Here is a 68000-nt window from a genome sequence, read left to right as displayed (position 1 = left end):
TCTTCTTTATGTCCATCAGAATTGGGAGATAGAAAGAAAAATAACAAGGGTGTGGGAGGTACAAGCAGATTCGAAGAGAGAAAAGAAAACAAAGAGGTGGGAGACAACAAGTTCCTTATGGTAGAGTGGATAGTCTTCCATCTTTGCTTATCGAGAGTAGAATCTCCCTGCTTTCTTCATCTTCTTTGGTTCTTGTAATCATCATTAGCGTAAGATGGAGATCAGAGTAAAGCCTTCTATTCTTCAACTTGCTTCTAGCGAGACGGTGGTGGTGATGTTAACTCCTGCTTGTTGACGTTGGTGTTGACTTTAGTTCCCTCTTTTCTGATATCCTTCATTGGCTCGGGTAGAAAGGAATGGATGACAAGGATATGGGAGATTCAAAAGAAAAACCCAGCTAGGCAACTGATGTCATTGTAGATAGAAGACCCACAATACACCAACAATCATTACAAAGAAACAAATCAGACAATTTCATAAAGACAAGCATCATCATGCAAACACAGAATTCCACCAGTCAACACACAGTCAAGAAACGATGCTAAACGTTGTTAATAAGGCTGCAAGGGGTACTCCTAAGCAGGGGTTGTTTGGTAAGGCTTCAACGTGCTTGATGTAGGCATCCTTCAACTTGTCCAGCATTGACTCCAGCTGTTTGGTGCACGTTTCAGTTGCTCAGGCTTGACTTCTAGTGGTGAACCGGTAACTCCATTCTTCGGATGTCTTGAACAGGCTTTAAGACAGGTGGCATGGATCATCTAGATATTTTTGAATAAAATGAGACATTTTGGAATCAAAAGTCAAGGAAAAGATTCCAAGGTAGCATTTATTCAAAAAGCAACGAGAGGTACAATGGGGAAGATGGATATACTGAAAATAAAGTTAAGGAAGAGATAGGTTTACAAAGGATAAGTAAGTAAGGAAAGCATCATGGAGATAAATGAACAGGGAATGAGAGAGTAGCAATATCACTAAGAAATCGAGGAGGTGTATTGCATCAAACAAGTAAGATCATTCATCAAGAAGGAGATGCATGATAAAGATCAAGCAGTGATCAAGGAGAGAGGAAATAAAATAGACAAGGATTGAGGGTCTAACATTTGCAAGACAAGAAGTGCAAATGAAAAGAGCTCAAGTTATCAAGGAGGATTGAGAAATGAATAGTGTTATGGTTTACGGTCTCACGTGTTTACCGTTTCTAAAATACCGTTATAATATGTTTCGGTCCATATCGAGGAAGTGATCATTGCTATCTAGGCTTACGTCCTACAGTCGATACGGCTCTGATACCACTTCTGTCACACCCGGTTTTAAAGGTAAAACCGAATGCTACCTATATGTATGCTAGGATCAAGTTTCATACATATAGTGACATCATAAGTGAATAACAGCAACAGTATCACGTAAAAAGATACAAATAAAGACTTACAAACCATCAGAGATATACAGCTTAATTATGGAAACGGAGGCTCCAAACTTCACAGGCAATCGACTGGGGGCTGCGTACGCCTAGGACTCAGCACCATCTTCACAACAACTTCATAGCAACTTCTTCTTCTGAGCAACGTTGTTTATAGCAAGGGTGAGCACTTGTCGTACTCAGCAAGTGTGAGGAGAATATGAATGCAAGGGTTAAACAAGGAAAGGCTGACTGGTTGACTGCATTAAGCATTTTTAGTTGGTCAAATTTTATTAGCACCTGATTACTAAGGTATAAGTATATACCAACCCACAATTAATAGAAACAAAAACATAAGCCATAAGCATATGGCACAACCATAACCATAGCATAAACCACAATTTAAATCCATCTTCAAGTATATTACTCATGTGAGGGTCCAGGCCGCTCTTAACCGTGAGCACGGCTGATCGATCAGTTTTACACTCTGCAGAGGTTGCACATCTTTACCCACAAGTCGCGTAAAAGTTCAAAAGAACTTTAGACCCAACCACGCTTGTGCTGATCAGGCACAATACCACACTTCCGAGGTGTGATTGCATAGGGACGCTACGAGGCCTTTACAAAGATTCGCTAGCAATGTGGTAACCCGCTAAGGTTTCAGGTCGAAGCGAAACATAGCAGTCCCCTAGAGGGTATAGTGTCTTAGCCAAGCCCACTTCCCAAGAGAGCGAGTGCTATACCCCATCAACGCCTCCCCTCTTGCCCTTTCGGTAAGGTTACCCCAAACTAGAGTTTCTAATTATTCAGCCAAGACCAGAGCCATTTAGTCTTGTGGTAGCACTGTTTTCCTGGGTGGTCGCTCCATGTTCCAATTAAATATTGTAATCTTGTATAACAAAAGTTATATCATAAATAGAATAAGTTCACCATGTTGTTCATTAGAACCACCATAACCCAAGTATAGCAGCTAAGCATAGCTACCCAACAGAAAGGTAAACCCAGGTTGGCAAGGAATAATCATAAAAACTAGGCAAACCTTAATAGGACCCATCAAATTTAATGCAAGCATATGCAATAGTGATTAAATGAAGTTATTGGGACAAAAGCACAAGGACACACTTGCCTTTCTCCAACGAAAAGTTACTCTTACTTCTCTTCGGCTCTTGCTCACTTGAAACTCGTACTCTTCAGAGCTTCCGAACGGCGATCCTTCTACTCGAAGCAATCACCGGCACAATCATACAAGCAAACAAACAAATACAACTAAGAGTAGTACACCAAAACAAAAGACAGGCTTTAAAAGAGCGTACTAACGACAAGGCTCGATCTAAGGTCACGCGAACGTAAGGAACGCTTAAAACGGAACTATGGTTGAAAAGATAAAGCTATCGAGAGTTTTGAATTATAAAAGAAAGATAAGAGCTACAAGCTTTATTTATTTTAGTTGAGAAAAGCAATGTAAAGATATTTCAGAGAAATATCCTTAGTTAGAATTAATCAAGTCATATTTATATTTTCATGAGAAAAGACGGTGTAAAGCTTACTCCAATTTTATTTATAAATATTTGAGTACAATTAATGCAAATTAAATAGTTAATTTAAAAATAAGATACATGTAGACATCTAAGCGTATAGCTTTACATCTCGAGTTCAACTAAGTAGATTAAATTAAAAACACATTTATATTTATATTAGCCAAATTAATATTTAATTATGAAAACTCGAGATATAACCTATACAGATTTTATTTAGAAAACAAATTGAATAAACATTAATCAAATTGAATTTAATTTATGAAACGCCGAGGTATAACTCTAAGTGGCTTTTAATTGGAAGAATTATTTAGATAGGCATTAATCCAATTAACTTTAGTTTATGAAAAACCGATATATAACCTAATTGGATTTTATTTAGAAGAGGGTATGAAGTAGGCATTAAACAAATTAACAATTATTATGAAAAACGATGTTTAACACTAAATAGATTTTATTTAGAGAAGAACTCGTTTGTCAGGCATTAATCAATTTTAATATAAATTTTATTTTCAAAAACATGTGTGAAGGAAAACATTACCACTAACGTGTAATTTACATCATTATGAATCTAACGCAACTTGAACGGACAAAAACGGAATTAAAACGTAGAATCTATGGGTTAAACAACGTTGCAGGGGTCGAAACGTAATTAACCGTAGACTTGGAGGGTTAGCTGAGAAGATTACCAAGACTCAGAGAATAGTCACTGCGAATAGATGGATCTTCGGGGTTAGATCTGCAAAAGAGGATGGCTTGGATCAGATTGCAAGGAACTGAAAGTTACAGGGGGGTTTCTACAAGGTTTGAAGGACACAAGAAATATGAACAAAAATTAACAGATTCTCCAGGGGCTAGATTGAAAAGTGGCGCCTCATCTTCTTCCTCACGCCAGGAGCATGGCGCAGCTCCTGACCGTCGGCCTGCCGGGGCTCTGGTGCGGCGGGGCTTCGGGTGGGTGGTGCAGGCGGCGGTGGCCGGCTAGGAGCCAGGCGCACGGCCGGTGATGGCGCACAGCGGCGTGCGCACGAACGGAAACAGGAGAAACAGGAGCAGTCACGTTTCCTATTGCAAGGAACAGGAGAAAGAGAGAAGAAGATGGGAAAGCCGGAAACGAAGCCCGATCTCGCGCATGAACGGCAAAATGGAACGATATCGACGAGACGAACAAGATGGTGTGCTCACTTTCGGTCAGAGATGAACAATGGCGGCCGAAAAGCTCGCCGGAGTTGGGGAAGACGACGGAGCCGACATCGGATTCATGCAATCCACCACACCACGGCGTAGAGCTCGAAGAGAGGAACTCCATGGTGGTGTCGGTTTTCGCCGGAAGTCCACGGTTTCGCCGGAAAAGCTCGCCGGAGTTTGACGAAGACCGAACTTTGACTTCAGATCTACGGAGTTAGGAGATGCAACTCGTGAAAAGGTTTGCAGATCTGAAATCCTCGTGTCGAGACGAACGCGATGATATATATATAGGCCACACTCGGAAAAAGATATTTTCGAGTTGACTTTTTATTTTCGGAATTTCTGATTTTATTTATCTGCGCGAAAACAATTCCAGAAATAGCCGGACTCATTTTCTAAAGCGAGAAAAATACCTAGAAAATTCCGAAAAATCTGAGATAAATCTCAGAGATGGATTGGGATGCAAGGAATCCAAATAAAATACTTGGAGCTCATGAAAAGGATTCTAGAACCTTCTAAAAATTAGATTTAGCTCTAGGAAAAGGAGAATAATTTCCGAAAAAAGATGGAAAATTCTCACAAGGGTTTGGGCAATGTCTAAACGTATTTTCAAACTTTTGCACTCAAGAAACGTCAAGATGCAGCGACATGAATGCACAAACGTAGAACAACATTATTTAATTTATAAAATCAAACAATTATTTTTCCTATACTAAATTTCCTGTAAAAGAAAATTAAATGTTGGGAAAATTTTAAAATTATGAGAAAATTATTGTTTATTTATTCTTTTTATTCACATCCTGAAATTCGGAAATTTCAGGGTGTGACATGGTATCGTTTTCGTTTCTAAGAAAAAAGAATATGAAAGTGAAAGTTTTGGAGCCTTTCTCGAATCATTTTCATCCTAGCCTAATACCAATCTCCGTGTCCAGTTAACCGAGCCTAATAGGTATTACAGGGATGAAATTTATCCGAGGCAAAATTTGCCACCGGACACCATTAAAAGATGTCTTTTGCTCTAGACCATTGAAAAGGAGTATTTTGCCGGAACACACAGTATAATTATGTACATTTGCTAGAAGACACTATACCTACTAGTTTATTCAGTTTAATCAGAGAGCGAAGGGAGATGACAAGTCTGCCCCTACTCACCTCCCATCGTGCAGGATTTCGCATGCCGAGTCCTCCCTACCGCTAATCCGTTCGCATGCCTTATCCTCTCGCAAACTTCGCTTCCTGGTGTTGTGGCCTCTCTGTGGTGGTGATCACGCCCGCGGCGGCTCTCCACGGAGCACAGGGGAGTACCATTCGAGTGTTGTGCGATCCATTCGAGTGAAAATTATTACATTATGAGCTACAATGTCTCCTGGCAAATATACATGGTTTTATAGTGTCCTTAAGAAAAGACGCTCTTTTTAATGATTTGAAGCAAAAGACGCCTTTTAACAGTGTCCTGTAGCAAATTTTGCTTTTATCTGATGAAACTCTCCACTCATCTTTTATTATAATAATCTTGTAAACTCAGCAAAAATGGTTGATATGATATAAATTAAATGTTCATGAAAATTGAGACGGACTAAACGAGTCCACGCGCAGGGAAAGGGGTCTCACTCACGCAGTCCCGCTGAGGGAGACGCGTGTTTGACCAGTGCAGCCTCAGCACTGTGCCGCTTGTGTCCACTGTCCAGATCGCACAATGAGAGAATAAAATATCGCTCCGGAGCACAGGCCCGCCAAGGCGCTAAACAGCCACCCGCCTAGTAGCGACTCCCCGGCGAGCATGGCGTTGACTCTCTGGTGACCACGGCAGCAACCGGCAACCCCGGAATCGCCGGATCCTCTCCCCTGCACGTAGGGGACGATCTCGTACAGTGCAGGTATGACGCCGCCATCCGTAACCGCAAACCCCTCTTAGTTTGGTCAAATCTGAGCGCGAATCTGCCCATTCGCGCTAGCATCCCTCTATTCTGGTACAATCTCGTTGGTCAGAGGTTTCCGCCTGAAACCGTGCTGATTCATACAATTTGTACTCCTAGAAGAAGGTCTCAAACCTCAAAGCAAGCTGCTCTGTTTTTCTGCCTTATTTCACTTTCAGCTGTTTTACTTCCTCCGTTGCATCAATGCAAGTCTCCCTGCTGAAAATTGGAGCTCGGTAATTCCATGGGCCTCAAAATTGTCACCCTGCTGAAACCAATCTCAGAGTGATTTAGCACAACCAATGCAGTTGTGCTCTGTTCTGTGTGAGTATTAATCTTTCCTTGCTGCAATGTTTTAAAATGCATAATCTGTGTACTTAGAATGGATGATATATCCGCGGGGCTTAATGAACTGGACCTTATACTCAACGGAAGCAAGAGGCCGGATAAGATAAAGCTGTCGGTACTGCGTCACATAACAGAAAATTTCTCTCATAAGCGAAAAATCGGTCAAGGTGGATGTGGAGTTGTTTACAAGGTATTTCGAATGACATCGGTCCTTGATATTTTCTCAAAGTAGTAGACAGAATATTGATACAAGTGTGTTCATGGCTGTTTTTTTTTTGAGGAAAATTGTTCATGGCTGTTAAACAGGGCATCCTCCCAAGCGGCGGGATCATTGCTGTGAAGAAGCTGTTCAGCAACAAGACGTTGGATGACAGGATGTTTGAGAGGGAGGTTACAGCCATGATGATGGTTGAGCACCAAAATACAGTGCGGTTCCTAGGTTACTGCTCTCACACAGAACAGCAAGCGCTGGAAATGTGGGGAAAATATATTCTTGCCGAGGAACGGGAAAGATTGCTCTGTTTTGATTATATAAGCAAGGGAAGCCTTGAAGACTATGTGACTGGTATGAAAATGCCCCATTTTAAGGCACACCCCTCTTCACAGACAAGCACACTTTTTGTTTCTCCTCATATTATAGAAGTTTTTGGGACCCTATTTTTATTAATTGGTATTTTATGATAACCACTTATTAAGTTATTATTGATGTATAACTGAACTTACAAGGACAATTGAGACAGGGAAAAGACTATAACTCAATACAGTGATGGAAACTAAAGCAACGAGGCTCTGTTTTCTGAAACTGTAGCAAAGAGCCAAGGACACCTATACTGATTGTATTTAGAGCGAAAAAAAGGAAAACAAAACAAAGGCCAGTCATTGGCGGCTGGATACATTGGTTAAATTCCCATACAGGTGATTAGCTTTGAGACTTTAAGTTAGAGATTACAGTCAAATTATGTAATGTTGCCAAAAACGTAAGCTTTGAGACTAAAGTTGGAAATCACATCATGAAAAGAATGCCACATTTTTTAAAAACTAATACGAATATTAGTAAATAATCAGACATCCCCAATTGGATTCAGAAGTTTCAATTAGAACCACTTTGCTTCAATGATTGTTGGTTTTCTTCTACCACGGGAAAACCAGAACCAGACTCATAGTCTCTTGGACTCACACTTACGGACTTCCACTTACTATGATGGGTTCAAACTGTAATGCTACACATTAGTTGAATTTAGATATGAGTATATGACAATTATTGCATTCAAAGATAATAGACTTGAATCATAAATCGTCTATAATAAATGCATTTTCAGTAACGGTGGGTAGTTATGAACCCTACTACACTGACGATTGTTATGTCCAACTTATGTAAAACTGTAATTTTTCTGTTTGCGTGTGGATGGACTTTCCAATCATGGGTGATGGTCGCGAGCTAAAAATTCATCCTGCACAACCAGAAAAGTGGCAGTCATAGAGTTTGTACTCGATGGTTATACGCATAGCATCTTTCATTAATTATAAAGGTAGCGCAGTCTACACAAATAAAAATGATCCATAATAGAGTAAATATGCACAGAGCAAAAGGTACTAAAATGTCATGTTTCACAACTACTCTTGTTTCTTCTCTTGCCTCTACAGATGAGTTGAGGGGACTTGAATGGCATACACGTTTTCAAATTATTAAGGGAATTTGTGAGGGTTTGCATCATCTTCACAAGGAAAAGGGCATTATTCATATGGATCTCAAACCTCCCAACATATTATTGGACAATGATTTGGTGCCAAAGATCACGGATTTTGGTATATCAAGGCCTGGGGAAATATCAGCTACTATGAGTAAAGAACGTCTTTTTTCAATGTAAAAAATACATCAAGAGAAATTGTGTTTTCATTCTTTGAGCACTTATTCATTTACATTTCCTTTATGCAACATTTCATCATATTGGCATGTTTTTCATGTAGAGGATATTGTGCTCCCGAATACCAGTTCAATGGAAAGATGTCATTCAAGTCAGATGTTTATAGTTTGGGTGTTATAATCAGAGAGATGGTAACGGGAACTAGGAACGAGCCCAATATCACTATTGTAAGGGGAGTAATTATCTTACCATTGTATATTCCAAAAAAAATCCATAATTGTACTCCTTTAGTCCTCTTAAGAGACTACTCTCTTACCTTTTCACAGGGACATCGCAAAAAAATCTAACATAGAAAACGTCACATCAACAACCATGGAACTAAGTTTTTTTTTTTTGAGAAGATGAAACTAAGTTTCTATGTTCCAAGCATGAATATTTGTTTGATACTTTGCACCATATCAAATATTTGGGTACCGTTTGCAAATCATATTTTGTGGAAAAAAATTGGCAGGTTCAAAGAAGGTGGATGCACAGGTGGAAGAAATCTGCACAGAACAGGACATTATACCAACATCAAGTGACTGAATGTCTGAAATTGGCTCAAAGGTGCATGCGCAGATATCCCATTGAAAGACCCGGTATACAAGATGTAATCCATAGGCTCAATGAGATGGATCGTACAATGGCTATCCACATTGTTGCCACTAAATCTACAGCTGATCAGGTAAGCTCACGTCCTCAGTTGTAGAAAGAAACTATATTTGTTATTCCCTTTGTTTCAATTTATAGGCCGTTTTGACTTTTTTTAGATTCATATGTTTTGCTATACATCTAGACATGTACTTAAAAAAGCTAGAACGATCTATAATTTGGGATGGAGGGAGTAGCTCCGAAGAACTTAAGTTTCTTCTCAATCCATATTCCATGCGTCTGCCTCTCTACTCGCAGAAGATTAGTTCTTTCTCGGAGGACATGCTTGGGATTGAGCCACTCCAGCTGCACTTCCCCATTGTGATTGGCAAGCAGACTTCACGCTCCATCCAGCTGACCAATGACACAGATGACTACATAGCCTTCAGGGTATTAACAGAAAGCCGACTCTCGTACCATATTCACCCAAACTATGGTATTGTCCGACCACGGTCCATCTGTAGCGTCACCATAACATTGGAAGCACAAAAGAAGCCTCTGCCTGAGGACTGTGTAGAGGAATTTTGTGTGCAGAGCACCAGAGTGGATGAGAGTCTAACAACCAAGGATATACTAGAAACAGGGGACATGTTCGAGGAAGAGCCAGATAAAGCGGTCGATATGGTGACTCTAACGGTATGCAGCTCTGGGCAACTACAAACTAATTTTCAGAAAAAAAATGTCGCCTCTACTTAACTAAAAACCATGATTACCTTGCTTGTAGGCAAGCGTGTGTGCCCCAAAGCAGCACCCATTGGTTGTCCAGCCCCCTGAGCTCCACTTTCCTCAGACTCTTGAGCTGAATAAACCGATGTTGCCTTCTTCAATGCAGCTGGCCAACATGACAGATGACTATGTTGCCTTCATGTTGGTAATGCCCGATGACAAGGTAACTCGCTACTCCTTCCATATAGCCAAAGCAATGGGAATCATGCCACCATGGTCGACGCGGGGAGTTGTCATAGACGTGCAAGTGCAGGAGGAAGTAGTACTGCCACTGGGAACCAGACCCATGCAATGCAAGGACACAGCGCTTATGCGGTGGGTCATTGTGGGTAAGGATCGTCTTAGCGGTGCCGCCCATGTCAGTGCGGATCTGTTCTACGAACAAACGGATGTGCACGAGTTGGAGTTGGACATTGTGTTTGGAGCACAATCGGAATCTCAGCCCCCGTCACCTTCATCGGTGCATCCTCATCCTACTAATGACTGGGAAGATGATGACCAAGAGGTGCAGTTAAGTAGCGCAGAAAAGGTGAGTTCGCACTGAAGACATATACATCCGAGATAAAGTATGACTTTCATCTCTTGAACAAACATACCATCGTGAACACAATTGTTCCTTTATAGCTAGCTAGCTATCTTAACTATTGGAGTGGTGGGCTGTATGTATTGCAGATAACTCCCTTCTCCATTCAGACGGAGTTGCTCCAAATCTACCCTTCAGAGCTTCGTTTCACATCTGAGGAAGGAGCGGAGTACATGAGCCTAATCAACAAGACAGATGATGATGTTATCTATTATATTGATTATGACAATCAGGAATACAAAATCCGAGGAACGACGAGCAGAGGTGTTGTGCCGCCGCACTCCACTTGCCCTGTCCGTGTGTTTGCTTATAAGAAACCGCACGGAGTGTACACTCATGAGTTCCATATCTTGATGATCAGTGGGAGCAATTACCGTAACACTACGGATCTCTTTGATGACTCTGACCATCTTAATGTATATGACAATAAGCGTGATGAAATAATCAACCAAGTAAGAGCGGAGGGAGGAAAGGCACACGAGGCGCTGCTCATGTCTGTTGTACGTGTCCCTCACCCAGACCGAGACAGCGTGGCAACAAAGCAGAACAAGGTATGGTGTTTGTGTGAGCGCATATATTTACACTCATAACTTTGTGTCAAACATTGACAGTACAATTCATTTGCATTTAAAATTGTTAGAAAATTTGTGACATCAAACACTAAGACTTACAATGCTTTGTCAAAAGAATTACTATATATCGTCTGATTGTAAATCTAATCAGTAAGGCATAATATCGTAAATGCGCATCCTAGACATCGTGAAACACTTTGGTCTTCCCTTTCCTCAAATAAGTGTTTGTTGGTCAGGAGATACGTATGGATGAGAATGGGCTGGGAAGAGTGACATGCATGGATGTGCATCCCACTCAGCCATGGTGAGTTGATTGTCGTTTATCCTATGCTAATTGGTGCACACTAGCTACCTCGACACTTAGTCATGTTTTTCTTTTGTTATCAAACATGTAGGGTTGTAACATGTCATAATGGTAGCTGTTGTGCTTGCATTTGGAAGATGGTCCCACAGGTAAGAATTGATCTCTACTCTCTATCATAGCACCGTACATTCATACTCCATGAGTTTCTCCTCTTTCTTTTTAAAGAAAAATGGATCATGTCAGCCATATTTGGGTATCTACACCGATGGCTCACCTAGGATTTACTCACTTGGGTAGATGGGTTTCACCTAGCAAGTCCAGGTTTGAGTCCTCACGCCCAAGAACATAATGAAAATCAAGAAAAGTGTCTTTCCCTCTATGGTCCTATTTTCATCACTAGCTATACTAGTACGTCAGCAAAAACAAGTTTGGACCGCAAAATAGCCTAAAGTATCATTTACTTCCTTAGTACAAGATATAGTGTCAGATGCTACATAAGACAATGTCACTAAAGACTGAGACACTTAAGGACTTCCCACGACATGGCCAAGTCATACTCCATTAGGTCAAAAAAAGCAAAGAATTCGACATGTCATATGTTTTTCATATATGGCATAGTTTGAGTCTTATTTTGTATTTTAATATATTGATAAAACATAGCAATATCATATAATATACTTCCTCCGTCGCAAAAAAACAAGTCATTCTAGGTTTGTCTTAAGTCAAACTTTCTCAACTTTAATCAAATTTATAGAGAAAAGTATCAATATTTATGGCATCAAATAGGTATATTATAAAAATATATCTCATGATAAATCTAATGTCATTTATTTTATACCATAAATATATCTAGTTTTTTCTATAATTTTGGTCAAACTCCTAAATGACTTATTTTTTGGGGACGGAGGGAGTACGTACTGTGGGAGGTTAATGTATTCTCAGCATTTGAGATGTCATATAATACATGGTAGCCTAGTGCCTAGAGCCATTCCATCAGCTGATTGGCTTGGCTCCACTGGGCCTCGGCTACAGTGTTCTACAGTGCGGAGAAAAAGGCCCAACGCCTAGGACCCTGGTCCTAGTGGCCCTAGGTCTTCCTCCGCCCTATCGTATATATGGTCTTCATATATGACACATTTTCACCTTTAATATATTCATAAATACATAGCATATATTGTATCAATATACTCTTGGAGATTAGTGCATTCTCAGCATTTTTGAAATGAAAGCTAAATATCATTGAAAATATATCGATGTCCAAGATTTCAATTGTATGCGACCCAAATTGGCAACTTTGTTTGCTCAAGGGGCTGAGCAATAATTTTACACATTGTTCTTCATGTATACTATGCTTGTTGACATGAACTGATTACAATTTGTATTATATGGGCAGACAAGTGCATATGAGAAGATAATGTCTACACACTGTAATAGTGCGCTCATTTTCTCAGTTAAGTTTATTGCACGAATGCAATGGGTCGCTTGCGGAGATTTTCATGGATACATCTCTGTGCGCACATATCTTGATGATAAAATGTCAGAAATAAAGAGGTTTAGAGCTGAAAATGATATGGTAACAGCATTGGCAGTCCATCCAACTCATTCGTATCTACTTTCTTGCTCCAAAGACAATTTGATCAAGCTATGGGACTGGGAGCAGGGCTGGATGTGTGCTCGAAAATTTTCATGCTACGGTGAAGGCACTCGTTGTGAGGGAGTATTGATGTTTAATCCGAACGAAGCCAACACTTTTGCTTTTGTTTCCACAAATGGTCATGTGAACAAGAGTGACATAAAGGTTTTGTTTCTCTTTTCTCCCTCACTGTTCGTGCTACTGGCCACATTGCCATAATTAATAGGGCCTAATCTTTTTGAGGGGTACTGTGTGATTATATTTTGTAGATCTGGAGCATGGACTCTGACAATCCACACACCATCTTGCCTGTGAAAGGAGGGGCCACTAGTTTTGCTTACTGCATTACGGGGAGTGACCAGCAGTATATGGCTACAGCCGATAATCATGGGAAAATAGAGGTTCACGCTTATTGCCTAGCTTCTATAAGAACAAAATCTGCATTTTATTACTACTGCGTGCATATATATGCGTGTGCTGAGCGAACAGCTAATAATCTCATTTTGGTTTATTTTGAATCAGATTTTTGATTTGTGGTCAAGGACACATGTACACACACTTGAAGCGAGCTGGATAACATATGCAAAGTGTTCTGTTACTGCCTGTCACCCATCACTTCCTTTATTAGCGTCGGTCTACAGAGATAGTATCGTTTTGTGGAACTACACTACCTATGGGTAATGGTTTCTTTGATGCTCCCTTTAATTGCTTGTTTTCGTTTCAGCATGCACAACTACTATATGCCCCTATAGATAGCATTTAGCTTCCTTATGGATCCAGGTGTTCATGCATTTGTTTCTGCTGCCAAAATAGTTAGTAGCTAGTACTCCCTCCATCCCAAATTGTAGGTCATTTTAGCTTTTCTAAGTTCATAGCTTTTGCTATGCATATATATAGGTCTAGATACATAGCAAAAGCCATGATTTTTTTTAAAAAAAAGGCAAGATGATTTATAATTTTGGATGGAGGGAGTAGCTGTTAGCTACAAGCTAGCAATTGACAAAAAAAAAGTACCTAGAGCCATGCAAAGTTTCAAATATTTTAAAACCTTTCGAGTGGGGATTTTTGAGATTTTTCTGTTTTCAATTTTATGTCATTTTTCAGTTTTCACATGGATCGATTTTATTTGTACTATGCTTTCCCGCGTCAAAAATATCTGCCCGTTATATATAATGGTTAGGTTGACAATTAGAGAGTCCGTATACTTAAGTAATCTACTTGATTAACCATCTAGCCTTGTATATTATTGACGTAGAATTGCTTGAGTGATTTAAGTACTCCAGTTGTCCATGGGGCTATGTGTAAACACTGCCACACATATGAACATTGGCCACTTGAAAAGAAACCATAGAGAAGTTATTAGTCTTGTATTGTGCTGTTTAAGCCTAGAGCAAGTACGGCATCATGTCCGTTCTTGTTTCCTGCTACCCGCACATATTGCAAAATATAACCTGCATACAACTTGGTGTCTTCTTAGACTCTAGGCCTCAAGGTTAAGAGTAATAAAAGCATTAAAGTACTTTTGGAGCAAACCCTGGGTTTCGCGGTCCTTAGACCTACTCCAACAATCGAGTCAGCTGTTTGCCGGTCTTGTGGGTGGATGGGAAGCACAGTTCACTAGGTTAGTGCAATGAAGGTAGTGGATAAAGATCCAGCATGATTAGGATGGCCATGAGGGAGAAACATTGGTGGGAGAAAAAAAGAAAGCAAAGAGGTGCTGGAGTGCTAAAAGGTAGAAGATTGTTGTGAGCTATTGATTGCATAGCCTAATTGAGAATAGCAACAGTTTAAATTGAGTTGTATGTACCAATCTATTCAACCCAAAAGCTTAAGCTGGTAGAAAAAGTGGACAATTTACTTATAATTTTTTTGACCAAAGTCAATAGGGGAATCCCCTACCTATTTTTTGTATATTTTTTTTATTCAGACCCATTTAATTCGCTTCCATAGGGAGTCGAACCCAGGCCTGTTGGGTGCTACTCAGGTGCTCTAACCACTAGGTTAGAAGATCTTTCGCAATTTATATATAATTCAACACTCCATCTCATGTGCATGCTCCCTCAGGCCCTAATTTCAACATTATATATGCATGGTAGGTCAGACAACCTAATAATCTAATTAATGGTGGATTTCCTTTGACAGGCTTGAGAAAGCTCATGTATATGATAGTACGCCTTATTATTCCACTAGTGACGACATTAAAGGTATTGGATTCATTGACATTGAGGGCTCCCAAAGGTAATTTGTTTCCCATTTAACATTTATTACTAGATAAGTCATGTAGTAATTTATTTATGTGGTATAAAATAATATAATAGAATGCTAACTAGAAAAGTTTCATAAGATCCTTGTCTAGTAAACATTTCTTTTTTAATTAAACTAGCATGTGGCGAAATACTAGCTGTATAATTTTTTTCAAAACTCACAGAGTTCTTTTATTTCTTTCATTATATTTTTTATTGCGCTCAATGTATCTCTACATGTTTGCTAGAAAGCCCATATAAAATTTTGACTTCATCTATTTTCTTCTACTCAAGTACTCATTACACCTCTTCTTTTTTTATTTTAGCATAGGAGAGTTTCTAGATACAAAAAATATTTACAACCACATCTACCATATATAGAATGTGACCTCATGCTACAAACAAGCACAAACATGATACAAAATGAGCCCAAATTAGCTTGATGCCAGGAGGAATTAATAGATAGGTTACGATTTCATAAGAATTTAGAAAAAAAAACAAGTCAAACCAAGTTCACATGGGTGAGATGTGAATTTTGGAGTGTCATGTATGTTGGTTTCATTTTAAAATAGAAAGGAAATTTTTGAGTTGGGTTTCATATTGATGGGGTCGTTCTAAGCCTTTTTCTGTTTTTGTTTGGTTGGTGGTGGGAGGAGTAAGCTGGTAAGGTGTGTTGCAGCCTGTTTGCTGGTGTCTTGGCATGGGCTAGAGAGTAAAGAACATAAGGGGGAGAAGGAGGCCAGGGGCAACAAGATGTCACCCATTGTTCTTCAGAATCTGGCCACCGTTCTAGAGCATGGGTATATAGAGAGGAGGACTAGGGGAACTCATTTTGCTTGGTTTGGTAGTGAGAGAGGGAGTGTGAACGACGAGTAATTGTTCACCATTAATGCTGCTTCTAGAGCTCGAGGGCACTTGGTATGGGCAAGGAGAGAAGAGCATGTGACCTAGGGGAGACAAAGGGGGGTGTGGAGGCGCTTGTTCCACTACTCACCTTGGGCGACGGTTACTTGGTGGAGGAGATCGGGACGGGCCTGGTCCTCGCACACAGAACGGCGATAGAAATACTATTATTTTTATAATATAATACTGTATCTTTTTATAATAGTATGTGTCACACACACATAACGTTTCCTTTATGGTCTATCAAAATACTCACAAGAATATTGTTGGACTAGGTTACCGACTTTATTGGTAGGTTTCATAAATTGTTGAATAAGGTTAGAAATTGTCTTCAAGTATAAAAAAATATCAAAATAAAACATTTTTTATGGATATTAGAATGATTGTTTGAAAGTGAGTGCTAAAGCATATGTAGTGGTGTTAGCCTACCTAAAATTCATGTGTGACTAAGGGTGTGTTTGGTTGGGCTGTGGCTTTTGGAAAAGCTATTGTGAGCTGTGGGTTGTGGAAAAGCAGCTGTGAGAAAGCAGCTGTGAGAAAAGCAGAATTCCGTTTGGTTAGAACAGTTATGAAACTGTAGGTTGTGTAAGAAATATCTGTAATACCCCTAAAGGCATGAGGGTTTGTTTATATGCAAATTGCTAGTAACAAAATAATATGTTCGTTAATTCGCATGTAAATAATTATTTTAGAAAGGAAATTCGCATAAAATCAAAAATGTTTTATTGAGAATTTGAGTATAATGTGTACAGAAAACTTTGAACTAGATACACAGGATATGATGTTTGCTTATTTTATTTGAAGCTCAAAGTTTGAACTTTAAGTTATTTTGAGACTAAGCCAGAATCACAGTTCGTCTGAAACTGAAACTCAAAGTGTCAGTTCATGAACGATCTTTCAGAGCTCTTAATATTTCAAACCATGGATCAATTGAACAAAGTTCCCATCTATCATTTGTAGACCTATGTTACATGTACACTTTTGTTTATTGGTGTTTGAAGAGATTGTGTTTGGTTTGGACGAATTTTGCTCAAGAAAGAAGGAATGTTTCTGTGTACCGAAGCCAATACATACAGCAGTAAAACCACGGCAGCGCCGCTGCTCGCCGCCGGGCCGCCACGGTAATTCTCTGCAAGCCGCCATGCGCCATGGAGCGGCGAAGCCAGAGCAACAAGCAGGCAGAGCAGTCGTGAAGGATAGAGACGAAGCTTCATATATATATATATATATATATACATATATATATATATATATACATATATATATATATATACACACACATATATATATATCGCAGCACCATCGTCATCCGCTCTCTGTTCTTCTCTCCGCTCAGTGCCGCCCACTTGAGCTCGCCGTCGATTCCGTCGCCATCGAGCCGTCTCCGGCCGATTTCTTCCGCACATGTGCCGTGACACCCACCCAAACAACCCTAGGCACTCCTCGCCCAACGCCATCAACCATAACGCCGCCTCCGACCTTGCCCTGTTTTCGCCGGCCGCCATTAATACACCAAGGTGAGCACCCCTTCCCGGCCCTCTCCGCTCAAGCTGATTACAAAAACGAGCTCGCCGGAGCTCGTGGGTGGTGACAGGAACGCCCTCCTCGGCATACCGGTTCCCGTCGCGGCGGGCGCCGCTGTCGCCCTGGCCATGCTCGTCGTCCTCGCCGCGGTGGCCGCCGCTGTGTACTTCGCGCGCCGGCGAGGCGCCAGGCCACCCTCGCTGTCACGCGTCGAGCACGCGCCGTCCTTCGCCTCAGGCTTGAGCTCCTCCCGCCCGGCGTCGTTCGTGCGCAAGGACAAGGTCGGCAGCGCGGATCGTGCCGCGGGTACGGGCGCGGGCGCCAGCTCGTCCGTGGCCGTGAGCTCGCTTGAGTCGCCCTGTGAAGAGGAAGCCGGAGGCGGTCAGGAGAGCAGAGCAATTGACGATGGCGACGGCAAGGAGGACCTGCTCGACGTGCTCCTAAGGATCCAGACGGAAGACGTGCCCGCGCCCGGCGGCGGTGGAGCCCGGCGGCGAGGAGGAGGAGGAGCAACTCCCGGTGCGCGGTCATGGCGAGCGGTGGGCGGCGGGCCGGCGGCTGGGGACGTCCAGGGGTGGCGGGCAGGAGGCCAGTGGCCCGGGGCGGCGGGAGGAGGCGAAGGGATTGCGCGTGTGTGCGCGGGAGAAAAATAAAACGAACGGTACGTTCGTACCAGTGGCAGGTGGGTAACTTTTTTTCCCAAAAGCACTTGAAAGTAGAGGGAAGGGGAATGTGCTTTTGATTTTCTACTAGAACAAAAGCAACTTTTGGGCAAAAGCATGGCTTTTAGTCCCTTTGATTGGCTTTTGGCTTTTGCAAAAGCAAAAGAAGGTTGAAAAGCCCAACCAAAAGCATCCTAAGCTCACCAGTCACCATGCCAACAGCTCAATGCATGAACCTCAGCTAGCTACAAGGGCCAAAACTACTAATGCTGGAGTGTTACATCGTTGTCCTTGTATATAGGATGAAAACATGTCTCATCATGTATGCTGGCTGGCAAAAGTAAAAATGGATCTCAAGGAAATAGCACATGGGTCCGTGCCTTCAATTGTTCCTATTTAGGTATAGTGTCCATATAAACATAGGAACTGTTTCACAAAAGGTTTGTGCAAATCAAAAAAATTTAATTGTCCAAACTGGCATCAATGCAAGGGGATATGTGTATTTGTTCTAAAGTTGTAGTATTAAACTTTTTTTTTGAAAATCCTCTTACATTAAATGAACTTTTTTAGTTGAAGAATAATTTTATGTTTTTTGATATACTATGTGGAACGCTTACTCGTCATATGTTTCTTTGTGCTCCACTTTGGAGTTTGCCAGTTCCAAACTTCTGACCCTCATTGTGCTTATGCAGGCTCGTGATTGCACATACCAAAAAGATAGAAATGGTGGACATGTCTTATGGGACATTAACGAGTCAACCATGGGACCTTGGTCCTTGCCACTTGCCAGATAGCACAGCGCCATGGCACTGACGGTGGCACCCACCTCCTGGCTACAGATGGAGAAGACGCCGCGCGCACAAGCAGAGAGGAGAGACGTTCACGCGGCTAGGGTTTATTTCCTACTTTTATATTATTGGTATACTAGTAAATATTGATACAGGACGTTCACTGTACGGCCAATGGTATTTATGCTACTTTTATATTCGTACTCCAAGCTGACGCCCTGCCCCTCTCGTTGGTTCGAATTTTCCGTTCGCCAAATCACTATTGGCTGTTTTTTAATTTCTTATTCTTACTTTTTCTCAACTGAATTTTTAATATTTGGTCTCACACATATTTGGTATGTGTTGGTAGCTCTAGATATTTCATATCTTTCCACTAGGATTTAGGGTTGCCCCTCTCGTTGGTTCGAATTTTCCGTTCGCCAAATCACCATTGGCCGTTTCTTAATTTCTTATTCTTACTTTTCTCAACTGAATTTTTAATATTTGGTCTCACATATTTGGTATGTTTTGGTACTTTTCTCTATGTAACTCTAGATATTTCATATCTTTCCACTATATGATTTATGTGGATGGACGGTTTTTCGAACCATTGTAACCCGCGCTGGTGGACCAAGTGATGGAAATTCCCCCCACAACAGAGCGCATGCATGGGCATGGTCGATCAGAGGTGTTTGCAGAGCAGCCAGGCCGTGTATCAGTTTTGCTGCACTCAAGAACTCCCTAGGCAGCCAACGGTGTTGCCAATTTGGTGACATGTTATTGTTACGTCTGCAGGGAAAATTACTAATTGAAGCACCTAACAAGGGAATGCAATGGCACAACACTGCCATTAATTAATTAACGACAAGGACCAATTGGTTAAAAAGAACCAGTAACTGCATAGAAAAAATGACAAAAACAGATTTGACACTAGACCACACAGTACATTACTTAGGTATATACTAATTACATAAGCATTGCATGCAGAGCCGATCGACAGTATGTTACCGAGATAGTTACATGCAGTGCTTTATCTCCTCGCAGCTTCTGCTGCCTTACGAGCGACGTATGCAAAAGCGTAGAGCCCAAGGCCAACGCCTGCGACGCCAGACCCAATGAAACACCGCCACGCGAGCTTCTCCATCCTTTTTGCATGCTCGATGGCGCCTCTGTCGTCGAAAAGGCATGATGAAGAAATAGGCTAGATTAATTCTTAGGATCATCGTCGATCATTTCAATAGATAGAGTATATATAAAAGCAGGGTAGATTTGGGCCCCGGGCTGCATGGGCTGCAGCCCGGGGCGAGGTCAAGAAGACTAGGAACAAGTTTCATAAAAATGGTATAAAAAGTCAGGCAGCCCGTTAGCGCATACCTTGTTGTCAGATAGCGCAGCGCCATGGCAGGCACGCGCGGACCTCCTTGCTGGATCTTGAGAAGACACCTCTCGCAGCGGCGGCGTAGGGAGGAGGAGAGAGGCGTTCGCGGGGTAGTCGATCGAGTTCCTCCTCCTCTTCTTACAGAACTACTGTGAGCTGGGTCTGTCCAGCTTCGTGGGCCATTTCGAGTTTTCAACCTGAACACTAACAGAAAAGAAAGTCGGGGCACGTCACTCGTGACACATGTTGTCTGAATTTATTTTTAATTTTCTACTAATTTTACTCAAATAAAAGTCAGCCATTCAGTGGGCGAGAAATTCAAATATGAAATATGCGTTTGTCCATCCCGCAAAAAGTATCAATTTATACTCTAAAATTTGAGTTTACAGTAAAACTCATTTAATTAAAACAACATCCACACCAATGAAAAAGTTTGCATAAGAAAACGTGTAGAGAGCATTAATCCATATTATTCTTCCTGTTTCAATGCATGCAATCCAGACAACTAAAAAGATAGATAACAACTAATATGAGTAATTAGGGACAATACGATCATTTCTCGTGATTACTATTGTGTCTCTGAAAATTTTTTAAAAGAACAATTTTATACGGGCCTGATACGCATCATGATGAGCAATTAAAGTTAATAAGGACGAAATATGACAAGAGATCACGCTCGCTGTGTTCCTCTTCCTCCGTATACACGGTTCACGTTGGCCCACGGAAAAGGTACAAATATTCCAAGATTCTCGTGTACTCCATGTGAGACTGGAAACTCGATGCTGGCACCCCTGCCGGTGCCCCTTTCGGTGGTTCGAACTTTTCTTCCTAATCGCCGTTCGCAGTTTCTTTCTCACTACTTTTCTCGACGTGATTCGTGTAACACAACAGAGTGATGTCGACCAATTCGTGACATGGTCGTGCATTGCAGAAATATGTATATCAGACTGATGAAATCTGTGCGCCGCGTGATGGCCGCAACCACCCGGCATCGCGACCCCTACGCCCGTTGGGCGTATAATCCAGTGATAAGCATGTGCCTAAGCTGCTGCCGGTGACGAGAATGATGAGCAGCATGGCCATCAGTCACAGCCGCAGCTAGCTGTGGGACGGGGAGGAGAAAATGGTCGTATCTCTCCGCTCGATCCACTTCGTTCTCTGCTCCGTTCAGAGTTGCTCCCACCTTCTTGGTTGTATACTTGATTTCTTTCATCAGTAACTATGTGCATGGGGCATAACTTTCATGTTTGTATTTGAAACTCATTCTGTTTCCTGAACAATTTGTTGCACATTTATAATAATTTGTGGCCCGTAGCAACTGTGGAACTCAGCTGCAAGCCAGCATACTCTGTTCCTGCAATGTGTATGCAAGAACTGAAATGTGTATCGTCGTTTGTCAAAGCTGCTACAATTTCTTCAACTGGGAGTTTGTGTGTACAAGTAACCTATTGGTTTGATTTCTGATGTTTATTTAGTTCCATCTACAGAACTGCTACTGAATATCGAGGATGGTACTGCCCCAAGCCCCCGATGCTGAGACTGAATTACTGAAACAGTTTGTACTTTTTCAGTGTGCTGCATCTATACGAATCTGATACTCAGATGCTCCCGGGATTTTGATTCTTGGATGTACATGATCCCTTAATAACTAATACTGTATCGTTTTATATTGATCAAATTTAATGGAGGAGTCGAGGGAAGTGACATTGATAATCCATTTTACATAACTTAATATCCAGTTTTTAGCGATTACTGTGATCTTATTATGATTTAATTCCTAGTTAAGTTCTAATCTGAAAAGGTGAATGGACAATCATCAGAAAAGGTGAATCCTTCTTCTAGCCTGCTAATGCAAGTGACCCGAATTGTTGATTGTTTGCCTGCTGTAGGGACGGAGAGGTCCATCTCAACATGGAAGGAGACGGCTGGACGGGACGACGTACAGATCGCGGCGGCGCTCTGGCGAGAGCCACGCCGTGAAGCGGCGGAGGCGTTTGTCCTGGACGGTTCAGGTTGCAGCCTTGCAGGATTCGGACGGCGGTGGCCGTGGTGGTCCGCCGCCTCAGCAGAAGCAGAGGAGGCCCGAAGAGAGCAGCGCCGGCGGCGGCGAGGATAGCGGAGGTCGCCGGAGCGGCGCGACCTCACCGGCGGCCGGGAGCGGCCCGGAACATTCGCGGATGGCCCTCCGGATTGGATCGTGACATTTTCAATAACCGCGATCCGAATATTTGCATATAGCCCCCGACATATTTTTAAATAGCACCCTAATTTGGATCGCGATTAATGATCGCGATCCGAATATTTATAATTAGAACCCTGGATCTTGCATATAGCACCCTGGTCGGGGTCCGCTCCTCCTCCCGCCGCCGCCCTCCTCCCCGCCCGGCCGCCATGAGCACAGCGCAGGGCCCATCCACGCACCATTCCGCTGCTCAAGACGTAGCATCTGCAAGCTCCCCATGAGGGATCCGCCATGTTTGCCATCAGAGAAGCCATGCCAGCTACAAGGTGGTGTGAAGCCTGATGTTCTCGCCCATCTCAGACAGCCGCAAGGTGTTCGTGGAAATGCTTATCAGGTTGCTTGCGAAGCAAATTTGACGGGGACGGCTGAAATTTGAGGCCGCTGCCTCTCTTGCATCGTTCCTTCTAATTGGAATTTCGAACTGACAAGGATCATGCATTGCCAATTTGCCATGCCGTCGCTGAACACTATGGGAGACTGGGACAGGCTTGCATCGCCAAGCTACTCCAGTCTCCAGTGCACAGTCAAGAGCAGAGCATGTCCTGGTGATCAGAGGAGATGGTGATTCACACTTCCATATTTCTCTGGGCCCTTTTCGGATTTTTCTGCTGCTGCACCAGGTTGCAATGTTCTGTTTGAGGTAAATATTATGCTCTTTCTCTGCTTTTGTTTGTCTCTAGTCTTTGCTTTGCAGCTATATATATAGCCCCATCTGATTGAGGAGCTAGCATCTGTAGGTGTAAATTTCTGAACAATTTCGTTGTCGCAAGTTTTGCTCGCTTTATCAACAAGAATATAAGGTTCCAGACATCATTCTTTACTTGATTCCAGTTTTTCCCAATTTCTACATCAAGGCAAAAATTTCATTCTGCATGCATCTGTGGTAGACTGTAAGCTAGCCGAACGCGAGGAAACGATCATTTCTAGTGATAGTCATAAGATCCTTTTATCAAGTAGTGGGAAGACTACAAGTATACCTTTAGTTGCCCATCAGCGTTCTAACAAAAATACTTGTATGCACCAAAAAACTCGGGTTCCGCAGGGTAAATCTAATAAAAACGGTATTATGTTGCACAGACTGTTAAACAGACATAATGGCATAAACCTTTTCAGACTTTACTTCTAGCACATTTGAACAAGTTTCCAGTAAATAGTGCCACATTCTCCTTTGTAGACGAAATGCAGTTAATGGGCAGGGGCGTTCAATCATGTTGTACCAGCATCATTCCCTGATGGTCCTGTCCGGGCGCTGGGATTGAAATCCCTGCAACAATTGATATTTTTCAGTGTACTGCATCTGGTACGGGCAACAGACCTGCCAGTACTGGCACCAGATCTGATACTCGGTTTTACTCACTGGGATTTTGATTCTTAATGTAGTGGGGTTTCTAATTACTGGAACAGTGTCGTTAATATGAACTGAATCCACTCGTAAGGACGCCACCTTGATTCCGAATGTACTTGATGTCGTTTTTTGTTCCCCCATGTATTCATGAGAAAGGTGTTATTTCTGACTATGTTAAAAAGGTTTGTTATGTTACTTTAAGCATTGATAATGCAGTAAGTCTGTAGTAATTCGTAAACTGAACCCAGGAAACAACAGGCTCTGCTCTCATTCCACTCTCCCGTCTACAATTCTCCTGCAGACCTGTAGGAATTTGGTGTTCCAAGCTCTTTCTACAAATATCTCCTGGTTCTCTGTTGCTGAAGAAATAACAGCATCATTTTTTAATTATCGCAATCTCAATCATTTGTTCCACGCTTTATGTGATGGTTAGGTTCTATACCATACTTGAAAACTGGTGATTTTGCCTGCTAAATAGATGATCGACCTGATTGGTTAAGTAAAAGAGCAAAGATTAGCACAGCATCTCTGAATGTGATGCTCCAATGCGTACTGATACTGCACTGACAGCTTAAACAAACCGCAAATCGGCAAAGTTTCCAATGCATCAGTTGCTTTCAGGAAAAGGACATGGCATTTTTTTTGAGCCAGTTTTGGATGGCAGCAGCAGCAACTACTTGTCGCTCACATTTGGTGGAGTCCTTTTAAAAATGGGAACAGGGAAATCAGGCTTGTGTTTTGGCTAAGGCCGAGTTACACGCAGTGAGAGAGATCATAGATTCTCAACCTCCTTTTGTGTCTTTTAGTTGCTGCTGTTGCATCGATCATGCATGCCCATGGCCCCATCAGTGGACAGTGGTCCTGTGATTGTTAGTATTAGTTTACAGAAAATTGACTACCCAACAACCTAGTTCTTCTTGAAAGCAATGCATCTCAACTTACACCTTTTATATTATTGGTTTCGATAAATGAAACCAAAATAATTACTGCTCAGTGGTTACAGTTTAGTCCGACTGGTACACTTAGTTATTACCAACCCATGCTTCTACACAAACTCGTAAATTTATAAGAGTCATAATTGTTAGAAATACATGGATAAATCTACGCATGCTCTCAAATTTTTTCATATTAACTATAGCACAATTCTCAAGTATATATTTTGTTATCTTAATCCGGTTGTCATATACTTTATTTACTAACTACTTTTTATGTTTTTCCATTCCTATTCATAGTTTTTTCTTCTTTTTATCTCACCTCCATATATGTTTAGCATGTGTATTGTTAGAAATAGATATGCTCTTTACTTCCTACATACATGTACACCTCGTCTGCAAGGTCAAGTACATTATGCATAAATACCTAGAGTAATTAGAAGTATATATATTATATATAGGAATATTTTAAGTTATTTTTTATACTGACATTGTAGGTAATTCAAACACATATTTAAGGGTTACTTAGGTTATTTATAATAATAGATATAGGTAATTCAGATGCAAATTAAGATTGTTTTAGACTCTTTTTTATAATGGTTATGGTGAGTAATTTAGATTAAGATTATGCGGTTTTTATATTATTTTTCATAATGGAATATGTAGGCAATTTAGATATAGATTCATGAAGTTAAATTTTTTTATAAAAAATAATAAACACGATGGCTATTTATTATCAATGATGATTAGAGTCTACCATATTTATAGTTTTATGTGTGAAATTCTATTATTTATGTTTTTTTCTAATGTGCCTCATGAGGATTAATGTGGAAGCTCTAAAAGGTGTCTTCAATTAACAATAGTAAAATTAGATATTGAAATGTAGTCACTGGATAGAAGTTTTCATAGTAATTGGTTTGGCAAACTAGAAACACAAAAAAGATATCCCATGTTCGAGCATTTCATGGATAAACATAATATAGAATTCATGTTAGGCATGGCATCGGGACTATTACTACTCTCTCTTTCATGTCATTTTCAGAACAGCCAAGACTCTGTTAGGTTTCTTACATTGATGTGGGCTTGTGTGATTGGCTACACAAAAGGAGATTAAAAAAAGAGTAAAAGGATAAACTTGGTTATAGGGGACAAGCATCGCAACACCTGAAAATATAATCAAAAGTGTGAGTACACAATGAAAAAAATACTTCAACAGCGATATAGTTTGGAAAAGAACTAGTAGGTTTTATTAAACAAAAAATAATATATTATATGTATGAATATGCCTGATTTATAAAAAGATACATGGACCAAGATGCCCGCGTGGACTCCAATAGACTACTATCCGGAATTTTGGAATATGAAATGTAACTGTACGAAAAATAATTTAGCCACAGACAAAGGCCAGCTCAAATTGTTTTGCATTATCAGGCTTAACTATAGTTAATGCCAATTAGAACCATTCATTCGAACTATTTTACATTATCATCCTTAACCTTTATATTTGGTTATATCTTCACAAGGAATGGAACAATATAAAACTGCAAAGGTCATTCATGCACCCTAGGGAGTAGCTAAGGACAAGCATCCTTGGGGTATACTTTTAAGGAAAAAGAAAAGCAGGGTCCTTTTACTAGATTTGTGGATGAAAATGGATACTTCCAATGCACAAAAAGCACATAAGTTAATGCCTCTAATGGTACAAGATAAGCCTGATTAAGATGCCTATCATTTCGCTAATCAGTGGTCCTGACAAACAAGAAACACTTTGCCCCCAATGTGGGGTGGTCCTACCTATCACAATTATTTTTTTGTGCCAAACCCAACAACTCCAATACCTACTACAGGGTATAACATAATTGCTGGTGGTGTATCAGATTTCAGTACAGTGTAATGGAGTCAATCAGCTGACGGAGTATCAGATCTGATCTGCTGGAACCTAACCCTCAAAAGGTTTCAGTGGTGGCATTAATTATTAGCGCATATACAAACATATGTTATCCACAATTATTATAAGACTGGTCCATCTTTGTTATGAGTAAGTTTTAAGAATTCTAAAATAAAGTTCTTTTCACTCATCAGAGTACTTCACATAAATGAGTTACATTCGAATCGCCTTATTTAGTCTGTTTTTGATTTAGATACATATACCTCTGAGGGATTTCATTTGTCCGGACAAAGTTCACAGCATCTGTGAATTAAGGAGAAGCTGGAACTTTTTAATAGAAGAAGTGAAATTGTTTTCTTTAGTTTTTATACAGAAATGGCTTAAATTAATTAATTCATGGCTTTGTAAATAGGAAAGACAAACCGAAGGTACAATCATCACATTGCAAATTATGTGCAAGTTGCTCACCTGGGTCCCTGACAATCATTAGAGACACTTGGGGCATGGCCAACTGCCAAGCAAACTCTTAAAACTGATAAGGAATATGTCTGGAAGATTGAACCTATGTTGGATCCTATCAAAGATTGGGTCCTAAGCTGTCACTTAAAGATTATTTTTAGCTGCTTTTAAACCAATTATGCAGTATTATTGTAAACTTCAAAGTACAGGTGTTGATGTAAAAGGAAACATGTAGGCTGACTACAGACTCATTTTATAGTAATTCATGAAAATCATTGTGCAAACAACCGTTTAACTTGTTAATCAAACCAATGAGGACACTGATGCACTGAATCTGACCACACTGTATCTGTCAAGACCACATGTTCTGCCTTCAAATTAGGGGACTGTGACTATTATCAAATTAAAGAATACAATTGCTACTTCACTGATCGAGCTTTTTTTTTTTGCGAGGCACTGACCGCAATTCAGTATCATGTTTTCCTGGAATCATCATTACTATTATTATTAGAGTCAGTACAAAAGGACTTCTCAAATAATCTGAACATATTTTGACTTTTTAAAAAAAACATATTTTGACTGTAAGAAGCTAGAAGCTGCACCCTGGCCCATGTGGTACCAAGGTTGTGCATTTTTTTCTTAAGAGTTAAGCAAGAAAGAAACAATTTTTTTAACCAATCAAGTCTAGCTATCCACGTGGAATTTTTGCGGGACCCAAAAATTTGGCCAGTTCCCAGAGCTGTGATCCAAAAACTGCTGCGTTTTGTGATACTTGGTGTAGCTCAGCTGTGGGCCCTACCTAGTGCAGTGTCTGAGCACCGAGTAGTGACCATGTCATTTTCCTTCATTCATATCTAGCTGTTTCATGCAGAAAGAATACAAAAGATCCTCTTAAGTTCTAGAGAGACACTGGGAGGGGATAAGCACTTGGAGAGAGGCTGTCATCAGATAACAAGAACAGCCTCTCCTGTCATGTGGGCCTCCACCAGCTTGTCCTGCCTGCTAGGGGAACACTGCTAAGATGGTTCTGGTAACATTCTCTAGTGCTTTTGCTAGTACTACATCTTTGCTATTATATTATATAGAAGTAGTCCTTGAGATGTGTCCAGATAAATTTAATGGAAACAGTGATGGTCAGTACTTAATTAGAAACATTAGGATCAAAGCAACATGTGGAATGATCAAAGTAGAAAATTATTGGAAGGGGAAAAAATAGTCATAACACTAGCATTGCCTTTTCGGATCAGGAAGAGCCAGCTCAACCTACCTCTTATCAAGATAACTGAATCTTCAGAACTAGTTAGCTTCATAAGTTTTTTAATGCTTCAAAAGAATCTCAAAGCCTGAAACATACAGCATGAAAATTCAAATGTGTACTGTTCATGAACTGCTAATCCAACAGAGAATCTGCCTACATGTCTTGTGTTTCTTTAAATGTTTGAAGCAGCGGTACCACTGTAGACGCTAGGCAAACAAAGGGGACCAATGGCACTGTCCAGCATGCCAAATCAGTGGTCAAAAGTTTCACACACTCAGATCAGGAAAAAGGGCAAGATTTCAGACACATACACACCACTCTTTCAAATAGGAGTAAGATTCTGGCCATGCCATGGTGTTTCACGGCATGATTGGCAGCCCAAAAAATTATTGAAGCTTTTCCTGTCCTCCTCCAGCTGATGCTGTCCAGCATCTCGCAGATAGATGCTCACTACACTAGACAGCCCCTGCTTTTTGTTCACCCTTTTGGCATTCAGAAAAGGAGAGCCTTTTTGTTCAAGCAAGTGCCTAGTAGGATTGTAGGAACAAGAGGGAAAAAGCTGGGAATTTTGGTGCACAAGTAGTTTTGGGGCTTTGGCCATCTTGGGCTTTTTCATGATAACTCATCAGGACAAGATGGAAAGACATGGCAGGGGTGAAGAGTGAGCATGAGCAGATTGGTAAAGCTGTAAAGCTTTGCACTTTGCGTCGCCAGTACATGAGCCACCATTTCGCACTCAATCATCAGATTCAGAGCTGCGAGATCACCAAAGTGAAGCACTCATGGCTCATCAGATTCAGAATTCAGGTAAAAGATGAATGGAAAGGATGACGGCAATGTCAGATGGTAAGCCTCAATCAAGATCTGTCCTGTTGCGCATGAACTGCCTACCTGAACCTGACCCATCTACAGTGACAGGGAGATGCAAATGCACATGCTCCTCTTCCAACTCCTAGTACACTTGAAAACTAGCCTGGAAATAATTTCCAGATCCTGCTATAACTCAACTGTAACAAGAAGGATTCCAAACATGAACATTTCGTCTCATCATCATCATCGTAGCAGCTTCCACATAACAGCTTTCTGTTTCTCGCTACCATATCACTGATGCAGAAGCTAGCATTTGCAGCAAGGACAAGGATGATTAATGAACAAGAAGTCAAGAACTGCAGGAAAGAAAAAAAAAGGCTAATCCTAGTAGCAAGCAACACCTCACTAGTCGCAATGGGGGGATGCCAATTGCCAAGACCAAAAAGGCTCATAGGCAATCTAGCCAGGTCGGACGCGCTTGTGGCCGGCGCCGGCGCGGCCGTCGGGGGAGCGGAGGGTGCCGGAGGAGTCGCCGTCGGAGGAGGCGGCGGTGTCGGCGTTGCGGGCGAAGGAGGCGGAGATGTCGGCGTAGAGGCCGACGACGCGGCGGATGTTGTTGTTGAGCTCCCGGATGAGGCCGACGTTGCGGGTGAGGTTGCGGGGCGCCCGGGACTCGTGGTTCTGGTTGATCTCGCTGATGAGCAGCCGGTTCTGCTCCAGCAGGCTCTGCACCTGCACGAAGCTCTTGTGGAACGTCTGGATCAGCTTCCCGTCCACCGGCCCGCCGGCGGCGCCGCCGCCGTTCGCCATGCCGGAGAAGCTGTCGCCGTCCATCTCCCTCTCACCCCCCAGCCTCCTCTTCTTGCTCTCGCTGTCTCACCTCTCACGCTGACTGACTGACACAACAGCAACAGCAAGCAAGGAAGCTATACCTGAATTGAACACAGACAGACCAAATCAGACTCATTGATTCAGCTGGGGGCCAGAAAAGATTTGAACTTGAGAGGAAAAATTTAATCTTTGCATTTATGGTGGGATTGGTTTGTACTAGAAACAAAATAATAAAGAGGGACATGTAGTGTGAAAGATTCAACGGGGTACATACAGTACAAATGTACAAGAGTTAACCAACCAGAGGTTAGAAAAACAAAATCCAAGATACAAAACACCATGCATCAAGGTAAAATTCAGCAACTGAACTTAACAAAGAGAAATTAAACATGAGCTTTCCTCAAGGATTCACCTGTCTCAGTCCTCAATCCCTCCTCTGAAGAAGCACACAACCATCAGGATTCAGGACCAGGAGAGCAGCCTGCTTCTGCTTGTGGTATGAGCAGCTTGGAGCCTCTGATGCTGACAAGCAGCAAGCAATGGAAGAAGAACTTATAAATAGGAGGCTGGAGGAGAAAAGCAACATAAAAAGGAGGGCGGGATTCTATAGGACTCACCCCACAAATGTTATCCCTGCAGAAACCTTTGCAATTAACAAGGGCAAAGCAGGGCGGATGCCGAGGATGATAGAGAGGGGATGGAATCTATCGGGAAGTGTTCAGGGAACAGGGTCTAGTCTAGTGAGAGGAGAGAGCAGGCATGGGGACTACTAGTCGACTAGACTGAGAGAGAAGACAGAAGAGGGGCCTGAGCCTGACCCAGTGACCCTGACCTGTGTGTGATGCTGAGGTGAAATCATGGCCAGTGGCCGGCCAGCTCCCCATGCCCACTTTTATATTCTCCCTCCCTCAACCTCTCTCTCTCTAGCTAGCACAAACACATTCTCTCTCTATGACACTGGCAGAAGGGGGGCAACTGGGCAAGGCAATAGGCAAAAGATGGGGAGGACAGAGGAGCAAGATGAGCAGGACAGGCAGGGGTTTTGTAATGGGGGGAAAGCTGGCCCCAATTCCAAAAAAGAGATGGGGGCTCCCCATGTTGCTTTCTGCCCACATTTGCATGCACACCGGAAGGAGATGTTAAGTAATGACCCCATAATCCAGCCAGCCATCTCTGCCAGGGACGGACCTTTGTGGGAGAAGATGCCAAGAATGGGAACTGAAGCAGCCCCAGGTAAAGAATTGGCAATTTGTCTCTTGGGGACGGACGACGCCACCGAAAGAGTTCCAGGACAAATGTTTTTTTTTGTTTGATTTTGTTTTGCTGCACCACGCAAATACGAGGTTTGTCGGTAGGATCCTAGAGGAGCGGACATGACTGTGATTTTGTTTTGCCATACGAGGTTTTTAGAGGAGCGGCCATCGGGCTCGGGCCGGGCCTGCAGGTCGGGCCTAAAATGCTAAGGTCTAAGATTATCCATGAAAGATTTTGCAAAATGGCTCTAAGGGCATGCATGATAATCTTTTCCTCCTCAAACAATGTAGAGATCATATGAAAAAAATCAAGATGTTTGTAATATCAAAATTAGCACAGGTTGTTGTTTAACGCAAGATTAGTACAGGTTCATGTGGGGGATTAGCCGGGGAGAGAATCCGGTCAATCGACAACTTGGCCTACCAGCATGCAGCAAAAGAGACTGAAAGTGATTCAGTGACCACTGACGGGCAACCAGATTTTTTCCCAAAAAAAGAAAAGAACTGCAATTTGTGTTGCTTGTTAGATGTGCAGGTAGGCAAGCGTGCACAGCTGCACACAAACACATGCAGATGCGCATGTATCATTGCATACTTACCATATACAATAACAAATGTGGTTAGTAACGGACACCGATCAGGATTGTTGAGAGTAGAAAGAGAGATGGAAATAACGGATTCATTCGCTGAGTGGTTTGGTTATATGTTTATAAAGGGGAATGGACGTGCCTAGAACGCACCATGTCCCTTGGGAGTTGACCCCTTTACGAAAGGTTCACACCCTTTCGTGAAAAAACCCTCTATAATTATCTCTAACATTAATTGATCACTGGTAAATATTTCACACAACAAGTTCGTCATCTGCCGCCGTGTTATTCCTCCTGCATGCCTCGCCAGCAACACCACACGGATGGACAAGCCTTTCGGAGGCCGGCAGGACCCAGATGTTGTCTCCGCCTACGTAATACCGGCCCTCGCTCTCCTCGTTTCAGCACATTGATGCATGCATGCATGCAACTACTTCCATACGAGGAATTAGTAAAATTTGATAAGGAGCCAGCAACATATTCACTGGGGGTAGCTTTCATGTGCAAATATTGTTGAAAAACCACATTTTTCACGTCTCCAAAAGGTTACCGGTCACCAAAATGCGCTTGAAATTTGTGCTGTAAAAATTATGCGAACAACTGCATGAGCGAAATCACTAAGAGTTTACAAAGAGGGCAACGAGCACTGTTAAAGTTTTTGGTCACTCGTGGCGAGTGAGTTACCAGTTGTGCCTCCAGAGAAAGGCTGAGACGGCAGCCCTACTAGGCCCAACTTCCGCATAGAAGCCCACCGGGCTACGTATGTAGTTTCCGTACAGGGGCCTACTAGGCCCAAGTATTAGTTTCCGTACAGGGCCTTTTCCAGGCAAGCCCAACCAGGCACACGGAGGGCTCTAGCCCACACAAGCCAATGGGAATTTTCGCCATGGAATTTCTTTTTTTTCTCTTTTCTTTGGATAGGAATATAGGATGGATGTCTCCCAGCTCCAGAGACGGCCACGTCGGCCAGCCGACGGCCACTCACCTCGGCTGGCTCCTGCGCTTCCACCCTGCAGACAAAAACACGAGCACGAGGCTTGCGCACAACTCGAGCAGAGAGCAAGGATTCATTCAAGAGCAGAGAAGGAAGAAAGAAGAGAGAAAGCGGGTCCTGTCCCATGGCGCTCTTCGCCGTCCTCCGCCCATCTCCGGTGGCCGCCGCCGCCGCCGCTGCGGCGCCGTCCTTCAGCTGCGTGTCCGGCCGTGGTATGGCACCTCCTCTCTGTATAGCTCTGCTTTCGATTCCAGATTGCTGGTCGTGCAGAAGTTACTCAACCGAAGTTTGTGGAATCTTAAGATTCTTTTGGCAAACATTATTTGGATTGTCTGAAAGACTAGCATTACGAACATGGCTACTATTGAAATCTGGTGATTTGGTGTTACCATTGCCCATTGAGACTGTCTAGCATTGGACTTTTGGCTTGTAACTGCAGCATCCGCAGTGCGCGTCACCTCCAGCAGCAAGAGGCGCGTCTCCTCCAGGGCGGCCAGGTCTCTGTCCATCAGGTGCGAGCAGAGCGCGAAACAAGGCGGCGGCCCGGCCGTGTGGCTGGGCCGCGCCGCCATGGTCGGTTTCGCCTCGGCCATCGCCGTCGAGGTCGCCACCGGCAAAGGCGTCCTCCAGGTACATACACACACGAACAAGCTAGCAACAGCAGCGTAGGGGGCTCCTAAAACTAACACGAAAGTACTCGCCGCCGCTGCATGCAGAACTTCGGCGTGGCGACGCCGGCGCCGACGCTGGCGCTGGTCGTGTCGGGGCTCGTCGTCGGCCTCGCCGTCTTCTTCATCCTCCAGTCCGGCGGCTCGCGGGACTGAAACGAAACGCGGATGGCACGCATCGAACACCACACGGTTCAGTATCATCAGCATTCAGTACTGCTAGTTCATCAGCTACCGCCCTGCAAACGCACCCAATTTGTCCCTCGAGACATTTTTTTCCCCTGTACCATGTAATGTAGTAGCTGACAGTCATCTACAGAACACGCCTAAGTTTGTAACAGTTCCTGCTATGCGGAAACTTTACCTCAAAACCAAAAAGAAAAAAGAAGAAAAAAGGATGGAAAAATTTCCAGCCTGGTCTAAGTCCACGTCGGCAGCCATGCAGCACTACAGCAACAACCAAAAACACAAATTTTTGTTATAAATTGTGAGTATTTGCGACTTATTCGTTGACATTCACAAAAGTTACTGGGCGCATGAATTGTGCGGGCATTTTTCGCCCCGGAGCAACGCTTTTTTCATAATCTTTGCTCCGCATCCGCTTAATCCGACAGAGTGACAGACGATGTTCTGAATGTCACGCGATTTGACGAAAACCGTGACCTTGTGGCCGGCAACTTGCTTGTCAGGTTCGCTATCTGCGCTTGTACGAGCTAGAGACTCCTTCAGGTTTGTACTACAAGGAGATCTGCAGCTCCATGGCTTTGTAGTACGACCGTACTGCATCTGATGAGCATCTGACGAGGTAGGGACAGCGTTAGGTGCGCAACCGGCCATGGATGTCACTGGAATATTCAAGTCAAGCAAAAACTAGCATTAGCAATCATAACAACCAGGCCACATCTAAACAAGAGGGTAATTTTTCCCCCTACTGTACTCTTTCAGGTATTTTTTTTCCAAGCTTAAAGTGGCGCCCTTGATGCACTATCAAGTCATCTTAACTGACCCAAAAACGTCAGCTACTGTCAGTGGAGTCCGTTTTCTCCTCGAGTTCATGCGTGCCACCAACTCACCACCGGCCGTCCATTGCCCAGTTTCAAGGCGTCAAGCAATGCACAAGAACAAGTGACGCCGAGAAACTGTACTGTCGCTTGCTTCACGGCGCAAGCCAAGCAAAAACGGCTCGCCTGAATCCGGTAGTAGCTGACACCGCAAAAGCACGGCTTTCAGTTGGGGTTTCAGTTCAGTGTTGCAAGCAAGGAGTTCAGTTAACCAAAAGGAGTAACTGGCACAGGGTTTTCAGCTGGAAAATCGGCCATTTGATCACTGCAGGTAGGCTTTAACCGCCCGTGGCAATGATGCTAAGCAACCTTCCTGGGTAAGAAAGCGGTGCTGTTTCAGACTTTCAGTTGATTAAAATTTACGCCTTTGTTTTCAGTTTTCAGGCCATTTCGTGTCCGCTGCACCTACTGCCTGTATAATTGTATAAATAGGGAGCGCCAGAGACAGCTCTGCAGCAGAGGTGCCAGTCTCTCTCTCTCTCCCTCTCGCAGTTCGAGCTCTCATCAGCTGCAGTGGTTCAGGTTCTTGATCTCATCACTCTTTCAGTTAGCATGTACAGTAGCAGTAGAAATTCAGTTCTTGCATCTCTTTGATTCAGACTTGCTACTCTGAAGTGTTTTTTTGCATGAAAAAATGAAACAGAGAGATGTTTCTGAATCGATGTCGATTCTGTTTCTATCAAGCTTTTGCTACTTAATTCGAATTTGCAACAACACAAATTAGACAAACACCAGTATACATAAAGTCTAGGGTGATATTTCGAAGAAAAAAAAAATCCAATCTTTACGTGTCAGAGAAGAACACTGAAAGTCAATGGTGAAGGGGCCACGGCCCAGAGGCCGTGTCCGTCGTGGACTCTGCCTATCGATCTCTCCGGCCGCCGGAAACAAATCAAGAACCCGTTTTCCCGCGACGATTGCGGTCGAGGGATAATCTCCACCCTGCCGTTGACCTCGTGGTGATCGATTCCGCAGGGCGGCGACGGGAGGAGGGGATGGACGGGGAGCAGGCGGCTCGGTGGGCGGCGGCGCAGGAGAGCGTGCCCGTCGGCGCGGACCTCGTCGCGGCCGCGCTGCGGCAGCTGGAGTTCCTCGCGGCGGTGGACCGCCGCCGGTGGCTCTACGAGGGCCCGCTGCTCAACCGGGCCATACGCAGGTACGGATGATGCGAGAAATATCTTTTCTTTTTTATTGTTTTTTCCGTCGCCTTGGCTTTTGACTATTGGAGAAGGCAAGGGACGGTTCATGCTTTTCTCGTGGTTGGTCGTCGGCTGATCATCTTTGTCGAGCCTGGTTCATGATCAATAGATAAATCCCTTGGAAAATCATGAGATGTAAATGCTGTGCTTCAAAAAGAAAAAAACAGAGATGAAAATGCTAAAACTTGGTTGCAAGTTTCTTTTCTTGATGGAAATAGCTAGTTAGATAACAAGTGCTGCAGGAGTACAGCTCTATAAGGTGCCTGAACTTCAGTTTTGTGGTGGAATTGAGACGACAGCTGAGACCAATTGCATGTATTCTTAATTTAGTTTTGGCCTTACCTGGAGATATTTAGTTAAAATTAATGCACGTCACATAAAAGTCACTGTCATATTGAATTAGTGGTTTGATGATTTGGAAAAAGAAAATTATGAGGAAATTCTCTACTGCTCTTGGAAACAGAAAAATTGTGATCCGATTCATGTCCTTGGATGGAAACCATTGACCTTTTTTTAAATTATTTTGTTGCTATGCTAGGTACAAAGCTTGTTGGCTTCCCCTTCTTGCTAAGCACACTCAGGCTCCTGTTGTGGATGGATCATTAGTTGTCCCTCTTGATTGTGAGTGGATTTGGCACTGCCATCGCCTTAACCCGGTATGCATCTTTCCAAAGATAATCATCATTGATTCATGATGTTACTCCCACTGTATGGAATAATCCAAACACACATTAGACATCCACCTGCATTTTATTGTGATATATAGGATATGACTGTATTCAGAAAACTCATGAGGTAATTGTCCAATTGCACATATTTCAGGTTCAGTACATAAGGGACTGCAAGAAAGTGTATGGCAGAATACTGAACAATGACAATGTTGAGTCGTCCACTAGAACAAAATCAAAGATTCAGTCAGAGAAAGTTTGGAATGAGTTGTATCCTGAGGAGCCCTTCGAGTTAGAGTACACAAGTTCTTCTGAAACTACCATGGGTGTGGACCCTGGAGCTACAGAGGGCATTTCCTATGATCTGGTTTCAGCTGTTAAGAGACAATCTTCTTTCTATTATCAGGTATTTAAACAATCTTTACTCCACTATATGCTATGTGCCTCCGTGTTCCTGATTCCACATAAAAGTCGCTATTTCAATCTTAACTTCATATAACTGAATAGCTTTTACATTTTGGACGACATACTAGAGATTAATTGCCTAGTTTAATCAATCCAGTAAGTGCAGGTGATCATTATTGAAAACTTATTTTTATGATCCATACATCAGACAAAAGGATCTGTACAGGAAATCAGAAAATTCTCTTTTTTTCCTGCAGGTTGGAACACCAACCATGCATGATCAGCGTTTTCTTGTTGAAGCATTAGCTCGATACAAGGCATTTCTATATCTGATCAAGATGAATCTGGAGAAAGGAGTGCAGCGCTTCCGTGTACCAACCTACGATGTGGATCTCATGTGGCACACGCACCAGCTGCATCCTATTACTTACTGCAAAGATATGTTGAAGCTTCTTGGAAAAGTTCTGGAGCATGATGACACCGACGCTGATAGATCTGAAGGGAAGAAGCTTGATGTTGGATTTACAGAGACTACTGAACAGTTTGAGAGTTCCTTTGGTGTAAGATACTGGAAGGCCGGATGTATGTACCGTGGCAACATGCCGTCTCCTGTGACATCCGCTCCTCAGATATTCAATACTGAGGTTGGATCTGATATCTGCAAAATTCAGCAGAGTCTTAATGTTCTTAAATTAACATTTGTAGAGGTATGCTACTCTCTTCTTCAAGTAAAAGTCAGTACAAGGCACATAATTCTTGCTCAAACGGTCTGATCTGATAATACAATCAAAATGATGTGTGTTATACTAATAACTACTATAAACAGTTGTTTCAGGACACAATAGATATGATAATTTCATAAAACCAGCTACCATTCTTATGCCAAGATTTTCCTACTAAATTTATCATTGGATTTGAACATTTCCCTTCTTTGCAGTTATATTTGCAAGTTGTGGACATCAAGAATTTGCCATCTGCTGTTCCCAAAGAAAATGTGTATGTAAGGTTCACCAAGAATCAATCAGATATGTTTATTAGTGATGGCGGCAGGTTGGATATTTCCACTGTTACAGGAAAGAATACTGGAGCTGGTTTACAGTGTGAACCTACTGGAGAACTCATTCTGACAGTAATGGTTGATCAGGCATCCAAGAAACCAGAACCAATAGGGAAGGTTTCTATCCCACTGCACGATCTGACAGGGCCTAATTCTAAGCTCTCCTTTGAAAGGTGGTTTGAACTGAAAGCTCATGCTGGGCATGCCACTTCCGCTCCTGTCAGTCTTCGTGTTGCAGCCTCTGCTACTGTTCCAAGTAGCGCGCAGAAGGTGTTTAGCATGGTCAGGACAGAGCCTTTCTCTCTCAAGTCCTGTCTTTTGCCACACTCCAGTAAAGATCAGAAGATGGGCAGCTGGACTCGTTTCTTGTATGATTGTGGTACCGAGGTTATCCGTCTTCAGATAAGGTATTTTTCTTGGATTTCGAATGGATGAATTCTTGCTCTGCAACTGTATGCCAAAAAATGCATTTGATGATTGGTACTACACTACAACCTTGTAGTGATGCTGTTTTCCTTTCCGTTTAAAGTTTAAAATGTTGTTTTGCCATCTATTCGTTACATCTTCTAAATGAGGTTAAAACATGCAAAGTTGCAAATTGGTAGCTTCTTTAGGAACCAATGTTGTGCTTATGAAGAAATCTATAATTAAAAATCAGATCTACAATTGATATTATTAGGAGTCTGGAAGGACTTTACTTGTGGTAATTTTGTTGAAATTGACTTTAGAACATTATGTCAAATGTAAGACAATGTTCTTGGTGATGGGGGCTGAGAGTAATGCTAGCAGGGTAAACAGAATTATGTTCCTGTAAAAAGAACAGTTTGTCAATTTACTACTAAGGGGAACAATGCTAGCAAGTGAGACTAATGAGTAACAACTCCCCTGTGGCTCAGGGAGCACAAGGTAAAGAATACCACAGCTTGCAGTCGGGAATTGGTTGGAGTATTGAAGTCGACAAAACAGCAACTTCAGCTAGCAGAATTCAAGGAAAATAAATGGACACTGAAAAATTCGAACTTGTCAATCAGTGATAGCACCGATGGCAGTATGCTCGAGGTCAAAGGTGACAACCAACTGGTAAGCTAACTCAAGCTCAGTTCACAGTGCTATCTAGTATCCAACAATCCATGTAGCAAACTTAAATTTCTAGTACTTGTTTGAACCAATCAGATAAAGCTCTACGGGGGAAGGAAACTCGAATACGAACGCAAATGCTGCAATTGTCACTCTGAGGATGCCTCAGCTGTCACCGCTGTGAAGTTCAGTGCTGAGCACCCATATGGCAAAGCTGTTGCATTGCTGGACACTGAATCTCAGTTGATCATGGTACACTTCTACTTGTGGTATCATTTGGGGAACCTGAATTTTATTTCTTTCTGCTAACATAATAATGTTTGCTATTCTTAGGTTAATGAGGATGATTTCCTACTTCCGTGGATCACAATATCATTCCTGTTCGTGGATGCTGACAGCAAAGATGGTGCAAAGCTCATCAGTGGTGCTGTGGTTCAGAAGGCTGCAGTGTCCGGATCTGACACGGCCATGGTTTCAGAGACAGAGACCCTTGGAGCACGGAGAGCGACTGTGGCTCCTGTGCAATGTGGCACATGCAGCACGGCAATTGGTGATGACAAGGTCATGGCAGGCTGCAAGGCTGACCATGCAAGATCTGGTGGTTGCAGGCCGGCTGTTGCAATTGGCAAGAATGGTGACGCTGAGTCTGCTGGCTGTGGGGTCCGCTGCGGCGGCAACTGTGGACCCATAGTTGTTGACGATTCCAAGGGCGACAATGCTAAGTCTGGAGGCTGTGGATCCGGATGTGGTGGTGGCTGTGGTGGTAGGGGAGGCTGTGGCACCTTCAAAGCGAGCACCATGACTGAGGGTCAGGCCAAGTCAGGAGGCTGCGGCTCTGGCTGTGGTGGGGGAGGTGGCTGTGGCACCCTGTTGAACTCCAACGCCAAGGGTGACCATGGCCAGGCCAAGTCGGCTGGCTGTGGTTCAGGCTGTGGAAGCGGCTGCGGTAATGGCATTGTCACTGAAGGCTTGAAGACGAGCCACGCCAAGTCTGGTGGATGTGGTTCTGGCTGTGGTGGCGGTTGTGGAGGAGGCGGTGGCTGCGGCGCTCTACTCAACTCCAGCGCTAATGCTGGTCAGGATCTGACTCTGACCAAGTCGGCTGGTTGTGGTTCTGGGTGTGGTGGCGGCTGCGGTAGTGGCACGGTCATCGAGGGCTCCAAGACAAGCCACGCCATGTCTGGCGGATGCGGTTCCGGGTGTGGTGGCAGCTGCGGCGCCCTGTTCAACTCCAGTACTGCTGCCGGCCAGGGCCTGGCCAAGTCGGCTGGTTGTGGCTCCGGCTGCGGTGGTGGTTGCGGTAGCGGCATGATCATCGAAGGCTCCAAGACTACCCAAGCCAAGTCTGGCGGCTGTGGTTCTGGTTGTGGCGGTGGATGTGGGGGAGGCGCCCTGTTCAATTCTAGCTGTGCTGCCGGTCAGGGCCCGGCCAAGTCGGCTGGCTGTGGTTCCGGGTGCGGTGGTGGTGCTTGTGCTGCCATGGTCATCGAAGGCTCCAAGACCAGCCATGCCAAGTCCAGCGGATGCGGTTCTGGCTGCGGCAGCGGTTGCGGAGGTGGCGGCTGCGGCGCGTTATTCAACTCCAGCACTGCGGCCGGCCAGGCCATATCCGGCGGCTGTGGCTCTGGCTGTGGCAGCGGTGGCTGCGGCGCCATGGTCACTGAAGGCTCCAAGAGCAGCCAGGCCAAGTCCGGAGGCTGTGGCTCCGGCTGTGGTGGTGGATGTGGCGGCATCATGTTCAACGCGAGCACCAAGGCCGGCGGCGAGGGCCTCTCCATGTCAGGCGGCTGCGGTTCAGGATGTGGTGGAGGCTGTGGCGGCGGCGGTTGCGGTGCCTTGTTCAATGCATGATCCAAAGCTGCTGGCCGGAGATTGAGCCTGCCGGGCGGCGGTGCTCGGTGGTTGGGTGGCTAGCCGCCGGCGATGGCTTTGGTAGCTCTTCCGTCGGCTCATATCCGGAGTGTGAACTCCCAAAGGATGGATAACGATAGGCAGCATCATGGCATGCATGTCGGTGTGCGTTGAGAATTGAGGTGTGTCTTGAGCTTGTAAGATAAATAATCATGTCGTGTGGATAATAAAAACAATGGATCGGCTGCCACTCGGTTGCCGCGGTGTTTGTGCGAACGGAACAAGTCGGCTTGTTTAGTTCCACATCACATCAAACTTGCGGTACATACATGGAGTACTAAATCTAGATGAAATTAGTTTACATCAAACTTGCGGTACATACATGGAGTATTAAATCTAGATGAAATTAAAAACTAATTGTACAGTTTTATTGTACTTTGCGAGACGAATCTTTTGAGCCTAATTAGTTAATGTTTGGACAATAATTCACAAATACAAAACGAAACGCTACAGTGTGCTACAGTGCTGACACAGTGATCTTGGCACTCCAAAATTGGGCAACTAAACATGGCTGCCGGTGAGATCTTGGTGTTCCTGATGTTGTAATGGGTAAATGGTTTAGTAATGGGTAAATGGTTTTACAAGCATAAAACTTCAGTCTTGCCAGCGCATGGCGTTGGGCGGTTCGTGGCTACTTGCAACAACCAGGAGCTAACAAGTTCATCCAGCTTTTTTAGAAAAACAAGGAAAAGAAATTTGAGAATTTTCCTTCTTCTGTTCACTCACTTTATTATAAGTATTTTTTTTCTTTTCTTTGATTGCCCTCCGTTCTTGAATTATTTAAATTATATAAAAAAATCTATTTGTAGAGTTATTTTGGATTGTTCCAACATTCTTGAGTTGCTCAACATCTACTGTTTCCATCAGTATAATTTAATTATCTGTGGAATCTTTTGTTTTTTTCATTAAAAAAGACTGAGGTACTGAGAGTGGATACGGCATGAACAACTGTGTCAGATGAGGCAAATATGACTTGGCGATCCAGGAACCGTGGTGGGTGTCAGATGAGGCAGGCAATTACGTCGTAAATCATGACAGAGTGTTGCACAAAAAATACCTGCTATGTATACTTTCTTTTTTAAAAAAAACACTATACATACCTCTCTGTTATGTTTTTCTAGTATGCGACGGCCATGGGTGTGGCTGCAGTAGCTAGGACCTAATCATAGATTGGATGTTAAAGAGAGGAGAAATCCTAACTAGATGTCACGACTCACGATCGCACGAAGATGGAATGAGTTTTTACATGGCAAGGAGAACCTAAAACCGTTAGCAATGGATCGGTTGCCGTGGCGCCTGTGCGTCTGCGCGAAAGAAACAACTCTGTGCTGGGCAGATCCCTGCTTTTCGTTGTGTATGCGTGAAAGGGGAAAAAAAAAAGTTAGCGACAGTAGTCTTGCCCTCTGCAAGGCGTTTGGTCATTCATGGCTGCTTGCGACAAGCAGGCGTTTCTTTCTATAAATAGCAGGCGTTAACAAGTGCCCGGCACAGAATTGGTCAGGTTCGTTTTTTTTTCTTCAAATGTTGGGTGTATTTCCTTCTTCAATTTGACCATTTTTCTTCAGGATCTATTTCTTCACTGATTTTACTCCGACCATGAATTATGTTGATATTGTAACAACAAATCCGCTTTCAGTTATTTTGGATTGTTCCTAAAGCTTTTATGTTGTCCACCGTACGTAATCAACCTGCAAAACTTCACGAGTTTCGCTAGCCACTACATTGCTCTGTCTAAATACTGGACTATACCAATTTTGTTGACAGCTGGTTGTTCTCCATCCAACAAAGCCTCGAATGACACAACAATGACTAAACCGTCTTCCTTTATTTCCTATGTAACTACCTTCTTCGCTTGCTCTTCGTTACACTCTTTAAAACAAACGCATCTAAACTCATGTTTTCCTCAAACGACCTCAATATGTGCATGGGTGGAGGAGTGGGGGCTCAAGCACCCCTCCCTTCCCTCTCCATACACACCCATCCACACACACGTCCGAAAAACTCCCAATAAAAGATCACCATAGTCATTAACTACGGCGAATTGTGAAATGTTTCGTGGGCAATGCTACGGTACACCTTTTACGGGTAAGATGTGAATCAAATCTGGACCTTTGATTATAATGAGAAAAAATCAATTAGAAAATAAAAGGAAAATATATCTCTGCGCCATTATCTCCTCAAGTCCCGGTCATACACATATGCATGCATGCCGCTAATATATCTGCGCCATTATCTCCTTAAAAGTCCGGTAATACGCATGCATACGCATGCTGTTGCAAACTTTTCATCTACGTGTTTGGTGTTTGGTGCACCGTCATGTAGTCATGTGTGCGCTTACACAAAATTTATACAAAGCTATGATGTATTTTCTACAAGGTAACATAATTACGCCGGCTGTTAATAATTATTGAAAATCCATACACACTTGAAGTTAAAACAAATTCCACATTTGTCATGTTGAAATTTAGAACGGAATTACACTACCATATATTATATTACATGGCACCTATAGTCTGCAAAATTATAACGTGAACAAAAATAATCCCTAAGATGTGTCTCCTGAGGACTAAGTGATGAAATTTCTAGATTTGTTGCAGTCCATGCATGTTCACCTGAGAGGGGAAAAGAGAGAAACTTTAATTAGATCCAATACAATAATACATGGAAGTTAGTATCTAATAGGAAGATATTGCCCCCACATTTTTGTATTTTTAAATGTATATGATAAATATTTAATCTATTACCTCCTAGGAGGTAAAATGTCTTTACATCTACGATCCATGTTTACTTGGAGTACCTTAGCCTGACACCACCAGGCGATTGCTAGTTCAGCCCAAAGAGATTTGTCCAACACGAACCGTGAACTCTCACATTCACTTAATATTTTGGTGGCTAGGAACGCTTTGCGATTTAGGAGGCCCGAAAAAGGAATCAAGGGTGCGCACGAAAATGCCTGCTCCACCTGTTTCCCTCTATCATTTCCACTGTGTGACGGGTGATGGCGATGTGGGCGTGGTAGGAGAGAGCACCGGTCTCTTCCAAGAATCGTAGTCATGGATCGAATGCCAAAGAAGAGAAATCCTAACCAGATGCCACTAGTCGACGAAGGCCCTGTTTGGATACACAATGCTAAACTTTAGCACAGTGCTAAACTTTAGCACCCTCAAATGGAGTGCTAGAGTTTAGCACTTGGGGTTGTTTGGATACAGTGCTAAAGTTTAGCACATTAGGTGAGAAATGACTACATTGCCCTCATTTATGACTGGCTTGGGGAAAAGTGGAGAGGAGAGAGAGGGGGGCAGCAGGGAAAAAATGGGCTTGGGACCACTTTTAGCACCCATTAGCACCTTTTAGCACCCCTTGGGTGTGCTAAAGAAAATGGGGGTGCTAAACTTTAGCACACCCCTTTTAGCACTCCTGTTTGGGAGTCCAAGTGCTAAAAGGTGCTAAAAAGTGGGGTGCTAAAGTTTAGCATCCCCTCTCCAAACACCCCCGAAAAGACGGATGTTCGATCGAGTCGGATGACCACGACAACCTTGCCGAAAGGCAGTAAAATTATGGAGCCCGAAGCGTTTGTCCTCCTAGTAGTTAGCATAGCATGTATTCAGATGGGAGATGGGAGAGGAATTTCATCCTAATAACACTCATTAAGTGTAGTTATCAAGCTCTTAATTATGGTAAAGAACTTGATAATACTACCTTATCCTAAAAATACACTCTTTACGGATGCATGCTCATTCAAGTGTCTAGTTTTGCTAGTTTCTAAGGTTCGGTTCATTAATACGCATGCATGCAGTTTATTTGATCACTGAACATCATTAGTTGCATTCATAGTGATTACTAAGGCAAGTTCCAACCCATAGTGTCCATAAATAGTATCAATCTTGCCAAATTTTTCTCCATATTTTTACATCTTTGCTCATTAACTCTCTTGCCTCCTCAATTTTTTGCCTACATGACTATATTTAGAGGGTGTTTGGTTCCACATTGCTAAACTTTAGTTGCTAAAGTTTAGCAACTTTTAGCTGCTAAACTGCCAAACACCCTTGCTAAAACTTGCTAAAGTTAAGTTGCTAAAGTTTAGCACTTTAGCAAAAAACTTTCTAAAAGGTGGACTGGACAACCTATACCCCTCATTTATTGCTTGTCTCCCCCTCCTGCGCACCTTTAATAAGGTAGATAGATCTTTTTACAGCTCATTAAATGCCTTTTAACAAGAGTATCCCAATAGCTTTTGCTAAAGTTTAGCAACTAAAGTTTAGCAAATTTTAGCTGCTAAACTTTAGCAAAAGTAACCAAACAGGACCAGTTGAGATGGACGGTTGGGACTGGCCTAACATGCTCTAATTTTTGTTAAAAAAACGTACCACTTACGTTATTGTACAATGAAGAATCTTTAAATAAAATGCATTTATTTTTTACATCCACGGGTGTGCGTGCTAGGTAGCCTAGAGCACGAGGCGCGCATGCAGAAGCGCACGGGCGGGACGCGGGAGCAGGTCGTTCTACCGCGAGCATCATTCACTGCTCGTCCACCGCACCGCCACGCGCCCGGACTAGACGAAGCGAGTCCCTGACCCCGACGCGGCGCTGCCGCCTGCCGCGCTGCCGCTGTGCACCGGCCGGTTCCCTCCCTTTCCCTTGGGCGCCGTGGCTTGGAGGCAGAGCAGGCGACAAACCAAGTGGGCAGGGGGGGATCCCGGAGCAGAGCAGGGACGGGCAGGGCAGGGCAGGTCAGAGCAGGCGGCGCCAGCAGCATCCATCGACCCCGCCGCGCACCAACCCCAACGCCTCCTCCTCCCTCGTCCGGCCCTCTGCCCCGCTGTACTTGCTCTTGTACACGTGCGCGCCTAGCTCCAGCTCCAGCTCCAGCTGCTCCGCTCCACCCCCATGCTCGCTGCCTCTACAGCTTGTGGGGCAAATCCGAATCGTTCCGACGGACGGAGAGAAAAAGGGGGAGGTGCCAGGTAGCGGGCCGCCATCATCGCCCCGGAAAGGCGACCGAGCGCGGAGGAGGAGGAGCCAACCAGAGATCTCCGATCCTCCGTCGTCAACGACCCATCCGTCCGCCGTCGTCATCACTCCGCTCCATCGCACACGTACGTCCTTCCTCTGCTTTACGCTTCTCTGATTCCGATCTCCGCACCCCCATGATAAAGCAATGATTCGGTCCAGCTCGGAGCATCGCATCGCATCGCATCACTCGCTCACTCCCCTGCACCGCGCATCCCAGAGCCTCTCGCTCCCGCTCGCCGGATCCCTCCCGGCGGCGGCGCCTCCGCCGCTCCGTTCCATCCGCCGCAACGCAAGCGCACGCTCTGCCCAGCGATCGCAGGCACCGCCGGCCGCCGAGCCGTGATCCTCATCCCTTCCCTGATTTAATTTCATTTCATTTCCTCCAGGCGGCGGCGCTCCCTCCCGAGGCGGCAAAGTCAACCCCTGCATCCCACGATCCGCTCTGCTCGGGCGCAGAGCCAGCCAAGGCGAACTACCCCGCCCGCCCGTTCGCCGGCCAAGGCGCCCAGGTCAACGCCCCGAAGCGGCGGCGGCCGGCCATCCATCTCATCGACCCCGCGCGGCGGGCCGGAGACCGACCTGAGCGCCGCCCGCCCCTCCGGCGAAAAAAAAAATGGGGTCGTTCAAGGGCCACGTGCTGCCGGGCACGCTCTTCCTCCTCGTCGGCCTGTGGCGCGTCTGGTCCTCGGTGGCGCGGTTCGCCGCCGAGCCGTCCTCCTTCCGCGTCCGGGCCTGGAACCCCGTCTCCGTCGCGTCACCATCGTCGCCGCTGCGGCTGCTGGAGCTCTACGTGATCGCGGGCGGCGCGCTGGCGGACATGTGCGTCGAGGTGCTCTACTCCACGCACCTCCACATCTTCTCCGGCGGGGAGATCAACCCGGCGCACCTCAACGACCTCGAGCACGGCGGGATGCTCCTCATGTTCTTCCTCTTCGGGGCGCTCGCGCTCGCGTCCCAGCTCAAGCCCAGGTCAGTCAGTCAACCTCCTCGGCGTCGTTTTCTCATCTTCTAGCACAGTTATGCACGGATCAGCATCAACCAGCGCCATCCACATGATCAAAGATCGCTTTTTTTTGCTAAAAATTCATCTTTTTATTCGTTTCGAATATGAGGTTGAACAAAGATTAGAAATTTTGATCGGAACAGCAAGATTAGGATTTGGGTTCCGGATGAACTCGATGATCTTCAGCCAGCCAAGCCAATTGCCACGGTCTGGCTGGCATCGTACATGTGAATTGAAAGGAAAAGGTGGGGTTGTTGGTTGGGTTAGTTGGGTGGCGTAGGAATCTTCGCCGCCGCAGATGGTTCTTGACTATTGCGGCGTCCGCATCTGCCTCGCTCACTGCCTGGGTTCTTCTTGAGCGATCGGCTGGTGGCTGGTCCATGTGGTCCAGCTAGTCCAACTTGGCTTGCAAATGGCAACAAGTACTTGTACTGTTAGTTTCGTGCCAGTGCTGCTTTTTCCGTGAAAGAAATTCCTTCGTAGTGCTCTGCCTTTTTGAATGCCTGTAAAAGTGCCCTTCTTTATTTCAAAATAAAAAAGAAGTGCCCTTCTTCATCAGGTAGCCAATAGCCGGCCAAAGTTTGATGGACATGGTAATTTTTGGGCACACTGGTATTGCTGCTAACAGTGTGATTACTTTATTAGTAGCTGTTATGTCTGTGACAATGGTCTTCGGTGTCACCCTCAGGTCAGTCTCAGTGTACAGTTTCATTGTATAGTTATCAAGACTGAGAACTAGATAACTGTGCTAGCGGAGTGTTACGAGGATAAAACTCCTCTCACATATGATGAAACTCTCATCATCAATGACCTTGCCAAGTCAACATAATTGCTGATGTGATATAAAATTTAATGTTCATAACATTCTTCATGAAACTCCATTGAGACTGGCCTTAGGCCCACATCATTGCAGAATCTGAATCAGCATGGATGATGATGCAAAAGATTTGCCATCTCACCCTGCATTCTTGAGCTGGACAAAAAGGGAACTCATGGAGATGTTTATGTCCCTTTTCTTTTACCTTTGGAAGTTGATGTAGGTCCAGGTTGTCACTACTCACGACTGCTGATTGCTAAGTACAGTAGCAAGTGCAGTCTGACTCTGTTTTGCATTTGAGTAGTGTTGGGCCCCCAGGACGCCAGATATCGCTGCTTAACCTTTTCCCCTGCAATCATACTGTCAGTGGAACGGAATCCCTGCTCGACCTTTTCCTTTTTCCTGCTGCAATCATATTGCCATTTTGTTTTATCTTGTTATGTTGTCCCTGCAACCATTGATAACTATAGAGAGTGATGATGCTTCACACTGCAAATTAGTACTACGGTACACAGCAATCATTACCTCATTACCCTGTGGAGGACAATCATTCTGACCATCAACTGGTTTCAGTGCTTCGAACATCTTTTGTTTAGAGGCATAATTGCTTAGAGGCACAGTTTCAGTGCAAGTACTGAGCTGTCAGGATTTGTTTGATAAAGTATGAATTTTGCCCGAACAGTTCTGTACCTCAAGAATTTGCTAAAATTCTTATGTACAGAGCAACAGCAACTTGGAGAAATGGGTGACCTGGTTGCATAATCGGTCAAAATAGGCCATGTATTTTCCTTCACCTGCTATTGTTTCAGTTAAAAGAACGAAATCGCACCTTACTTCTCTCATTGTCATTTTCAGTTTTAACAGAGTAACAGTCAGGTAAACAAAGGATTATCTATGGTGCAGAGCTAACATGGTGATCGCTGCAGGTACATGCCGTTGACCGATGGCGTGCTCTGCCTGTTGGCTGCGACAGCGTTCACAGCAGAGTTCGTGCTCTTCTACTTCCACTCCACCACCCACATGGGCCTGGAGGGCTACTACCACTACCTCCTCGTCGTCCTCGTCGGCCTCTGCATCGTCGCCACCGTCCTCGGCGCGCTCCTGCCGGAGAGCTTCCCCGTCGACCTCGCCTCCGGCATCCTCATCGCCCTGCAGGGTCTCTGGTTCTACCAGACGGCGTTCACGCTGTACGGTCCCATGCTCCCCAAGGGCTGTGCCCGTGATGCCGACGGCCACATCGAGTGCCATTTACACGCCGCGCAGGAACGCTCCGAGCAGCTGGCGAACTTCCAGCTGTTCGGGCTCGTGTTGTTGGCCTTCCTGTACGTGCTTGTGTGCTACGCCGTCGCCGCGGCGAGGTACGGGCACCCGGACTTGACGGCGATGCACGACAAGCACGTCGCGGCGATGGAGGGTGACGCCGGCACGGGCTCCCGGGAGGAGTGCGCGATCTAGTGGCCATTGCTGCTTCTCTGCTTCTTGGATTTGGTATAGGAGTACTTGAAGAAATGGCTGGGCCATTGAGAGTTTTCAGACTTGAGCTCGGCATACGGGTAGGGAGTGTACATTTTGGGATTAATTAAAGAGAAATTACCAGAGCCTTTTTCTCCTGAAATTTACAAAAAGGTTTCATGAGTTGCTTAACTTGATTTGTAACAGTCACTGATTTTTGTATGCTTGTTACATGAGGAGTAGAATAAGAGAAGGAAAGTTCTTGTTGATTGGAAAATAGTTCTTCATAGAAAATTGTGTTGTACAACATGATCAAGTGTTCTGGCCCGGATCTTCTTTTCTTTTCTTTCTAATGCCAAAGTGAGAGTAGCAAGTAAAGTTTCAGATAACACAGTCTGAGTTGCTGATGTTCTTCTGCTCTCAGATATTGCTGCAACTGATTGAGTGGCACCTGAAAAATGAGTCCCATTTCAAGGACAACTTCTGAAAAATTCGTGCAAACTGCCTGCTCTCTTTTTTCTGATTGTATTTTTTTTCATTAATTTTCAGCTGGTTCTTAGTCTGGATGATGTTCCTTTTCTTTACTGGTTTTATCATTACTTTTCAATAGACTCCCCTTTTCCGTCTGCTTTCTAGTAAGATGGGTTTTTTAGCGTTTCACATTATGATTCGACAAAAAAAGGTGACTGAAATCACCTTAGAAAAATAGGCGTTTCTCTACTAGTCACTCTCGTATTCTGTTAAATCGAGTCCTCGTTTAGTCACCCCCAACTCCCAACTTTGGCACTATGCAAAAAGAAGATTCCTCATCACATCAAACTTGCGGTATATGCATGGAGTACTAAATGTAGACGAAATTAAAAACTAATTGCACAGTTTTGTTGTACTTTGCGAGACGAATCTTTTGAGCCTAATTAGTCAATGTTTGGACAATAATTCACAAATACAAATGAAACGCTACAGTGTGCTACAGTGCTGTAACAGTAATTTGGCACCTCCAAACTTTGGCAACTAAACAAGGCCCGAAAGGTTTTAAGAATTTGATGGTTGTACTTTCTTTTGTAGGCCGTTATGGTTAACTTAGACATTTTGCAATTGGTCTTAATGTTTTGATTGATAGCCCGTTATTGCATATATTGACTAGCTAGTAACTAGGATATTGCCCGACTGCGTCTGTCGTCATGTGTACTATCCACTAGTGTCGGGACAGACCAACTGTCGCACAAGCTCTCAAGTTCTACTCTTTAGGATCATTCCACAATTCACTAGTGACCCCAACCTCTTAAAGATCTACTCAAACCTCCGGTCCGTTCCGCCCCATAGCCGTTATGATGCTCAAATAGAACCTTAGATAGCCTCTTAGCATAACCATTATGGCGCCCAACCAAAAATCCAATCCTCGTCCAAGCACAACCGTTATGCCACCCAATTGAAACCTCCAAATATCATCCCAACCTAGAAATTATAATACCCAACCAAAACCCTAAACCTTAACCCCATCTAGCTGTAGTGCCACCCAACCAAAATCTCAAATTATCATCCAAACCCAGCCATTATAATGCCTTTCCAAAACTCTACGAAATCCGTTCATAATTTCTTAAAATTATTTTGAAAAATACAACTAATCGATCCATTAATTATTTAGAAACTTATTTCTAAATAATTAATAAACCTTTCATCCTTTATCCGGGAATTCACCTTTAAATGCCAGGTAATTCCCAAAATGTCCATCATCCTCCTTGTTTCCATTCCTTAGGTATTGATTGGTGTATTGTTTTATTGATTGTTGTCTTATGCGCTTTTATCACTCGGTAGACAATCAAGAGAAGGATGACAAGTCAAGACCCTGGTCGACCTGAGAAACGTTAAGGAAGCATCAATGAAGGCAAGTCCTAGCACCAACCTCCTTGAACATATTTTGAACTATATTTTTAGAAATAATAAAATTCACCAAGATAATAACTTGACTTGCATTTTCTAAAAGGTTATAGGAGCAACCCACCTCTACTCTTTTCTCGCATTGACTTGCAGCCGCTTCTTGCCAGAAATCCTATTAATGATACCAGTCATGACTATATCAATGACCGAGCGTCATTTAGAAATAGAATTCTCTGAGAATATCACAATCATTATGTTTTATGGAAAACCCTATGTCGTACTTACATCCATGGGCCCACTAGAAAGTTTGGCAGTCCCGAATATGGGGTTGTACTCTGAGGCACATCTGACATTGAAACTATGGCACAGGACGTCATAATCTACATGGAAAGACAGGAACTAGCTGAGGATTAGAAAAGTAATCATTATAATGAGAGTACGACTTCTCTAGTCGTATCCGACTAGTATTCTTGTAACCAACCGACCTGTAACCCTACCTCCATGTAAATAAGGCGAGGCAGGGATACCCTCCAAAGCAATCCAATATAACCAACACATAGGACGTAGGGTATTAAGCTATTCAGTGGTTCGAACCTGTCTAAATCATGTGTCTGCGTTTACCTTTGAGTTCTTGATCTCGACGAGCTCCACCAACCAAAACACTACCTCAGGCACCCCCTCGGTAGGTTGCCAGGTCTAAACACTGAAACCCTAGAAGGTGTGAGTTTGTAATAAAATCAACCAACTAAAAAGTTAGAACCCATTAAGGACAAGATAAGGAAGTAAGGGGGCAGCCTTGCTAGAGGATCGTGTCTCAAAAGTTTACTTTGGTCGTACAAGGACCAGGTCATGGGAAACTCATTCTCGTGAAATGTGCAACCACACTAGCCAAAAAGGTACAACCTTTGGGAGTGTTTGTTTATGTGAGGTCTTGATTCACACCCCACTAGCTGAACCTAGTAAATAATCCCAAGGGGCCACGGTGGGCAATAAGTAGACTGGAGCAGGACCTTCGCATAGTCCTAGGTTCAGTCGGCATGAGTCATAGGCTGAGGTCCAGAGGACCTGGTGCCATTGTATGCCATGTAATGATGCATCTATTTCCAGGGATAGTGTCCATTTGTGGACGTAATATGACCCCTGTTTGGACCCAGCTGTATCTGTGGATGGAACTAGGGAATGTTGTCTAGAGATAGACGTCGGTGGGTACGGGTTTCATAGGTTAGTATCACCTTTCGCGGAGGTATGGGCTGATCGAACGTATGGGTAAAGTGTACACCTCTACGTAGAGTCATAAATCTATCTGGATAGCCGAGGCTCATGGTTACGAGCCCACATAGTCAAAGCTCTTGTCGATTAGCGATCATGTGTTCCATAGCTTGGGTGTTGGTGAGGTAGGGCTGAGGCCCCAAGAGAGTAATCTTTAAATGAGGTGTAAGCCGGCCCAGAATGACCCTGACGGCCTCTGGAGCTTCTTTCAAACTTAGGAACTGGTAGGGGAGGTAAGATTCCCTCTCCAGGGCCAACAATATAATAAAATTGCCTTCTTCCTCTTCTTCTTCCAAAATTCCACCTCACCTTGCATTAAATATGCTTATTATCAAACCTCATACCCTTCCCTTGATCTCCCCGGCATCTAATATAATTTTGACACTAGGATTTGCTGAGTACCATTCATAAGTGTAGTCAAGCTTGCTTTCATTGTGCAGGTATAGGTCTCCGGGTGTTTCAACCATCTTGTTAGTGGATGGGCACTTGCACTTCTCTTCACTGCGATAAGGTGAATTTGATTTCTTATTAATTTATACGTCTTTTATTCCTTAAATACTGAACTGTGATGATAACTGTAATAGTCTACTAATCCAGGGACTAATATAGGTGATCAGCGGAACCTTCAGAGTAAGGCCCCCACATGTTAAGCTTTTAGAGTGGCATAATCTAGAGACTAGAATTGTAGATGTAAATCTTCACTAAGGAAGAGATACATTTGTGTGGTCTCTACACAAGAATGATGTTTTTTCATTTAAATTCATGTATAATCGTCTCGTCAGTACTAGTGGCAGTTGAGACTACTACTAGTATGCGATACTTAAAGAAAGGGGTAATCTTAATAAAAGATAATCTTGTTAGAAGAAATTAGAAGGGTGACAAATACTGCTGTAGTTATGCAGAATCAATTAACCATCTTTTCTTTAGATGCACCTATACCAAATTTCTACGCCAAGATGTTTATATTGTATTTGGTATCTCCCACCCTCTAATATTTATGATTTGTTTCACGGTTGCGCTAGGCAAGGGGACACAAACCAAATTTATATTTACTGATGGGGTTGCAATTTTTTGTTGGCAATTTGGATGTTTAGAAATGATGTGATTTTTGAAAAATGCTGACTGAAAGCTTTTTTGCACGTACTATTCAGGGAACGTACCAGCTGCGATACGGGGCCAGGTTTCACCAAAATGAGAGTGACGACTAGGACTTCTTAATTTCAGCGTGTCTGTCTTCCGAGATGGCAGCACTTTAGTTTAAATGGATGGTCCTTTAATTTGAGAATTTATTTTTGAGTGGAGTTCAAATGGATGGTCTTTTAATTTGAGAATTTATTTCTGAGTCGGTTTGATTAGTACAGATTGTAATAGCTGCTGATTGATCCGCTCGAAATAGGAAGCCGGATATTTATCCATTATCCGCCTATGTAGACACAGCTGGTGCTGGAGTTCTATGCGGCGCCGCCACTAGGCTGCTTTCACCAGCCAGCCACCGCCAATTCCTGGTGTCCGTCTGCCGCTGCTAGGCTGCTACCGGTGCCATGCATGCTTTGCCCTGCTGCCCCTGAGTGCTTGTTGCACTAACTAGTTCTACACGTACTCTGCACAGGTTGGCTCTTGGGTTGTAAAATAGGCGCAGCAGCAGCAGAATAAAATGTTTTCAATGTCTTGGTCCTCTTCGTTGTCAAAGTCTACGAAATTCTGCAAGTAAGAGAACCTGCTTGTCCACCAATTCAGCACAACCACACAAACAATTGGGGATTTGGTAGGGGAATTCAGAAGGAACAAAGAAAACAACTAAAGAAGTGAAACAAAACAACAGCCGCATGGGCCATCGTGTTTCTCTGGACAAGCAGATGAGGCGGAATTCCATGCCCTTGTTAGGTGTAACGTGGGCCACGGATGACAGGGTTCCACAGCGACCTCGCCCTTGTTTACTTTGCGAATTTGGGAGGTGCCAAATTACTGTAGCAACACTGTAGCGTTTCGTTTGTATTTGTGAATTATTGTCCAAATATTGACTAATTAGGCTCAAAAGATTCGTCTCGCAAAGTACAACAAAACTGTGCAATTAGTTTTTGATTTCATCTACATTTAGTACTCCATACATGTACCGCAAGTTTGATGTGATGGAGAATCTTCTTTTTGCATAGTACCAAAGTTGGGAGTTTTGTGGGAAGTGAACAAGGCCTCTTCTACTTGCTCCATCTCGGCTATTATTGCCTTCCCCTACATCCCATCGGGCTCTCCATCCTGTTGCAAAGCAGCAGCAAAGGCAGAAAGCAGCGAGCAGAAACATAGAGCGAGCTGACGGATCCAGCAACCAGCAGGCTCCATAGGGAACCAGGAGCACTCAGTGAGTCCTAATGTCCTATAGCTTGCTCTTTCTCGATCTTTATAGATATGAATTACGATAGGCATGCCACTGATAACCGTGTAAATGCAGATAGCAATGGAGGTTGTGACGGGAGCACTGCCAAGCGTCATCACAAAGCTCGCTCATCTGGCCGCCGGTGAGTACAATCTGCAGAAGGGGCTGAACGGTGAGATCAAGTTCCTCCAAAAAGAGCTGGAGAGCATGAAGGGTGCCCTAGAGGACATCTCCAAGAATCCTCCAGACCAGCTTCCCAATGGGGAGAAGATTTGGGCTGGGAATGTGAGAGAGCTGTCCTATGACATAGAGGACAGTATTGACATGTTCATGGTACAATCCAAGGGTAGAAAGCTAGTCAATCAGCATGGTCTCAAGAAAGCAATTGGCAGAAGCCTCGATCTATTGATGCAGCCCAAGATTCGCCGTAAAATTGCAACTGAAATCAGGGAGATCAAGAGCCGCGTCATAGAGGTGCACGAGCGGCGCCGCAATTATAAGGTCAAAATTGGCGTTGATAAGCCTGTCACAGCGGCTTCGGATCCTCGTTTATCCACTCCGTACCTGGAGGTGAAAGATCTTGTTGGTATTGACGGGGCAAGAGATGAGATAATCAAGATTATGACAGAAAGGGAAGAAGTACCCATGCAGCAAGGCAAGATTGTTTCAATTGTTGGATTTGGAGGGCTGGGCAAGACAACTCTTGCTAAAGCAGTTTATGAAAAGATTAGAGCAGGATTCGATTGTTCTGCTTTTGTTTCAGTGTCTGAAAATCCTGATTCGAAGAAATTACTAAAGGGATTGCTCTATGACCTTGGCAAGAGCATCAATGAAGAAACGTTGGATGAGATGCGGCTTATCAATATTCTCAAAGAATTCCTTCAAGATAAAAGGTATAAAAGCACTCCTTTCATCAATTTGTACATATACATGAAGTTGTTTTCTTTTCACTGATAATATATGCCCTCCGTTTCATCATGGTAATAAGTATACATAAGGTTGATGATAAATTAATGTTCATGCATGTCCTTGTTATTTTTTTAAAAAATACAACCATTCAAGCTTTATCACGTAATATAGAAAAATAATTTCATAAAGGACTTAAAGGAGACTCCTGACTTTAAAGGACTTGCAGCGCTAATCTAGTTGTTCTTTTAATACTCTAGCTATTCTAAGTTAACAACAACTCCCTAGTCAGCTCAACATACACAGTGTGTGTAAGCATAATGCCATATGTAGTCTAATTTGTTAATAGGATGGCTTTTAATTTTGTGTTGTCATACAAACAGATATATCATTGTTCTTGATGACATATGGGATATTTCAGTTTGGAAATTGATGAGAGGTGCGCTGCCTGATAATGATGCTGGATACAGAATTATCACAACTACCCGCAATTTCAATGTCGGTCAACAAGTTGGTGGTACCTATAAGCTGAAACCTCTTTGCCTTCATGACTCGAAAATTTTATTGTATAGAAGAATATTTGCCAATGAAGACAAAGATGAATGTCCTGATGAGCAGTTGGTAGAAGTCTCTGATAAAATACTAAAGAAATGTGCTGGTGTACCCTTAGCTATCATTATGATAGCTAGTTTATTGGCTAGGAAAGGAGGAAATATAATAGAGTGGTACAAGGTATACAAGTCTATGGGTACTGGATTGGAAAATGATCCAGATGTGAGTAATATGAGAGAAATTTTGTCACTTAGCTATTATGATATGCCATCCCATCTAAGGACATGTTTATTATATTTAAGTCTATTTCCAGAAGATTATATGATTCACAAAGTTTGTTTGATAAACCTTTGGATAGCCGAAGGTTTTATTCAACGTGGAAAACAAGGCCAAAGCCTATTTGATGTTGGAGAGAGTTACTTCAATGATCTCCTCAATAGAAGTATGATCCAACCAATGCATGACTGGTACTCTGGCCTGGTACAAGGATGCAAAGTACATGATATGGTACTCGATCTTATCTGTTCCTTCTCAAATGAAGAAAACTTTATTACAATACTAAATGATATGGAAAACACATCATCAAATACAATCCGGAGGTTGTCCCTTCAAAGTGCCAATGAAGATCATTCTATGACTTGGACTACAAAGAGCTTGCAACAAGTGAGGTCAGTTTTTGTATTTCCATCTGCTCTTGATTTAATGCCGGCCCTTGAGAGTTTCCGAGTTACACGTGTCCTGAATCTACATGGTTGTAATCTTTCACAAAGCTACAGCCTTAAGCATCTTGGGAATTTACTTCACTTGAGGTACCTGGGACTACGTGGCACAAGTATTGCTCAACTCCCCGAGAAAATAGGAAACCTCTCATTTCTACAAACTTTGGACGTAACGTGTAACAAAATTTCTAGCTTGCCACCGACTGTTGTTCAGCTAAGAAACTTGATGTTCCTATACACTGACTGGTCTACAATACTGCCAAGCAGGATTGGAAACATGGCATGCCTCGAATATCTGCTATTACGCATTGATGACTCCACCATGGATTCCATAGAAGAGATGGGCCAGCTACTGGAACTGAGGGTGCTGCGTATTGTCTTCAACAATTGGAACAACAATTTGGTGGAGTACCTAAGCAAGCTGCAAAAGATTAGGAATCTATACATTGAGGTCATCGATGGTCGACGCAGCATTGGTGGATTGGATGCCTGGGTTGCCCCTCAACATCTTTGTAGATTGAATACCGTACGGAGCTGCTGGTTCTCAGCACTTCCAGCTTGGATGAATAGATCAGTCCTTCCTAACCTCTCCTTTCTATGGATCGCCGTGAGGGAGCTGCAGCTAAAGGATCTCGAGATCCTTGGGAGGTTGCCAGCTCTTCGCTCTCTAGAACTGGAGGTGGACCGTGCGAACCTTGGAATACATGGGAGATTCGATGTTGGTGCTGGCTTGTTCCCGTGCCTTGTACACTGCAAGTTTTGGGGATTTGTAGAACCTGTCGTATTTCGGCAAGGAGCTATGCCGAGGCTCAGAGAGCTTTATCTCGACCTGTTCTTTATGTGGGAAGCAAAAGAAACCACCAGCAGCGATGGCGGTCTCGACATGGGCATAAGGAACCTACCATTGCTGCAGGATGTGTTCATCGAGTTGCGATCTGAAGTGGCCAGCACTGAGGAGGTGGAACATGTAAAGGCTACACTGAGGCGTGCAGCTGAATTTCATCCCAATCATCCCCGCCTTACTATACTCTGATGAAGTCGATAAGCAGGTGAAGATACAGACTACATCCAGTGCTCAATTGCCACATGCAGCTGAACTACATCTTGGTGAACCTTGACACTAAAAGGTGAGGCTGCTGTGGCTTCAGTTGTTTTATCATCCTTCTTGTTTCCTCCTTTCCCATGTTTTCCAGAAATTCTTTGTTTCTGTCTCAGATTCAGATTGATAATGGACGTGAGAAAATATTTCTCGTTATCGCCAATCGCCAACATTGCAAGAATTATGATGCTCGCCGATAGACGGTTCAAGCAAAACTGACCCTGGTTGATGAATTATGCACAGACAGACGAATCTAGGTGTGCATTTTCTCAGTATGTTTTTTTTTCGCTTTTGCCAATCCAAACGTCATGGGTCAGGAAATATGGGTTGAGAAAAATGTTCAGCTTTGTGATTGTAGCACTAGGACAACACTCTGGCCCCACCTCCCACTTTAAAAGTACTACTTCTCTGTCCCAAATAATAGGTCGTTTGGTTTTATTAAATTTATAAATTTTATTATGCACTTAGATATACCCTATGCCTAGATGCATAATAATATCTATGCATCTACAAAAGCCAAAGCGATATATAATTTGGGACGGAGGGAGTATGACTATAAAGTGCATAACAGTTAAATGATCCCAATAATTAACTGTTATGCACTTTACAGGTCACTAAGCAAACTTACAGTTAAATGATCCCAATATTTAAATCAACAATATATATACGCAAATACCATGTAGAACAGGTGTTTGAAAGACATGAACATTTTGGCAGAATATAGACATAGAAAGCTATACTAATGATCCTAAATAGCTGACATGAACAAGTAGCGGCCTGTTCGCTTCAGCTTATTCAGTCGGCTTATCAGCCACCAAACAGTATTTTTGTCTCACAACAAATCAGCCGTTTCAGCTTTTCAGCCGGCTTATAAGCTGAAGCGAACAGGCCCTAGGCTAACAGAGAAAATGCATCTACAAAAGATGATGCATGAAAAACAGCTCTCAGATTAATTCTTCTTAGCTGGCTCCAGGACTACAAGGTCCTGGCCCCTAACTAAGTCCAAAACACATCTCATCAGCCAGATTAACTGAATCTACAACCACACGTCCGCCGAGCATTAAAGCAAATACATAACACATCAAACAATGTGCTGTGCCCCATGGTTGCTCTCCAAATTGCACAAAATATACGAATCGGTGATTCAAGTAGCACTGAAAGCAGTAGATGGGCTGCTCGGCATTGGGCCTTGTAGGGGCCCAGCGGCTGCAGCACCTTTTGCATATCTGTTTTGTCATCTCTGTATGTGGGCACATTTATTCATGCCGCACATTGTTAGCGAGTGGTTAGCTTGCTGATTTGGCGTGACGCATCTTGTGCCTGAAACAGCTTCACCTGCGGCTCCTTCGATGAATGAGCTTTTTTTTTTCAACTTGTCTCGTTGCAAAAATATTTAGCAAAATGGTTTCCTGTGGCTGTTTAAAGTGGATAGAAAATATAAAATGTATAGTATTCTCTTATCTAGTTATCTTTTCTTTTTTTCTATTTTTTTTTTCATCCCTTCTTCCTATTTATTTTCCTTCCTCTTTATTTTCTTTCTTTCCTCTCTTTTTTTCTCCCGCACTCTCTTCTCCACGGACTCTCCCACAGCCCACACCCACCACCGGCCACCTCCTCCCCGTGGCCACGCGCCCCTGCGGTCGGCCACCTCCTCCCCGCAACCAGCCCCTGCCTGCAGCCATCGCCGCGCCCCCGTGGCCGGCCACCACCTCCCGCGGGTCGCGTCCCTATGCCCGCTGCCAGCCACCTCCTCCACGACCCTGCAGGCCACCGCCCTTGCGACCGCCGCCAACCACCTTCTCCCCACGGGCCATGCCTCTGCGGCCGTCCCGGCGGACCCACCCAAGGACAAGGCTGGCAAAGAGCATGGAGGAGTCAGGGGAGCCGGTTTTTTCGGCTCCCACTGCACCTCAGGGCTCCTCCCTGCGGGAAATACGAAGCTTCGGCTGTGAAGCCGTTTCGCTGCCTGCTATTTGGGAGGGCTTGACGTGAAGCTACCAATGAAGCCCTCCCAAAGAAGGTCACATGTACATATTGTTTGTTGAAACGTCTAAATCAGACTATCTTATAAAACATAAAATTTGATTAAGATTAGATGCTCGAACGGGGCTAAGAAGCAAAGCATCTTTCGTCTCATGGGGCTCTTCGAGTCAGTCCTGTTCAAAGTCAACGGCAGATAGCGAGGAGCAACCTGGAATCCGGCGAGCGGCGGGCGTTGGCACTCCGTCGCAGCATTAGCTCGATGCGGCGACAAGCGGCGGGCAGCCTGATCAGGCGAAGAGCGGCGGCGTGATTGGAGAGCAGGCGCGACCGGTGAGTCCTAGAATCCTCGCTTGTTCTCTCTCGTCCTTTGCGGTCGTCCGAACTCTCAAGAGCAGCTAGGAAAGTTTCTTACTCCTTGCGCTCTCCCAGGAACAGACCCATGGAGGTTGTGACGGGGGCACTGCTGAGCCTCCTCCCTAAGCTCGGCGATTTGCTCGTTGGCGAGTACAAGCTGCAGAAGGGGGTGAAGGGGGAGATCATGTTCCTTCAAGCCGAGCTCGAGAGCATGAAGGCTGCCCTCGAGAAGCTCTCGGAGGCACCAGCAGACTGGCTTGACAGGCAGGACAAGATTTGGGCCAGGGATGTGCGAGAGCTGTCCTACGATATAGAAGACAGTATCGACACATTCATGGTTCGTGGCAGGGGAAATGAGCAGGCCAAGGGCTTCAAGAAGTACATTGATAGAAGCCTTGATTTGTTGACACGGTTTAAGTTCCGCCATAAGATTGCTACTGAGATCAGAGGCATCAAGGGCCGCGTCATAGAGGTGTGCGATCGGCGTGAGAGGTACAAGATCGACAGTGTTGTTGCTCAGGGGGTCAAGACAACTGTTGATCCTCGTTTATTGGGTCAGTACACAAAGGAGACAGAGCTTGTTGGCATTGATGAGGCAAGAGATGAGGTAAGCAAGATTCTGGTGGAAGGGAATGAAGAAGTATCAGACAAGATAGTTTCTATAGTTGGATTCGGAGGCCTGGGAAAAGACAACTCTTGCTAATGTGGTGTACCAAAAGCTTAGAGCACAATTCGATTGCTCTGCTTTTGTTTCAGTATCTCTCAGTGTGCAGATGGCACAATTTTATTTACGGATTATAATTTGGATCAAGCCATAAACAAATTATTCATTTGCTATCTTAGCCATTATTTGGTCTTAAGATAAACATACCTAAGCATTTTATTAGGCCCAACCCGGCCCGTCCCACCCTGAGCCTGCTGGGTTTTGCGTACACCTACTATTGTCCGGGCTGGTCGTGGCCAAAGGAAACCAGGCCCAATCCCGGACTGGTAATTTAATTTAAATTATCCATTGACTAAAAATGAGTGGGAAATTAAACTAGAAAATGTGTGAAATTTTCTAGTATGATCAATATGAGGAAGAGAAAGATTATACAGAATTGTTCGGGTGTGATGTTGATATTCAGGTATGTACACCACAATTCGCTAAAGGTACACCTAGTAAGGAACCGTGGCTAAAGGAAGTAACCACGGCACCACGGCGGCGCACCCGCGCAATCTCTTCGGCGGCGCGATCAGCAAGAGGCCGAGGCCCGGTGGTTCCACCTCCTCAGGTGCCGCCCGAGCGCCGACCGTCAAGGAGGAGCTGGCGAACGCTCGCCGCGGTGCCGTGGACGAGGGAAAAGGCGGCATTGACACGGGGAGCGCGCTCGGCTGCGTGGCCGTGGACGGCATCGACGCCTCTGTGGCGGCCTTGCTCGCGGGCAGGTCCGACAACGCCGCGGCGACTGTGCAGCTGCAGATTTATGCGCTGGAGAAAATGCACCGAATTGAGGGGCTTGGATTGGTGAGCTTGTGGCCGCGCTGCCATTCCTGCCTGATTTTTCCAGGCTGCTTCCGCAGAATCGGCCCATCCTCCCATCCGCGCGCAGGTGGCTCATCATCTTTGCGCCGCCTACGGGACGCGCCGGCGATTCGTCGCATCGGCTTGCAGTTCGCCGGCGCTCCTCGCCAATTCCACCGTCCATGCCTGTCTGCTTTGCCTGTGCAACTACGCTTGCCCGCGCGTCCCCGTCCGTGCGGCTCCTCGTCGTCCCCCGGCTGTTAACCGAGCAGTGGAAAGGAGAGGGCGAACGCTAGAAAGAGGCTGACATGGACAAAAAAATAGTAAAACCAGTGACACGTAGGATAGAAAGCAGCGTAAAACAGGCTAGGGGGTTCATCTGGCCGGTATCGGAGTTTGGGGTGTCTTTTAGACTGGGTGACTATATCAGGGGTGTAATTTGGACTCTTGGCCGCATCTCGCACCCTCTGGTGGCGGCGCATCCTCCTCCGTCCTCGCCACCCGCGGGCGCCGCATCCTCCTCCTCCTCCTCCTCAGCCTCGCTGCTGATGCTGCCGCCGCCGCCCTCCTTCCATCTCGCCCCTAGTTGCTGCCTGTCCTCCCTCAAGATCCAATCACCTCCTGCGTCAGCGCCGGCCAAGGGGGAGGGCAATGTGGCGCTGCCGGAGGCCAGCCTGATGGTGGAGAAGGCACATGAGGTATGGCGTCGCCTCGCGGCATCGCGCGGGTAAGGTGTCGCCTCGCGCGCGGGGAAAAAAAGGCGCGGCCCTATGCGCGCGCGCGGGAAGGGAGAGGGAGATGCGCGCGTGCCTGTACCCCCTGCGCGGGCACGCCACGCCCCATCCCTGCAGCGCGCCAATTGAGAGAGGAGGAAAGAGAGGAGAGAGGGGGAAGAGAAGAGGGCGGCGGCGGCACTGGAATCCGGCGGCGCGCTGCCTCCATCCAGCCGAGGAGGAAAGAGAGGAGAGAGGGGGAAGAGAAAAGGGCGGTGGCGGCACCTGGAATCCGGCGGCGCACCGAGGGGGAAGAGAAGAGGGCGGCGGCGGCACCTGGAGGGGGAAGTCCCCTGCTGCTTCAGCTCCGCCGAGGGGGAAGTCCTCCTCTGCTCTGCTCCTCTGCTCCGCCCTCAGGTATATGTATATCTTCTCTCTGCTCCTCTTCTTTGCTCTTCCTTCACCTCCTTCCTGTGCTCAGTGCTGCTCTGTTCTGCTCGCTAGTTGGCAGCAAGAAGGTATGTATCAGTGTATGTTTGTGCTACCCTATTGTAGGTTAGGCTATGTGTATGGCGTCGCCTCGCCGCGCGCCTTATTCGCCTAGGCGTCTCGAAGGGGGTGGATCACCACGCGTCGCCTTACCGCCGTGAAAACAATGATCATTACTAGTTCTTTTCAGTTTTGACAACTTGAACATGCCTGCCATTTCATCGTTAATTTTGTTCCTGGTCTGGTACAAAAATACAACGGAATAGAGTTAGCGAGAACTGCCATCCTTTATAATACTTCAGTTCAACTTCAAGGTGAAGTTCAACGACCTTTAGTTTGACTAAAAGTTTAATATTGAGCTGTCTACAAGTTCACAAAACTAGCTGGGAGTCATGTACTCGGGTATACAATGAATTATGTATAGATTTTTAAGCAATCTGTCATCTTAAGTTCTCTTCAGATCTGAAAAGATGTATATTATAGGGCAGTAGTCATTTTATGCCAATAACTTGATGGACGCCAATGTGATCTGTATGTACAATTTATAAGATATGTATGTACATGGAACTATCATGCAAATTGGATTTGATGGAGGTGAGAAATTGTAATCGTGGATGCAGATCTGTAAAGGACATGTATATTAAACTATCATACAAATTAGAATTGATGCTGCTGAGAAATTTTGATCATTGATGCTTATCTGCATGGGTGTATGCATTATATTTTTTTTTACCCTTTTTAGTTGGTTTCCTGACGGTGAATTGGCCTTCAGAGGCATGTTAGGGTGGCCGTCAGGAACTGGGAAATGATTCCTGCCGTCCAACCGACAGGAGAAAGCGATGTTTCCTCACTATGGGCTACTGTCGGCAAGTTGCTCTGGTAGTGCACATGTTATAGCTGTCAATATTAAATTTTTTTTCCTTCCATCTAATACCTTGTAGCCATTACCCAAACATATGAATGACATTTTTAGGTATTTGTAAGCCAGTATGAATTATTCTCCAAAGCAGCCTAGCCATGCGACATTCGAAAAAAGAGGTGATGTATAGTTTCATTATTACTTACAGTAGCAACATTTCTTATATCCAAGCCCAATTTCGCCTAACCAAGTAACCAATAGCTAGCTCCATCGTTCCTGCGTGTTGAACGACGCTGCTCCTCGCATTAGCGAGCCTCTGGTGCCGAGGAGTGGGCTGTCTAGTGGCAACTCTGCTGATGTTCTTTGAGTAATGGATTTGGTATAGGAGCAGATCCACGGTCAGAAATAGCTAGGCACAATTGCAGGGAGTGTACATTTTCGGCTCGTTTAAAGCGAATTTACCTTTTTTCTCTCAAATTTACCCAAGCTTTGATTGGTTAATGAGCTTTCTGTTGTAATGGTTATTGATATCTGTATGCTTATATTACACAAGGGATAGAATGAGAGATGACCTAGAGTTCTTGGCCAGTGGCAATTGTGGTGTGCATGATCAGACGTTGGTTGGATTACTTGATTACATACCGAAATATCTAAATGGCCACCTGAACAATTCTGCGTATTATTTCTCCTGACCATATATACTAGAAAACTTCACTCTTATAGTAATTTATTTAAGACTGAATAACTGCTAAAAATCACAAATCAGTAATTATATGTTCTGATCCAAATCAAATCACTGTCCGTAAAGCAAAATTGCATTGTCAGCATATTGTAAGATGGAAAAGGCATCTTTTCATGGTGGTGAGGAATCAATCCACTTATTTAGCCATCATTCTTTGAACTAGTGACCCGCGAAAGCTTCGTTGACGCCCGTCGAATGTCCCTGCTTCCCTACTATTCATTCTTTGCCAAGAGATGTCACCATTTAACCTTTTTTATGCCCACACTACCACCACAAATAAAACTTTCAATCCAATTTACATCATTTAGTTGAAAAAAAACTGTTTGTTTGTAGCATCTATTGAAGAAAAGACGATTTAACATTATTGAGATTATTGAAGACTTGTATGATTTTTTTCGTTCACTTTAGTTTATTCTTCTTAATTGATAACTAGTATTAAATTAAAATCAATGTTTAATTATATCAATTAAAAAGCGAATTATTCCACCAGCCTCTACTAGAGTACCACAGTACCACTCTATGAATAACGTGCTTGATTCGTCGCATATGAACACGTGCTGATGTAGCGTTCGCATGAATCCAATCAAGACAATATCGGTCGCCACACCGGAGACGATGCAACGTGACACCACGACAAGTGGAATCCATCGCAAAATCTCCGACAAGATTGATCGAGAACGACATTGATGGTCACCGCCATGGCTACAGACGGCTAGGTGGACCGCCTTTGCTCCGCCATGTGGAAGTGGCGATGGTGCAGGATGGGGAGGACGGAGACCATGGCGATGTGCACTTCTGGGGCCAAAACGGCGACAGCATTGAATTTCTTGGGCCGTTTCTTCGTAGCAGCTTTTACGGGAGAGCATAATATAGGACGATCACCGGCGAGTAGTCTCTCTCGTTTCAGCTTCCAGGCAGTATGTCCACATGCTCCTATTCATGCTAGCTGCTATCCCTATGATTGTTACGAGATGATGATAGAGCATTTTAACACACGTGCGGTAATTCATCAAACAGCTAGCTCCTGCTAGTATATAAGTGATTCTTGGTCTTTCATTGTCTTTGTAGCCAATCAAGGTCAGGGAAGAATCAAACATGGCTGCTAGCAGCTCCTGCCACTGCTCTCCACTACTCCTCGCCTTGGCCGCTGGCCTCCTAATCCTCCTGGTGCCGCCACTGGCAAGTGGGTCGTCCCACGAGAACTCGCAGGAGGAGGACCGCATCCTGGGGATGCCGGGGCAGCCCAACGACGGCGTGGCGTTCGACATGTACGGCGGCTACGTCACCGTCGACGAGGGCGCCGGCCGCGCGCTCTACTACTGGTTCCAGGAGGCAGACCGCGCCACGGCCGACCCGGCCACCGCGCCGCTCGTCCTCTGGCTCAACGGCGGGCCCGGGTGCTCCTCCGTCGGCTCCGGCGCGTTCGAGGAGCTCGGCGCGTTCCGCGTCAACACCGACGGACAGACGCTCCTGCTCAACGAGTTCGCTTGGAACAAAGGTACTATAAGCTAACGGAGAGATCGATGATCACCGCGAAAAAAAAGACAGACGTTAATCTGAGTCCAAGACTAATCGACATTAACAATCAAGATTATTAAACCACTCTTTTAGATACCAAGACTAATCGACATGAACAATCAAGATTATTAATCACTTTTTTAGATAATGATCAAGATTAATGACCTTACAGCAAGAAGGCCTTAGACTAAAGGAAAATGTGATGTGCATTGCAGCGGCGAACGTACTGTTCTTGGAGTCGCCGGCCGGCGTGGGGTTCTCTTACAGCAACACCAGCTCTGACCTCGTTGTTGGCGACGACAGAACGGGTCGTTAAAAAACACATGACACAAACATATTACCGTTCCTCTGATGTGAGCATTAATATTAATTCTTGCTCTATTTGCAGCACGTGACTCGTACATTTTCCTGGTGAAATGGTTCGAGAGATTCCCGCAGTACAAGTACCGTGATTTCTACATTGCAGGAGAGAGCTATGCAGGTCAGTAGTGTTTGCTCCTCCCTCCCTCTCCCTCTCTTCCAGATTTATTTGTTTGCAAATTTTTAGTGCACTCAATTCAAAATCCCCACTATATCCTACTTCGAAAAGACATGCAAAATGTTGAAAAATTATTCCACTTAATTAGTTCTGTCTATATTTGCAGTTTCATTTGATACCAACCATAGTAATTCCTGAAGTATTTAATTTTTCAGGTCACTATGTTCCTCAGCTGTCCCAGCTTGTGTACAGGAACAACATCGGCGTAGAGAAGCCTTTCATCAACTTCAAAGGTTTCATGGTATTTACGCGCACATAATCCATCAAAACCTTTGAATTCACACAACAGATTTCATCATGACTATATCCAAACTGAATCAACGAACGAACACACGTACAACGAAATGTAAATACCAACCAAACTATAAAAATGCACATTCAGTTTAATTTGATTAATCCCAGGTCGGTAACGGCCTGATCGACGACCTCACCGACATGATCGGCATGCTCGAGTACTGGTGGCACCACGGCCTCATCTCCGACGAGACCCTGGCGAGCGGGCTCGATGTCTGCCTGGGTAGCTCCTTGATCCACCCCTCGCCGGAGTGCCAGAAGATCTGCGACGTGCAGGCCGCGAAGGAGATGGGCAAGATCGACGGCTACAGCATCTACACGCCGCCGTGCGAGAGGGGGAACCCATACGATCGCATGCTCGAGCGGAGCCGCCGCGTAAGTTAATTCTCTTGTCTGCCGGCGGTCATCTCCGGCCGGCCATCATCATTTCTAGCTCGATCTCGCCATGGAAACTGCTTGACGAACGATCGATGATGATCTTGATGATGCATGCGTGGGTCGTTCAGCCATTGATGTTGCCGCCCTACGACCCGTGCACGGCCTGGTACTCGACCAACTACCTGAACATCCCCGAGGTGCAGAACGCCATGCACGCCAACGTCAGCGGCATGATAAAGTACCCGTGGACGATGTGCAAGTAAGTATTACTCTGTATTCTTCAACATTTCTGAGTTCTGTTTGATCCATCTTTCTTCAAAATTCAAATTATTTCAATTGAATTCGTTGTTTATCTGCAGCAATCCCATTTATGATAACTGGACGACAATCACGCCTAATGTTTCCATGATACCCATCTACAAGGAGCTCATTGGAGTTGGCCTCAAGATCTGGGTCTTCAGGTAACAAGAAGCTGGCTGTGTTCTATGCCTTTCTTCAGTGAGTTCATTGTCGATTTCCCTGCAAGAAAATACATGCTTTTGCATTTGCAGTGGTGACACAGACACTGCAGTGCCGCTGAGCTCGACCAGGCGCTCCCTTGCTGCCCTGGGCCTTCCTGTTAAGACCAGCTGGTATCCCTGGTACATGGTCCCAACTGAGGTCAG

General features: G+C 44.3%; 8 protein-coding genes across 19 annotated transcripts in view; 7 read left to right on the top strand and 1 right to left on the bottom strand.

The window, feature by feature from the left end:
• Window positions 1–5824: 5824 nt before the first annotated feature.
• LOC101779298 lies at window positions 5825–19192 on the top strand. 5 transcript variants are annotated; one of them, XM_022829021.1, is made up of 17 exons: window positions 5827–5999; window positions 6250–6274; window positions 6420–6576; window positions 6693–6951; window positions 8031–8250; window positions 8355–8478; window positions 8763–8975; window positions 9200–9577; window positions 9666–10196; window positions 10340–10801; window positions 11059–11126; window positions 11218–11275; window positions 12520–12924; window positions 13029–13160; window positions 13282–13436; window positions 14902–14997; window positions 18784–19192. In XM_022829021.1, the coding sequence occupies exons 3-17, from the start codon at window positions 6421–6423 to the stop codon at window positions 18902–18904; spliced, it is 3378 nt and encodes a 1125-aa protein (XP_022684756.1). In that variant the 5' UTR covers window positions 5827–5999; window positions 6250–6274; window position 6420; the 3' UTR covers window positions 18905–19192. The 5 variants fall into 5 exon arrangements, with proteins under 5 accessions (XP_004979768.1, XP_022684756.1, XP_012703789.1 ...); XM_012848335.2 differs by having other exon boundaries at window positions 6218–6274; XM_004979711.3 differs by lacking the exon at window positions 9200–9577 and having other exon boundaries at window positions 5825–5999; window positions 6218–6274; window positions 9774–10196.
• Window positions 19193–29175: 9983 nt separating this feature from the next.
• Window positions 29176–31008, bottom strand: LOC101778889 (protein ELF4-LIKE 4-like). 2 transcript variants are annotated; one of them, XM_004979706.4, is made up of 3 exons: window positions 30619–31008; window positions 30414–30523; window positions 29176–30102 (listed from the first exon to the last, which is right to left on the bottom strand). In XM_004979706.4, exon 3 carries the CDS (start codon window positions 30002–30004, stop codon window positions 29630–29632), a length of 375 nt encoding a protein of 124 aa, XP_004979763.1. In that variant the 5' UTR covers window positions 30005–30102; window positions 30414–30523; window positions 30619–31008; the 3' UTR covers window positions 29176–29629. The 2 variants fall into 2 exon arrangements, with proteins under 2 accessions (XP_004979763.1, XP_022684586.1); XM_022828851.1 differs by having other exon boundaries at window positions 30414–30517.
• Window positions 31009–32800: 1792 nt separating this feature from the next.
• LOC101777543 (stress enhanced protein 1, chloroplastic) lies at window positions 32801–34008 on the top strand. 2 transcript variants are annotated; one of them, XM_004979702.3, is made up of 3 exons: window positions 32801–33047; window positions 33248–33465; window positions 33552–34008. In XM_004979702.3, the coding sequence occupies exons 1-3, from the start codon at window positions 32960–32962 to the stop codon at window positions 33657–33659; spliced, it is 414 nt and encodes a 137-aa protein (XP_004979759.1). In that variant the 5' UTR covers window positions 32801–32959; the 3' UTR covers window positions 33660–34008. The 2 variants fall into 2 exon arrangements, with proteins under 2 accessions (XP_004979759.1, XP_004979760.1); XM_004979703.3 differs by having other exon boundaries at window positions 32808–33047; window positions 33275–33465.
• A 541-nt stretch (window positions 34009–34549) lies between these two features.
• LOC101778218 (glycine-rich domain-containing protein 1) lies at window positions 34550–41177 on the top strand. Of its 2 annotated transcripts, XM_004979705.4 has the most exons (10): window positions 34550–34835; window positions 34942–35086; window positions 35540–35720; window positions 36302–36419; window positions 36586–36837; window positions 37094–37543; window positions 37774–38300; window positions 38790–38973; window positions 39067–39222; window positions 39304–41177. In XM_004979705.4, the coding sequence occupies exons 3-10, from the start codon at window positions 35560–35562 to the stop codon at window positions 40819–40821; spliced, it is 3366 nt and encodes a 1121-aa protein (XP_004979762.1). In that variant the 5' UTR covers window positions 34550–34835; window positions 34942–35086; window positions 35540–35559; the 3' UTR covers window positions 40822–41177. The 2 variants fall into 2 exon arrangements, with proteins under 2 accessions (XP_004979762.1, XP_004979761.1); XM_004979704.4 differs by lacking the exons at window positions 34550–34835; window positions 34942–35086 and having other exon boundaries at window positions 35197–35720.
• Window positions 41178–45332: 4155 nt separating this feature from the next.
• LOC101777130 (transmembrane protein 45A) lies at window positions 45333–49478 on the top strand. Of its 2 annotated transcripts, none has more exons than XM_012848344.2 (3): window positions 45333–45980; window positions 46057–46866; window positions 48644–49478. In XM_012848344.2, exons 2-3 carry the CDS (start codon window positions 46511–46513, stop codon window positions 49170–49172), a joined length of 885 nt encoding a protein of 294 aa, XP_012703798.1. In that variant the 5' UTR covers window positions 45333–45980; window positions 46057–46510; the 3' UTR covers window positions 49173–49478. The 2 variants fall into 2 exon arrangements, with proteins under 2 accessions (XP_012703798.1, XP_012703797.1); XM_012848343.3 differs by having other exon boundaries at window positions 45336–45980; window positions 46284–46866.
• Window positions 49479–54432: 4954 nt separating this feature from the next.
• Window positions 54433–58310, top strand: LOC101775767 (putative disease resistance RPP13-like protein 3). Of its 3 annotated transcripts, XM_012848341.2 has the most exons (5): window positions 54433–54672; window positions 54763–55580; window positions 55977–56813; window positions 57132–57991; window positions 58080–58310. In XM_012848341.2, the coding sequence occupies exons 2-4, from the start codon at window positions 54769–54771 to the stop codon at window positions 57895–57897; spliced, it is 2415 nt and encodes an 804-aa protein (XP_012703795.1). In that variant the 5' UTR covers window positions 54433–54672; window positions 54763–54768; the 3' UTR covers window positions 57898–57991; window positions 58080–58310. The 3 variants fall into 3 exon arrangements, with proteins under 3 accessions (XP_012703795.1, XP_022684599.1, XP_012703790.1); XM_022828864.1 differs by having other exon boundaries at window positions 55977–57991; window positions 58086–58310; XM_012848336.2 differs by having other exon boundaries at window positions 54434–54672; window positions 55977–57991.
• Window positions 58311–60134: 1824 nt separating this feature from the next.
• LOC111258147 (putative disease resistance protein At1g59780) lies at window positions 60135–61149 on the top strand. Of its 2 annotated transcripts, none has more exons than XM_022828866.1 (2): window positions 60135–60276; window positions 60382–61149. In XM_022828866.1, the coding sequence occupies exon 2, from the start codon at window positions 60386–60388 to the stop codon at window positions 61001–61003; it is 618 nt and encodes a 205-aa protein (XP_022684601.1). In that variant the 5' UTR covers window positions 60135–60276; window positions 60382–60385; the 3' UTR covers window positions 61004–61149. The 2 variants fall into 2 exon arrangements, with proteins under 2 accessions (XP_022684601.1, XP_022684600.1); XM_022828865.1 differs by having other exon boundaries at window positions 60137–60276; window positions 60376–61149.
• Window positions 61150–62674: 1525 nt separating this feature from the next.
• Window positions 62675–68000, top strand: part of LOC101776721 (P-(S)-hydroxymandelonitrile lyase) — a 6033-nt gene continuing 707 nt past the window's right edge. The window contains exons 1-9 of the mRNA XM_004979700.4: window positions 62675–62934; window positions 65676–66105; window positions 66341–66433; window positions 66514–66606; window positions 66819–66904; window positions 67066–67332; window positions 67464–67594; window positions 67695–67796; window positions 67887–67995. Of these exons, the coding sequence (XP_004979757.1) occupies window positions 65703–66105; window positions 66341–66433; window positions 66514–66606; window positions 66819–66904; window positions 67066–67332; window positions 67464–67594; window positions 67695–67796; window positions 67887–67995 (1284 nt within the window). The 5' untranslated portion in view covers window positions 62675–62934; window positions 65676–65702. The remainder of the gene's footprint in view (window positions 62935–65675; window positions 66106–66340; window positions 66434–66513; window positions 66607–66818; window positions 66905–67065; window positions 67333–67463; window positions 67595–67694; window positions 67797–67886; window positions 67996–68000) is intronic.

The sequence above is a fragment of the Setaria italica genome, chromosome VIII (assembly GCF_000263155.2).
Source record: "Setaria italica strain Yugu1 chromosome VIII, Setaria_italica_v2.0, whole genome shotgun sequence".
NCBI lineage: Eukaryota > Viridiplantae > Streptophyta > Magnoliopsida > Poales > Poaceae > Setaria > Setaria italica.
The sequence above is the reverse complement of the archived record's forward strand: the minus strand, read 5'-3'. Positions and strand labels throughout refer to the sequence as shown.

What these genes read in the sequence shown, in the direction of transcription:
- LOC101778889 (XM_004979706.4), bottom strand. Translation starts at nt 30,004, where the DNA reads ATGGACGGCGACAGCTTCTCCGGCATGGCGAACGGCGGCGGCGCCGCC.
- LOC101778218 (XM_004979705.4), top strand. Translation starts at nt 35,560, where the DNA reads ATGGACGGGGAGCAGGCGGCTCGGTGGGCGGCGGCGCAGGAGAGCGTG. An exon ending in CTCAACCGGGCCATACGCAG is followed by an intron (nt 35,721 to 36,301) that starts GTACGGATGATG and finishes TTGCTATGCTAG; the next exon opens with GTACAAAGCTTGTTGGCTTC. An exon ending in AATCTTCTTTCTATTATCAG is followed by an intron (nt 36,838 to 37,093) that starts GTATTTAAACAA and finishes TTTTTCCTGCAG; the next exon opens with GTTGGAACACCAACCATGCA.
- LOC101775767 (XM_022828864.1), top strand. Translation starts at nt 54,769, where the DNA reads ATGGAGGTTGTGACGGGAGCACTGCCAAGCGTCATCACAAAGCTCGCT. An exon ending in GAATTCCTTCAAGATAAAAG is followed by an intron (nt 55,581 to 55,976) that starts GTATAAAAGCAC and finishes TCATACAAACAG; the next exon opens with ATATATCATTGTTCTTGATG.
- LOC101777130 (XM_012848344.2), top strand. Translation starts at nt 46,511, where the DNA reads ATGGGGTCGTTCAAGGGCCACGTGCTGCCGGGCACGCTCTTCCTCCTC. An exon ending in GCGTCCCAGCTCAAGCCCAG is followed by an intron (nt 46,867 to 48,643) that starts GTCAGTCAGTCA and finishes TGATCGCTGCAG; the next exon opens with GTACATGCCGTTGACCGATG.
- LOC111258147 (XM_022828866.1), top strand. Translation starts at nt 60,386, where the DNA reads ATGGAGGTTGTGACGGGGGCACTGCTGAGCCTCCTCCCTAAGCTCGGC.
- LOC101779298 (XM_012848335.2), top strand. Translation starts at nt 6,243, where the DNA reads ATGCAAGTCTCCCTGCTGAAAATTGGAGCTCG. An exon ending in AAAGAACGTCTTTTTTCAAT is followed by an intron (nt 8,251 to 8,354) that starts GTAAAAAATACA and finishes TTTTTCATGTAG; the next exon opens with AGGATATTGTGCTCCCGAAT. An exon ending in TGAACAAGAGTGACATAAAG is followed by an intron (nt 12,925 to 13,028) that starts GTTTTGTTTCTC and finishes TATATTTTGTAG; the next exon opens with ATCTGGAGCATGGACTCTGA.
- LOC101777543 (XM_004979702.3), top strand. Translation starts at nt 32,960, where the DNA reads ATGGCGCTCTTCGCCGTCCTCCGCCCATCTCCGGTGGCCGCCGCCGCC. An exon ending in CAGCTGCGTGTCCGGCCGTG is followed by an intron (nt 33,048 to 33,247) that starts GTATGGCACCTC and finishes GAGACTGTCTAG; the next exon opens with CATTGGACTTTTGGCTTGTA. An exon ending in CCGGCAAAGGCGTCCTCCAG is followed by an intron (nt 33,466 to 33,551) that starts GTACATACACAC and finishes CGCTGCATGCAG; the next exon opens with AACTTCGGCGTGGCGACGCC.